Below are 72089 nucleotides of genomic sequence, written 5' to 3' on the forward strand. Positions count from 1 at the left end.
TAACACAAGAAGAGATCAAAGCTTCGGTTGCAAGGAAGAGACAACAAGATTCACACGTGGCATCTCTTCTCTTATCTCTCTTTTGCTTAAAAGCTTATGACACTCTTTTGTATATGGTGGCACTTGCACTCTTTTGTATCTATGGTGGCACTTTGTACACTTTTGTATGTATGATGGCACTTGCACTCTTTTGGTGCTTTGGCGGCTTTTTCTCGCCCTATGTTAGCGTTAGCTCGCTCTTGCTATCTTGCCACACGAGTTTTGCTTAGAAGCTTGACTCCACACTACACACACACCTCACAATCGGGGCCACGTGCAATGTCTCGCAACACTCAATAAGCAATGCTCGATAGGATAGATCGCAAAAGAAGAGGGGTTACAAGGTGGGGTGCAAGTTATACCTAGATGTTAGGCGGTGTCGGAACACACAACTTGCGATGAAGGTGGTGATGTCAAGAGTACGGTTGCAAGTCCGGGGTGCCTCGGATTTCGTCGCTTGCTTCGGAGCTGCGTGTTAGTTTCACAAACAAGGCACTCAAACCGGAACAAGCAAACACAAGTTAGCGGAAGAAAACGGTCAAAGTAGCTTGGCGGCGGTGGCGGTGGTAAGCCGGTGGTGGGTGGTGTCGACGCCCTTGCGGTTGCGGCGGAGGTTATGGAGCCGCGGTGATGTTTCCCGGTGGTTTGGGGAGGGTGGCGGTGCTTGCCGGCGGCGGAGAGGGTGGCGGTGGTTGGCGGAGGTGGCGGTGGAGGTGGCGTCCGGTTTCCGCCCGGTTGACCAGGCCCTGGACCGGCCTGCCCGGTCTACAGCCCGGTTGACCGGGTTCTGGCCCGGTTGGCGCCCGGTTGGCGCCCGGTCAGGCGCCCGGTCTGGCGCCCGGTTGACCGGCCCTGGTGCCAGGCTGTCCGGTCACTGGCCCGGTTGGAGCCCGGTCGACCGGATTTCGCGGGGCACAGATTTTCTCTCTCCTGTCTTGAGCGAAATCAAACCAAATCGACCAAAACGAAGGGAAATGATGGAATTGGGGGCTAAAAGTTGGGGAGATGGTAGATCAAGCACTCCAACACCAAATCCATGGACCAAAACCACTCAAAACGCAACCAAATCGCAGATCGGTCAAGAGGCAAATTAGGGCTATTTTTTGGGCATTTTTGGGGAAAATTTTTAGAGACGAAATTGGATGGGTGGGGGGTCAAATCCGCGGAAACCAAAGGCTGCTGATACCATATGATGAGGTCTAAGACCCCGTTTGTGGCCCGATCTTGCGGTTGACCCGAAATCCAAGGAGGGAGAGAGGGAGAGCGCGAAGAACACGATGAACACGAAGAACACGAAGAACTCACGCACGCACACCAACCCGATACAATCGATACTTGCCCCCGTGGCTCGATGGACCACGCCAATAGAATCAACCCGGGAGAGACGCGCGGTAGAATCCCGGAGTGAGAGATCGGTGAGGGAGATGAATCAAGGAGTGGGAGAGAGAGTGGGTAACACTAGAATCTCACACTCACAAATCCATACATCCATCAAGGGTTGCCTTGGATACAAAGGGGATGAAACCCTAGGGAGACAAAGCTCAAAGTCATCTCTAAGCCTAAATCTTGTCTAAAGAGGTAAGGGGGTGTCTTGGGTCTATATATAGGCCTACAAGACAACACATGGCGAAAAGGTACATAAGTGGGTAACTTAGGCAGTTTGGTGGGTAGTTCCCGTCGGATCCGGTCTGGGGCCGGTCAGACCGGACATGGGACCGGGCGGTCCGGTTGTGGAGCCGGTCGACCGGTCGCCAACCGGGCAGGTCGGTCCGGGGCCCGGTCGGACCGGACTCCGGGCCGGCTGGGCCTCCTCCTCCCTCTTCCTTCTTCTCTTCTTTCCTTCTTCTTCTTCCTTCTTCCTTGCACCATGGGAGTTCCTTCTCTCTTGGTCCTTGTCGATGTCGGCACCTATAGACACCATGACGATAGGCATGAGGTAGCATACCATTCGAGTTGGCATTGAGGTCGATCATAGAGAGGAAGGAGTTCACCTTTACATATATGGCGGGGTTTTGTGTTGTTGGTCCACTTGGGGGACTCCTTGGCCATGGTGTAGCGTCGACGATAGGCGGGGCTGCATCAGTAGAGGCTGCTGGCGTACAGCCCGGCACCATCCGCCATGGCGAGGACGACGTCGACCTGGACGAGGCTGCCGGCGTGCAGCGCGGCGCCATCAACACCACACTTGTGAGGCGAGGCGAGACGACACCTTCGACGCCCCTCCCCCACTAGTCCGTGAGACGGCATCCTTGTCTATGCCGACAGCCATTAACTTGGCGTTGGTCCAAGACGAGGCGCCGACCACATTGGCTACACCGACTGGCGTGTGCGTCGGTTTTCACACCGACGCCAATCTCCAACGACAACTTACTCCCGCGAGACATATACCCCTTGCGCACCCCGACGAGGCTGCTGGTCGTCGAGAAGTCCTAGCTGAGTGGACCCATGCTACTCCAACCCAACCTACACCAACATCGTCAAGACCGACGAGGGCGGGCGTGGCCGGAGCAAAGGCCACACCACATGCGGCGCGTGTACCGACGAGGACACGGGCTCTGCCGCCGCCCACACACTCTACCACATCATGCATGGAGAACGCGAAGCGAAGACGACGAAGACGACCACACGGCTTAATCGGAGGTGTCTCGCGGCGTAACCCGCGGGAGTAATTAACCGGGTGCCTTCCGAGGCCTCGGGAACCGAGGAGATCGCAATCGCCATAGTCGGGCTGGCCGCGCAAGCGGGCCACGGAGCGCTTTGTATTCGGGGACTTGTACTTTGTTTCTCCAAGAGAGATTAATGAAATGCATGCTTCCCTATCTTTTTCTTGTGTACTACGGTACACTGGCACGCCCGCATTTCTTTATTTTACCCCGGCGCATGAGAGAAACACGCTACCATCCTCTCCCTCAACGTAGTGACTCTGTCTTTCACAGACGTTTTTCTCGTGTCAAACAGTCACAAAAAAGGTTGCACTGTGATACTTGAGGCAGGCTACCCATGATCTCTGGATTTGGCTCTCCTTCTTTGGTATGCCGGGATCCAACAACGACGTCAACGTTTTGCAGTGCTCGCCGGTCTTCTCCAAGCTTGTTGAGGGTCATGCTCCCCCGGTTAACTTTGTGATCAATGGCCGGCAGTACAACAAGAGATACTATCTTGCAGAGGGTATCTATCCAAAGTAGGCAACATTTGTGAAGACTATCTCAAGCCCCGGCCTTCTGAAGGAGCAGCAGTTTGCCAAGGAACAAGAAGCTTGCCGAAAGGATGTAGAGCGTGCATTTGGTGTCCTCCAGCAGAGATTTGCCGTAGCCCGGTCCCCCGCTTTGACTTGGTCGAAAGATCAGATGTGAAAGGTGATGAACTGTTGTGTGTGCTTGCACTACATGATTATCGAGGATGAGCGGAAGCATCCGGTCCTCTCTGAGCGAACAAGCTGCACCATATGACAGAGAGGGTCCTCTTGCACAGCCTAACCACCAGGTGTCGGTATCGTGGACTGCGTTCATCGCTATGCGTCAGAAGATTCGAGACTCCACAATGCATCAACAGCTGCATGATGATCTGGTGGAACACTTATGAACGCTTCGAGGCAACACCAACTAGTTTCCATTTGATTTATTTGAAAACTTGTCTTGTTTTGTTAAACTGTAACGTTTATTTGTAAAAATAAGCCAAATGTTGGCAAAACTGGCCAAATTCATCGAATTATGCATGAAATTTGTCATCCAGAGATGTTTTTTCTCTAAAAAAGGCGAATCCCGGGTGTCTACCGGGGAGACGGCTGGAATTTCGGCGCTTCCCGGACCAAAGTTTCGTCCAATTCGGCGCTAAATAGCGCCGGATTTTGGCCCGGGGAGCCCCAACGGCTGGGATGCTCTGATGTTTGGCCGATGATTCTGCCCTACAAGGCTACATTCTTACATTTTGGTGATCCTAATAAAAAATAGTGACGTCTCCTAATTTACTGACATTTATACATAACGTTCATCTAGGATACAAGAACACTGAAATTTCAGCAATAAATCACATTTTATAAAGGGGTGCCAGGTATAAGAGAAGAGGATACCGAATTAGTATTCTTACTAGCACAAATGCCCGCGCGCTGCGGCGAAACTGCAGAGGAGCGAGCAAAATCGATAATCATGTATTAAACACTACTTTCACTTTAATTAATTTTGACGTTAGTAGCCTTCAAAATTTGAAGAAAAATTTATCGCTTCTAGGTCTGACACAATGATATCTGACAACATCATAACCCCATGATCGTGTTCTTAAAAAATGTAGAGGAAAGAGCAAGCATGTAGAATGGGTTGATGACCAACCCAAACAGCAAAAGCAAGCACCATCTCAATGAACGTTTATTAAAAAAAACTATTTCATATTCTTACTTATTGTCTCATCTGTGAACCGGAAGGTTGCCAAGTCGCTAACATAAATGGAGTGAATGGAAATACACATGAGGCCACACCTTATTTTTTTTAGACAAACAGGGAGCACTCCCCAGCTCCATTCTCATATAGAAAATGAAACACATAGCGTTTTAACAACACAGGAATTTAAAACTAGAGAGATCCAGCCCAACAGCTAAGCTGAGGGTCTTAAGCTAACATATGTCGAAACTTTAAACAAGAAGGAACAGCCATCACAAAGGTTCCAAACTTTGCCAGAAACTGAAAGGCCAGCTAAAACTAAGATAGAGCACTAAAGCGTTTTTCTCATCTCCCCCAGACTAATCCATCAGATCACCACATGAATATTGCCTGATTCTTCCGGGTGCTTTGACAGATAGGCTTCAGTGGCGCGCCCTTGCTGGAGAGAAGTCGTGGACGACTTCCAGGTCGAAATCCAATCAAACGAAGAGCATTTCAATCCGGCATCAGCGATGGCATCATCCTCAGTCTTCTCACCAGAGCGCACTTGAATTTTTCCACCAGATCCCATTCCAGCTGTTTGAATGGAACCTGCCATATCCTTAGGTATGATAGGAGTAATCCCCACACCTGCTTCATGGACAACCAAGTTTTTCTGTTAAACACCAAATGGTTCCTATTGTTCCAAATGCACCAAATAACTGCAGATGAGACAACATTCAACTGCTCAAGCTTTTTATTGCACAGCCATTTCGATGCAAGGGATAAATAATCTACAATCTCCACATCAAAAATCTCTTGCACCACAGACCAAAGCAACCTAGATACCAGGCAGTCAAAGAACAGGTGTTTAACAGATTCTAATTCACTACAAAGCTCACGGTATAAGGGTTTTTGAATACCCCTGTGTCTAAGATTATCCCTAGTTATTATCTTGTTTTGGGACAACAACCAGAGGAAAATTTGCACTCTAGGTGGGATTTTTAAATCCCAGACAGCAGGCAAGAATACTGGTTGCACCCCTCTAAAGTTGATAATATCATATAGAGATTTAGAGGAATAAACCCCTTTTGACTCATATTTCCAAATCAAAAGATCTTCCTCCATAGAGAAGGTGATGGATTGAGCAATTTCACATATCTCAAGCCACATTTCCATCATTTGTGGAGTGAAAGTTCTTCTAAAATCACATTTTAACTGTTGTCCATCCCATAGGTCAGCAACAGTTTTCATTTGTTGATTAACCACAAAATAAATGTCCCAATACTTGAATGGATAGGGGAGCATTTCCAAACCAAGTATCCTCCCGGAATCTAACAGATCCTACCATTCCCAATTTTCCACTTATAACCAAATTTGACTGCCCTAGATGCCCACATCATACCCTTCCAGAAAACAGAAGGGTTAATATCCTGGCAGCAGAAAATATTTGGGTTTCTAGTGTTGTATTTAGCATCTACTATTTTTTTCCATAAACTTCCTTCCCCATAAATATACCTTTTAACCCAGGAACCAACTAAACAAATATTTAAATCCTGTAGGTTTGGGATCCCAAGCCCACCATATTCTTTTCTCATGCAAATAGAAGGCCAATTGGCTAAATGGATCTTCTTGTTCCCATCTACATCATCCCACATACAGTTAGCTATCTGAGCATTGATAAGATCTAAAGCCCATTTTGGAAACTTGAAAAAGGAGAGCATATATATAGGGATACTAGATAAAACAGTTTGGATGAGGATTCTCTTTGCCTCTAAGGACAGCAGTTTCCCCCTCCACCCTGCCATTCTACTAAGCAGATTATCAACCAAAGGTTGCAGATCTTCCCTCTTGAGTTTGCTAAAGTGCAAAGGAAGACCTAAATATTTCACAGGGAATTTCCCAGCCACACATTGAAAGATATCTAAGAAAGGTGGGAGTTCATCCACCTCCATATTAATAGCCATCAACTCACTCTTATGGTAGTTGATTTTCATCCCTGACACTTGTTCAAAACAAGTAAGGGTCCATTTAAGGTTTATAGCATTTCTTTCATTGTTTTCTAGGAAAAGCAGGGTGTCATCTGCATACTGTAGACTAATTACACCACCAGGGACTAAATGTGAACACAACCCTGTGATCATGCCACAAGAAGCACCCTTGATCACCATTTTCGAGAAAACATCTACCACAAAATTAAAAAGGAGGGGAGCAAAGGGGTCCCCTTGTCTTAAACCCTTACCAGTGAGGAAAAAATTTCCCTCCACATCATTTACTTTGACACCAACAGACCCCCCTTGGGTTATCTGCTTAACCATAGAGATAATTTTCCCTCCAAAACCTCTAAGTTGCAAAATTTCATAAAGAAAATCAAGATTTACCCTATCATAAGCCTTTTCATAGTCTATTTTGAAGACTAAACGTTTCTCTTTTCTCCTAAAAACTTCATGAATGATTTCATGGGCTGAAACCACACTTTCTAGGATAAACCTTCCCTTAATGAATGCAGATTGTTGCTGAGAGATCAATCTATCAACCAGGAAGGAGAATCTATTTGTAATAACTTTGGTAAAAATCTTAAACACACAATTTAAAAGACTTATAGGCCTAAACTTTCTCATCTCTTTTGCATCATCCTCCTTTGGGATCAAGGTGATCATGGCAAAATTTAATCTATATATATCTAGTCTATTATGATACCAATCATCAAAGAGTTCCAGGAGATCCTCTTTATCCACGTCCCAAAAGGATTGGAAAAAACAGAAAGGACAAGCCATCTGGGCCAGGTGCTCCTTCAGCATAGGACCCAAACACAGCCCCCTTAATATCCTCCTCAGAAAACATCTTTTCTAACTCAGCATTTTCCTGTGAGGTAACTTTCTCTTCAGGAGAAAAGAAGTCATCCATTAACCTAATATTAGGTCTCTCTTCCCTCTTAAACAAATCTTTATAAAAGTCAGTAGCTATTCTAAGCATGCCTTTTTGGTCGATTCATGAGACCCTCCGGCCCCTCTAAGACATTAATTCTTTTCTTCCTTCTACGTTGGTTAGCTATAGCATGAAAGTAGGCTGTATTTCTATCCCCCTCAAGGATATTTCTATCCCTAGATCTTTGTCTAGCCTTGGTCTCCTCAATGATCCAATAGGTATTGAGCTCAGTAAGAATATCTTCTAACCTTTTCCTACTGTTATCATCTAAAGGCTGGGTTTCAGCAGAAATATCTAAGGAATCATACTCCTCCATAAGCTCTTTCTTGTGCTTCCTAATATCACCTTCTAAATTAGCACTCCATCCTCTAGCTAATTTCCTAAAATACTTACACTTATCATGCCAACTATCAATAGCAGATTTATTACCCCTGCCCAAGCTCCAAGCTTTGACCACTAAATCCTTGAAGTCAGGCCTGGATAACCACCATTTCTCAAACTTAAAACCACTCTTCTTTGGAACCTGACTACAGCCAGAGTCCCAGATGATGGGAGTATGATCACTTCCTACTCTAGGTAAAGCTCTGGCATGAGCTAAAGGGAAAATTTCTTCAAATTCAGTTGTACAAAAAATCCTGTCAATTCTACTCATGATCAAGTTTTCCTGATTATTGGCCCAAATAAAAGCTCTACCAGTTAGCCCAATCTCTATCAGGGCCCAGATGTCTATCCAGGCATTGAATTTATCTGCCCATCTATGATCAATATTACCATTACTTTTATCTGATTGGGATCTAACAAGATTGAAATCACCACCAATGATGGCAGGACCTTCCCAATGAAGGAAGAGCTCATAAAGTTCAGAAATAAAGTCATCCTTTTTTTCTTCATAGGGAGAACCATAGACAGTGGTAATTCTAACAGTTGTATCATTTATCTTGTTCCTAACAATAACACTAACAGAAAAATTCCTAATATCCCAAGCTACAATGTCAAAAAGATCAAGATTTAAACCCACTAAAATCCCTCCTGCAGATCCAACTGCAGGGAGATGATTCCAAGCAAAGTTTCTATTCCCTAACACACATTTGAGAAAGGAATTGCTAAATTGTTGTTTTTTTGTTTCTTGGAAGCCAATGTAGTCTAATTGTAGAGGCACAAGGTTTTCATCTATATACCTCTGTCTACCCAGGGCTTGAATCCCTCTACCATTCCAGAAACCACACTTCATCTAGATGACTTCCTGGGGTGCTTGCCCCATTTTTTCCTAGTCACATGAACCCACACATTCTCACCTCTATCATCAAACTCATGATCTGTATTATACTGATCAGGAGTTCTTGGACACTCAGCATCTAACAACACATCTACACCTAAACTAGAATCTAAAATCTCATCAGAGTGAACCAACTGATTTTTAGGCATACCTAAGCTATCAGATTCTCCAGTAACATCTACTACATCAATATCAACATGGATCCCTATTTTCCTAGCCATATCACCTAACTCTTCTACTTGCAGAACATGGAAAGGATTGGATCTGATTATACCTGACATTTTTGAAGCAGCACCAAGAGTATTCTTCCTCTCCTTCAGCTCCATAGCTTTGTCCATCACATTTTTTGATCTGTCAATCCTGTCACTCTGCCTGCTAGGCTGCACAGGGCCCCAAGCCTTCTTTTGTTTCTTCCCAGCACCTTGATCTTCTCTGTCTTTCATCAGATCATGAAAAGCTGACATGATGTCCTCAGGCAGACTAAGCTGTTCTATAGCAGCTTCTTCCATCTTATCAGCAAAAGACAGACCATCCTCATTCCAGAAACTTGTAACTTCAGATCTCACACTGTTATCATCATTGTTGGAAGAATCCCAGATGAATTGTCCATCAGTGCCAATAGCACCCTTCTCCATCAGCAGCTTGTATACCTCACAGCCAGGAATCACTTCATCAGATGTGTCAGTAGCTAGCACAGCAGTCTGTCTCCCCTGGTTTGCAGTTCCATTTTCCACCTGATGATTAGAGCCACCACTAGATTGGGAGTTTGTGGAGTTTCTGTTTACCTCAGATCTCCCATCAGTGTCCATTCCACTGTTTCCATTTCCAGTCCCTCCTCCTATATTGCCATTATCTTGTCCAGTAGGCAAGTCTCTCTGAGCCCCAGCTGCATTTGGCAATTCAGCAGTAAACTGTAGTTGGAAGAGCTTCCCATGGAAATTGAAGAGCCTACCAGCTGGGATTCTGTTGGGGTCTCTGCAAAGGATTTCCACCCTAACTACCTCAGCACAGTTCTTGAAGATACTTTGCCAATCCACCTTTTTCAACAGACCACACACAGACACAGCTTGGTCAATAATGTTCCATTCACACCAAGGAGGCAACAGTCCCCTTATCTGAATCCAAGTCTCTACCAAGGTTTCCACAGGTTCTGGGTCATCAAACCACTTAGTAACTGAGACAGTGACTCCTTCTTTTGCCAGTCCAAACCTGGGGTACCCAATTACTTGTTCCACAGGGATATGTGGTGGGAATTTCACCAGGTAAGACCAATCTCCAAGTTCCCTAATCTGCCAAGGCCAATTTGTCTTATAGATGTTTGAGAATTCTCTGCCAAGGTCTTCCCTGCTAATCTCACCATCTTCAATAGTCACCACACCACAGTTCCTTGTAGAGCTGATGGGATTGACACTTACTTCAGGGGCTTCAATATGATAAAAGCCAAGACCATTAGCAGAACTTCCTATATATCTAGCAATCTGATGAGGTCTCTTTAGCACTGGGCAGTCATCCACAACATGATTACTGGCTTTGCAAATGAAACAACAGGGCCCTTTGGAGCAAGCAGCCTTCAGATGTCCTGGTTCTCCACAACCTTCACAGATGGTATCTGCATAGTTCAGAGAATTAGAGCCAGAAGACTCTGCTTGAATTGGACCCTTCTTCTTCTGCTGAAACCTTCCTTGTTGATTCTTGCTCCTCCCACCATAATCTCCAGAGGCTTGTTGGCCCTGACCACCATTCTGTTGTGGATTCACCCATTGATTTTGTTGCATGCCAAAAGGTTGTTGAGGATATGGAGGAAAGGGTCCTCCAAACCAGGGTGGAGGCATAGCACCAGGCATGAATCCATAAGGAGCTTGAGGTGGAAAGGGGTAACCTTGCATATGGGTGAAATCTGGTGGGAACTGCTGATTCTGCTGCTGTTGGCGATCCCCTCTACCACTATTACCACGACCACGACCTCTCCCACAATCAGCCATGATCAAAACCTCCTCCTGCTCGAAGTCTTCAACATCCAGTACCACCAAGCCAGGACGATCAGGAGGGAGTGGCGGCGGCGGTCTGAAGGGGGAGAGGTGAACCCTAGAATCCCCCCTTTTTGTACAAGGACGGCGCTGCCCTAGAGGTGGTTTGGTGAGATTCGGAGGAATATGCCACAACTGTCTGTAGAAGTTTTCCACCTCATCTCTCTCACAGCAAAAGGAACTCCAAAAGTAATCCATTCCTTCTACGCTTGGACTTTTGTCAACGGCTAAACGCCCAGACTCCAAAATACTACCAAAATTCCCAAAAGCTTGTTCGAAAGGCCGAAGCCTCATTCCTCCTTCTTCTCTGCCACCAGCACTTGCAGAGTCTTCTCCATTAGCAAGGCTTGATGACTGAGAACCAGCAACGAAGTTGCCGCAATGCGATCCCTGCGCGATCCCCCATCTTCTGCTCTGAGCGGTTCCCACATTGGCGGCATTTGGCGATTTGCAGGCCACACCTTATCCTTCTGACCATTCAGTTAGACTGATGATTTTCTTGATTGGCTAATAGACACCTGTTGCACGCAGCTAAGCCAGAGGAGCAAGGCCGTTTCTTTTTGGCTGGGTCAGAAAAGTTGTCACGCCACAACCTGTGCATCATCTTTGATTTATCAACTGCAAACTTGAAGCCATACATCTTAGCAAAACTTCAGCAGAGAACTGAACAGTCCTCTATTCTGGGAGAAACTCTGATACTCTTTCTCACCTTCCATCTGCTTCTGAAGGTCTGTTCATCTTGTCGACAGTGAGGACATGTATAATCCTCTCACTAAGATCCTGACGCAGAACAGTTTCAGTCTACACAAAGACACCCCATATACAGTCAACAAGCATCAAAGCACCATCAGCAAAACGGAGAACTGTGACTTCCGAAGAAAATCAATGACGCATCAGCCGCTCCGCGCAGATCCCCAACAGCGCCACCGCGCCCGACCGGCTCTCCACCCTGCCGTGGTGCCGGCGTATCCGCCCCAGAGTCGGAGCTCCTCCACGCATATCCCCTGAGGCGTCGAACAATCGCACACGATTAAACCATGTACTCCGACTACGTACTACGATATCGCGCTAGCTTTACGGCGCCGATCGGTTGCTTAGAAAATCCTGGTATCTTTTGGGGACGGCGCTTTGCCCATCGGGCGACGGCCGTGGAGTAGCCACGACTCATGTGCATGACAGCCTCCGAGCCTGGCCGGCGGTGGGAGGCGCGCAGGAGGGGCGCTAGCGGTCGGCGAGGGCCTAGCCGGCGGCGGGAGGAGCGCAGAAGGGTCGTTGGCGTCGGGGGCCTGGCCGGAGGGTCGCTGGCGTCGGGGTCTTGGCCAACAGCGGTCGGTGAGGGGCTGGCCGGCGACGGGAGGCGCGCAGGAGGAGCGCTGGCGGCGGAGGCTTGGCCGGCGGCGCGATGCGCGCCGCATGGGCGGAGCAGTTCTTCGGGTCATGTGCGATCGATCGAAGGGAGAAGTAGGCTTCAAACGTGAACCGTTATTTACTAAGCGGTGGCGTAAATTCGACTGAAAATCAAGGCTACATTAAAAACGGACGAAAATTCTGGGAAGAAACCTTACTTCCTTTATTAGTAGGAGATTTGCTACACATTGATTTGATAGTGAGAAATCTTCCGTTGCACATGACAACTTATCCTTAGCTCCATAGGTTTAACATGATAAAATCTTATGTAAAAGACAACATGAGAAATATTCCGCTGCGCATGACCAACAAGCAAAAGTGTACATGGCGGGAGTGGGTCACCTTGGCAATTTTCTTGAGACGACTTAAGTTCTTGGAGCAACTCACCATCAAATTTCACAATCCGGGAAGAAAACAATTTAAATTAGAAAACTAAGTTTGAGTTAGTATGATTACCTAACTCTTGCTTAAATTTAACTATGTAGATGAAATCAATGATTCTAGAAACATGTTTTTTTAAAAAAAACATGGATGCATGGAGTTCAGTTGGTTCATAAGAGTGTTGACACATGTCCATTTTCAGATGTGGCATATATAATAATAATATATGGACTTTCAACAGCCAAGAAGCGAATAAATAAGCCGTCTCCTGTCTGCCCACCGCCGACCTCAACACTACCCTAGCGCGTGGCCTCCTCATCTTGTTGAATGTGTATAAGCAATTTAAGTGTCTCATTTGTAATTTTCAAGTGAGTATAGAAAAAATATATTTTCTTGTGGCACATGCCATGCATAGAATTGTCAGCAATTTTTTTTTTGCATCATCCCCTATTCTGAAATGAGCAAGGTGATCATGCCAAATCTCCAATTTATGAAGATCCAAATTTTAGTTTGTACACAACAAAATTTTGTTTGATGAACAGGTGCATTACTTAGCGAAAACATCAAATGTGGCCCGGGCTACATGTAGCCCGGTTTCATTTTTCTTAATTCAAACTTTGAAACTTTTGATTTTAAAGTTTCAGAAAAATTTGAAAAAAATATGTAGACATAGATAATAATGTTCTAATCTATCAATGTGTAAATTTTCATATTTGTAGATTCAAAAAATGGCCTACATGTAGCCCGGGAAACAAAAGTCCATTCCACATTACTTAGGCTTTGTTTACTTGTCTCGTATTTTGGGGTTGGGAGCGGCCCACGACCCAATCCGAAAGTTCCGGGACGATCTGTTTACTTCTCGGGTTTATTTGGGAATTTTCTGGCCCAACCCGGTAAGGTCTAGCCTCTGGTTTCCGGTCGTGGAAAGGCCAGACTAGAGAGAGAGAGAGAGAGAGAGAGAGAGAGAGAGGGGCGACCCGACGGCGGCGACAGGCGGCGGGGACTGAACGAGCAAACCGCGACGGCAACCGGCGAGAACCTGCTCCGGCGACTGGTCCCTGTAAGTCCTCGTGCCTCCTCTCATTTTCCCCTCCTCCCTAGCTAGGGTTTCTTGGTTCGCCGCCGTCCGCGACTGAGCTCGCCGTCGCCTCCCTCGAGTTGGGTAACCTCCGCCACCGTGCGCAGCAGCTCTTCGTCCAAGCGTTCCTCGGCAAGCACCCGCATCACAAGAGGGCCAAGCTCGTCTCCTCCCCGTTGCCTTGCCTCCTCCTGTTCGCAAAATAGAAAAGGCTCTCCATAGCTTTATTTGTGTGATGGAGGAAATCGTAGTACTAGCATACATCGATTAGATTCTCAAAAAAAAAAAAAAAAGCATACATCGATTAGTTTGTAAAAATATGACTAGGCTTATCAATTGTGGAGAAAACTACCTCATGAATATGCGTGTATGGTGTGTCCTGCCTGTGAAGTATACACACAGGCATGAGTTTTTTTTTTTTTAGGCAGGTGCAAATGCATGAGTTTTTTCGATTTCGTACATGCATATTTGGGGGTTATGTAGGGCATCTTACTTCAGGTATACATATTTATTTCCATCTTCAACTAATGTGCACTTGTGTAAAGTGATGGTGCCATATGCAACCTGCAGGGTCAGTTGACCCTGCAGTTTTCTAACTCACTGCTATTTGTGTTCGTATTTGCATCAAAACACATGAAACCACACAACCCTCCAGTTCTGACTCCACTACTGATTTGTGCACAAAAACACCTATGTATTTAGTCTGTTTGGTTCCAGTGTGCATTAGAAAGTGAAATAGATATAATGTGGATACACTAGTATTCCCTTGGACCTTCCTTTCTCCATGTATGGTCAATGATTTACTGAATTGTCCGGTCATCCTTTCGGCAGTAGTTGCTGAAGAAAATCATATCTTGCGCTGTCTCCACGCGCTGGTGGAGATGCCTTTGCACGCTCAGCTGATGGCTTGGGATTTGCGGTTCATTTTATTTTCACAGCCTGTGCAAACGTATTTGATTGTATGATTCCTTCATATCTGTGTGTGCACATAGATTTTTTTATTTCCTTCTTCATAATCATGTCGTGAAAATCCAAGAATTAGCTAATTCTTTGTATGATAACTGAACCACATTTGCTCTTGCTTGGCTATTGAAATATGCAAGGAACATAAACTGGTTATATTTATTTTGTTCAATATTGCTATCACTGCTGATCTTGCTAATAATCTTATATCCATAATTTATTTTAGGCAATAGGGACTAGATGGCATACTGATTCTTTGCAATCATTTACACTATGAGGCTTTAGTTTCAGTAGCCGCGGAGGTTTGGGCAACATCCGGATGTCAATCAGACTTGTTACTTTTGTCAGGTTTTTAATTTTTCACCTCTGCTGTGTGCAAACTTACAGCATGTATCATTCACTGTCCTTGATTTTTATTTGCTTAACCAAATGCCTCTATACTGTTCTGAACTCAAGTTGGAATTTATCAATGTTTAAGCCATGAACAAACAATTCAGTGCTGTACTGGTTGTGCCTATACTGGATTTATTCAAGATGAATTCAGATTTTGCATCTGCTCCATCTGGCTCCATGCTTGACCATTTTTGTACGATGCCTAGCTCTGTTAAGTTATGATGCCTGATGCTACTCTGTATTGTCTATCCTCTGATTTGCATTTCCATTGCGCGCTTCTAGAATTGCTATTTGTTGCCATGCTTGAGTGCATAGGTAACAAAAATCAAAAGTTGATTCATTTATGTCAACTTATTTTCCTATTTGATTTTGCATAGCCCAGTAAGTATTAGTCTAAGGCATCTGCGTGTTGTTCACACATAAGTTCTCCCAGAAGCTGAACATTAACATCCATAAAGCAATAGTTTTCAGTTTTTACTGTGAGGTTGGACTGGACACTTCGTTCCTTTTATTTTTGTGTTTCAGTTTTTACTGTCAGGTTGGACTGGACCCATAAAAAGGGCTAACAGTGCTGTTGAGTTCATTTGCTGGTTGATATTAACAAGTGCTGTTGAGTTCATTTGTTTAAGTACATGGCTTACATATTTAGACAGTGATGGTGCCGGCCTATCTAGCCATATATGAATCTGAACTCAAGTGTTGTCTGCATTGAACTTAGTCTTTAAGGATGGGCTTAGTTAAATTATAAGGATGATCCCTAGTTGCAGTTACTATACATTTGAACTATCTGTAATACCAAATTTTACCTCTGCGTTTATTTCTAGCTGGAGGTCCTCTGGTGGCGGCGGCGTGGTTTCCGGCATTCGGCGGCGAGCGCGCCATAACTTCTAATGTTCTTCAAACTGCATGACACTGAGTTTGTGGTGGCGGTTGCTCATCTGTTGGGTCGAGCATTTATTTATATGTGTGTTCTTGTTCGAGAAAATTGCATGACAAAATTGCATGACACTGAGTTTATGTTAAAGACGGAGTTTTTAATTTACTGATTGTCCATTATCATCTCCTGGGATGCAAAGATTGAGTTTTTATTATCTGATCTCAGGTCTCTCATATCCCGTCTCATCCCCTAAAACAAAGTAGATAGAGGCTGTGGTGGAGGGTGCGGGGAAATGAGGGGAAATTAGGGGTAAAATGGGGATTGGGTGAAAGGGGGGTTTCACCCAATCCCCTCTCATCCCCAAACCCCTAGGGGGTGGAAATACCTTAGGAGTAAACAAGGCCTTAATGGTATCATCAAGCTTATGCCACATGACAATCACCTGGATTATATGGTTTCAATGACCTCTTTATGAAAAAATGGTGTCAGATGATTAAGGGGCTCTTTTACTTACAAATTGTGTGATGATTTTTAACAGGGCCTGAAAGTGTCAAAAGAGATGCTGACAACTTAGTCGTCCCTCCGCAATCAGAAAAAAAAGAGGGATACGATTCACATGTCTGCCCGGCGCAACCGCCGCCGCCGACGTCGCGCTAAGGCGGAGGCTCTCTCGAAGCTCAGGGAAGATGAGGAGGAGCCGCAGAGGAGGATTGTAGATATTTGCGCTCTGCGGCGGAGCCTGCACGGCCAGATCCGCGGCTACTACCTCGACGCCATCTCCTGCTTGCCCACCGCCGACCTCAACACCACCCTGGCGCGCGGCCTCCTTGTCGCCGGCCACTGCTACGGCCCTCTCCACCCCGTCCACAACATCCTCCTCAACGCCATCTGGTACTCCGCAGCGTTTCCCCTCCGCCCCGATGATCGGATCGATGTCGCCGTCATCAACAAAAGCATCATAAGCCGCCTCGTTCAGCGCTCTCTCGACGGGTTGGTCGCGTCCCTTCGCCACCACTGCCCCCGCCTTTCTGAAGACGACGCCCTCTGGCACCTCCGTCTCTCCGGCGCCGACCTCCGCGCCGCCGTTGCGTCTGCACGCGGGGCTGCGCCGTCGTTGGTCCGTCAGACGGAATCAGAGGTGGAAGCGGTGTTTCTGGCGGCTGCCAAGGCGGCGCGGCATCCGAAACCTGCAGCCCTCGCGCTCTTCGCTGCTTCCGTCATCCCCTCCGTGGGACATGACGCCGTCTCGCTGCTCAACAGCAAGCGCAGGCTCTCCTCGGCCGACATCCTGCGCCTCTCCGCCATGGTGCTGCCTTCCCCACTCCCAGACGAGCTGCCGCACCCTCCTCTCCAGGAGCGGTTCCCCGCGGCATTCAAACTCATCGCCAGGAGGAGGAAACTTCTCGTAAGAACCTACAGAAAATGGGTCCAGCTAGCGGATGCAGCGCTGAGCAAGTATGCCCGGCAAACCGAGGAACATTACCAGCTTCATATCATCTATGGCGTCGGTGCCCTGCAGGATGAGTTCGGCCTGGATGAATCCTACCATATCAGTTTCATGGCGTGGCCGAAGGATCCTCCCTCTTGTTGTGCTACTAATACAGAAGCTCCGGTGGTGTTTTTCTTTGCCGAAGCGCTTTATCCGTCTGGCTCTGAATTCTCTGAAGAGGACATCACCTTGTGCTGTATGGTTCAGCCATCGCCAACCGGAGTTGGTATGCTCTTGACCTCCTCCAATCGATTTTGGCTTTTCAGTACTGAGATTATTATTATGTGCTACTTATGACATCTGATCATCTCATGGCTGGCTTTTGTGGCATATGAAACCCAAATAAGAGATAATGACTAGTAGCCCCCATTATTACTTGTTAATTTGGAGGCTGTTCATGATAGCTGATCTGAAAACGTCTAATAACAGCAGGGGATACTCCTGCTCACTGTTGCATTTTCAGACCAGTTGTTTCTGGCCAGCAACTTTTTTTGCATGTTCATCAAATGAATCATCTTTCTCATCCTTCTGCAAATTGCGAAATGCAGATAGTTGCCAGGTATGTCTGACCGAGAACGTCCAAGTGGATCACCCTGATGATTCTGAGAACTTTGGTGGTGGGCAGTACTGCAACATTGATGGAATCGGTAAAGACCTGGATTGCCAAATCACTAGTGATGTCGACTACAGATGTTTCGATCCTGACAGAGACATTGATTTTGCGGAGTACTTGGATCAAGATTTTACCAGTTACACATCGGCTTCACCGTGGCATCGTCGACATAAAGATGATATCGATTCAGCTATCTTGTATTATTGCAAGAGATATACTAGGTGATGTGCTATGGTTCTAATTTCGTTGTTGTTATTAGCCTACATCACCGTTATTATTATGTATAATTGTTGTCAACGTAAGAGAATCTGTTGTATTATTGGTGTTTAGTGAAAATGCATGGACTTGCTGCTTGCATTATTATCTTTGCTTAAAATGTGAATGCTGTTGCTATATGTAGACAAAAGGTAGATATCTAGCATCTAATTATTAACGTTGTTCCGCCCCTTCTTGAACTTCAGCAGTAAGTGCAACTACAATGGGGCGCTTATGCAGTTGCCCCAAGGATTAAATCCTGGCTGTTTTGCGTAGTTTTCTGGCATTGGCATATAAGTAAGAGACCGGTGGATTCTAGATATTCATGTTTTGCGTAGTTTTTCTGGCATCACCAACAGTTAGTCAGATGGTATGCTCTTGATCTCCAATCGATATGGCTTTTCCGTACTGAAATTATATGTGCTACTCATGACATCTGTTCATGATAGCTAATCTGAAAATGTATTTAACAGCAGCGGCCAATTGGTTGTCTGTTCCTCCTGCTAACTGTTGAACTTCCAGATCAGTTCCTTTTGGCCTAGCAGACATACATACTCTTGACATGTTCGCATTTTTTTTGTTCCTCCAATAAGCATCTTTCTCATCTTATTTCTGCAAAATGCATGCATGTCTGATTGAGAACTTCTAAGTTGATCACCCGTATTACAATATGGATGCAATCGGTAAAGACCTGGATTGCCCAATCACAAGTGATGTTGACTATAGATGTTTCGATCCTGACAGAGATATAGATTTTGTGTAGTACCACGATCAGGATTTTGCCTGTTTCGTAGCATCTTCACCCTGGCATTCGTTGCCATAAGAATGATGTTGATTCAGCTATCAACGGTTGTTGCATCCTTTATGTATAAATATTGTTGCTGTTCGGTGACAATGTGTTACTTGCTGGTTGCTTTCCTTTTGTTGCTTAAAACGTAAATGTGTGTTCTACCAGCAGTTGTAGAATATACAGAACCTGGAGAGGAGAGGTCTTCGGCCCTCATCCGGTGTAGTAGTATCCTTTTTGTTTGGTTTTCGTGTTCACAGCGACATCACTCAGACGGAGATGGCGGTGTCGTCCTAGATAAAAGTCCTCCAGCTCCAGTCTTGTCTCGGTGTCACTTGGTTTGGCCTTGCCAGTGAGTTTGGAATTTTGTCCCCACCAGTATTCATGAATGTCGGGGTTGTTCTTGTTGTCTGATGGATGGCACCGTCGGCGACAAACTTGCTTCAACAACCGCTTCTTTCGAGGCTTTGCGAGCAAGATCGTCGACCTAGTCTAGAAGTGCTAGCGCGGTATGCTTGGCATGGTTGCCAATCTTCATCTAGTGTGACGATCTACAATTGCGACGATTCAAATTATCATTTACAATTCTTTGCAGTACTTCAATAGATAAATTTTCTGATGTTGTCCATCATAAGCCAGAGCTATCTAACGAGTCTGGCAGCGGCTTAGGCGTAAATTTTGGGGCTTATGATAATTATTGCATTTTCCTCTTTGATTAGGGGTTTTCTTCGTCTGTACATTCAGCTACCACATTCTCTAGCTGTAAAGATTTCTATTAATTAATATAAATCAGATACAATTTTGGAAAAATAATTCTGGATTATAACTAGGCTTATAGCATCACTGCTGTTACACTTAAGTAGCTCCCACATCGATTTGTCCCATTATTTGAGAAATGATGCTATCGATTATATTTGAGGATGTCAATTATACTTTAATATGCAATGTTTTCTATAATGACCTCAAACTTCCAAGCCCACTTTTTTGAATATTTTGAATGGAATGCTTGATGCCGCAACAGGCCGTCAGGTTGGGTTTGGTGGGCTAAACAATGAACATTTTATCCGTTAGGACAAGGACATTCTTGATGAATCAAAGCTTGTAAACCATTCAACTCACGAGTCGCTGCCTCCTTGCAGTACAAGATGTCCTCGGGTGTATAAAGAGCCTATCTCTTCCTTGTTTCCTAGACAAATGATAGAATACCATGATAATGATCTTATTTTTCCTTTTTAGCTCCTCATAGGTGCATACTATTGGTCTTATGTATTCAGAGTTTCAATCATATGCAATCGTAATTCCTAAATAAGGAAACCGATGCTTATTTTCCAATCCTATATGGAAAGGTGGTGAAAGAATTCCGTGTAAACAGTTTTGATGGTTCCTTTGTCGAGCAAAAAATTGAACACTCAGATCGCTGAAAACAACACGAAACTGATGATTGAGCAAAATACTTCCTGCAATACAGTGATAGACACCGAGCAGCTAATGGCAAGACGAAGCAATATCCCCCAACTATTTTTTGAGCATGGGCAGTATGGACCCCTACTGCCCCATTTTCGTCAATAAAAGGGAGCTATTTAAGAATGATTGTGTACACGATGGGCAACAGAAAATATTACTCCTGATGACAAAGCTTAGACCTATGTCTGATGACATTAGCATAAGCCCTGAAGGCTCTGAAACATTGACTAATATCCTTCTGATCTCTATCGAAGATGATACTATTTCAAGTAAAAAAAAAAGATTATAGTATTTATTTGATTCCACGGGCTCCAGATACTATTTCAACTTTGATGCCTATTGTGAGCATCAGTGAGCATATCCAGTATGCGAAGATTTACGTTTAATTCATGATTGAGCTTCCACCAAAAGGTTTGGCTCAAGTCACGTGGAGAAAAGACAGACCATTGTTTTATTTGTGGGCTCAGAGCAAAGCAAACGGTACTGCTTTGAACAATTCTCACTGTTAAAGTCTTTGATGTTGAGCTTGTACTGAATAAAAAGCCAAAGAGGATTTTTTTTTTCTGTTGGCACAACCATCACATTTCACATAATTCTGCTGCAATAACCCAAGAAACTGCCCACATTTTTATGAGGACTATGCCAGGCTGAAGAGGATACGTAACGGGAATAATCTTGATCCAAGTACTCCACGAGATCAGCATCCCTGTCCGCATCGAAACACCTGTAGTCAGCATCAAGTGTGGCTGGGCAATCCCAGTCTTTGCTGGTTCCATCCATCTTGAAGTACTGCCCGCCACCAAAGTTCTCGGAGTTATCCGGATGATCAATTATATACTCACTCCGTTCCATAATTATTGTCACAATGTATCTAGACATATTTTGTGAATAGATACATCTGAATATGCGCAAGAATTGTGGAATGGATAGAGTAGTGTTTAGTCAGACAAAAATACCAGCAACCTGCATTTTGTAGAAGCAAGATCAGAAAGATGATTTATCTAAGGAATATAGGAAATTAAAAAAGTTGCAAACATGTCAACATGCTAGATGTCAGGCCAGAGGCGTGATCAGAAATGTTTAAATGAAACCGCCAGCAGGAGGGACAGGCACCGCTGTTGACGGTAAGGATAATAGACGTTTTCAATTTTTCATATCATGTGGTGATGAACCAATCATAAAACTTAACAATAAGAATAGGCGGGTAGTCGTAAGTTTTATTTTGTACAACACAAGGCCAGCCATGAGATGATCAGATAGCAATTAATTTCACTGAAAGGTGCAAAGAGATTGAAGAGCAATAGTGAAACCACAACCATCACTTTTCACATAATTCCGCTGCAATAACCCGAGACATCCCCCTCATTTTTATGATGGCAATGCCAGGGTGAAGAGGATATGTAACGGGCGTAATCTTGATCCAAGTACTCCACAAGATCAACATCTCTGTCAGGATCGAAACACCTGTAGTCAACATCAAGTGTGGCTGGGTAATCCCACTCTTTGCTGGTTCCATCCATCTTGAAGTACTGCCCGCCACCAAAGTTCTCGGAATTATCCGGATGATCAATTATATAGTGTTTAGTCAGACAAGAATGGCAGCAACCTGCATTTTGTAGAAGCAAGATCAGAAAGATGATTCATATAAAAGGAATATAGGACATCAAAAAGTTGCAAACATGTCAACATGCTGCATGTCAGGACAGAGGCAGTTCATCTGAAAGTTCAAATAAAACAGACATCATGACGGGCAGGCACCCCTTTCAGTGCTAAGGTTAATAGACAACCTAACGATTAAAATGAGGGACTAGTCATAAATTTTGTTTTGCATAACACAAGGTGAACCATGAGATGGTCGGATAGCACTTAATTTCAGTACTGAAAGGTGCTAAGCGATTGGACGTCAAAAGCATACCAACTTCACTTGATGAAGGTTGTACTGTACAGCACAAGGTGATGTCCTCTTCACAAAAGTGCGAGCCAGACGGGCGAAGAGCTTCAGCGAAGAAAAACACAGGGGCTTCTCTGGCGGAAGAAGGATCCTTTGGCCACGCCATGAAATTGATATGGAAAGATTTGTCCGTATTAAATCCATCCTTGATGGTTCCTAGGCCATAGATGATATGAAGCTGGTAGTCTACCGCAGTTTGCTTAGCATACTTAGATAACGCTGCATCTGCCATTTCAACCCATCGTCTGTACCATCTGATAAGAACACTCCTTCTTCTAGCGATGATTTGGAAGGCTTCCATGCACCGATCATGAAGAGGAGGATGCGGCAGCTCATCGGGTACAGGTGAAGGCAGCAGCATAGAGGAGAGGCGCGGAATGTCAGCTGAGGAAAGCCTGCGCTTGCTGTTGAGCAGCGAGACGGCATCACGTTCCACAGAGGGCATCACTGAAGAAGCGAAGAGCGCGAGGGCGGCAGGTTTCGGATGCCGCGCCGCCTTGGCAGCCGCCTGAAAGGCCTCCGGTTCCGTGGGAGGGAGCAAGGAAGGTGCAGCCCCGCGCGCGGATGCAACGGCGGCGCGGAGGTCGGCGCCGGAGAGGCTGAGGTGCCAGAGGGCGTCGTCGTGGGAGAGGCCGGGGCAGCGATGGCGCAGGAGGGCGACCAATCCGTCGAGGGAGCGCTGGACGATGCGGGTTATGGCGGTGTCGTTGATGACGGCGACGTCGACCCGGTCGCCGGGGCGGAGGGGAAACGCGGCGGAGTACCAGACGGAGTTGAGGAGGATGTTGTGGACGGGGTGGAGGGCGCCGTAGCAGTGGCCGGCGATGAGGAGGCCGCGCGCTAGGGTGGTATTGAGGTCGGCGGTGGGCAGGCGGGAGATGGCGTCGAGGTAGTAGCCGCGGATCTGGCCCAGCAGGCTCCACCGCAGAGCGCGGATATCTGCTACGATCTTCCTCTCCTCCTCTTCTTCCCTGAGGTTCGACAGAGCCTCCGCCTTAGCGCGCCGTCGGCGGCGGCGGTTGCGCCGGACAGACATTTTTTTTTCTGATTGCGGAGGAACGAGGTTTTCAGCACTATTTTTACGCTCTAGGGCACTGCTTGGGTACTTAAAAACCATCACACATTTTGTAAGTAGAAGAGCTCCTTAATTATCTGCCACCATTTTTTCATAAAGAGGTCATTGAAACCATATAATCCAGGTGTTTGTCATTTGGCATAAGCTGCTTGATACCATTACGTAGTGCACCTATTCGTCCAAACAAAATTTTGTTGTGTACAAACTAAAATTTTGAATCTTGATAAATTGGAGATTTGGCATGCTCAACTTGCTCATTTCAGAATAGGGATGATGCGAAAATTTACTGACTGTTCTGTTGGTCACAACTTGTTACACAATTTATAATTATCATGTGCACGGCATGTGCCACAAGATTTTTTTTTTTACTCACCTGAAATTATAAATGAGTCACTTAAATTTCTTATACACATTCAACAAGATATATAAGGATTAATCAGCCATTATCAGGGCCATATAAGTACTTCATGGTACCACAAAGCCATCTAATATTTGTGTCTTTTATCTAAGCAAACCCATAGTTGTGCTAAATTAAGTGCTCAAATTATAAAAGTAAGAGAAAATTATCCCAATACAAGGTATAAAATAACATTTACGTTGTTGAGTACAATTCACAATCATTAATGATTATATCAAGTACCTCATGTACTTACCCGAAATGGTCTAACTAAATTCTATCAAAAGGAGGCAAACTAATTGCACTATCACTTCTACACGGTGGGTAGATATCCCAGTAGAACATGAACGGAACACTTCTGCAAAACAGCAGTCTTGACATCGTCTTAACTGTGCTTCCCTAATAGTATATAGCTTATTTTCCTACAGACATGCATCTTGCATCATCACAACTTCCTGTTGAGACATATCAACATCAGAACATGCTCTTGCAGTCCCCAAAACATCCGTGGAACAACTCTTGAAGACGGCCATATAGGCAGAAGCCAAGGAATATTCCCCATTCGCAGTAAGCCGCCAAGAGAATGAATCCTCTTCCACCGTAAGCGACGGCATGCTCCGTATGGAATTCGGTGGAGAAGGAGTTTTCAGAGCGATCTTTGGATTCATAAGTTCAGAATTAAGGCGACTTCAGTTCAACCACTTATTGACTGGTTGTTGTCTATTCCATCCTAGTTTTTATGTATTTCCCTTTTCTTTTTTTCCCACCGTGATGTAATCTGTTTAAAACTTTGGGACTTTTAGTCCTTGTACAGTTTCTTTTGCCATATAAATAGAAAATTACACCGTAGGGGTTTCCCCTACGGTAAAGGTGTCAAAAAAAAAATGAAGTCAACAATGGCCTGAACTGACAGTTCTCCTCTGAACTCAACCATTAGATGATCAGATTCATGAATAGCACTTAATTTTAGTACTGAAAAGTGCAAAGCGATTGGAGGTCAAGAACATACCAGCTTCACTTGGTGATGGCTCCACTGTACAGCACAAGGTGATGGCCTCTTCACAAAAGTCAGAGCTAGGCAGACCATAAGCTTCAACAAAGAAAATCACACGAGCTTCTCTGGCAAAAGAAGGATTCCTTGGCCACTCCATGAAATCGATATGGTAAGGCTCATAGTTTTACAAGGAATCCACTAGAAACTAGAGAATAAAGCTTAAGCACCTCCCAAATCAGCATGGCTACAAGGAATCCACTAGAAACTAGAGAATGCAGCTTTAAAGCTTCAGCACCTCGCGAATCAACGTGGTTACCTGGATTTTGCTAGTTACAAGATACTTGTAATTGTACCGTAGTGCCCGGAAGAATGCGGAATGCAAACTACAGATGTGTATCAGAAGTACAGAACGTATTATCAGATTAGCATGGGTGATTAATAAAAATCCACAAGCAACAAGGGTAAAGATATATTAAAAGCATAATTCCAAAGACAGAGACCATCTCTATAGGAAAAGGCTCGCAGCAAGTTCTTCGATCATAAGTGGGTAGAGATAGCCCAGTAGAACATGGACGAAACACTTACGCAAAACAGCAGGTTAACAGGATACACATAACATCTACAGTACTTTTTGGAGAATGGCGGGGTTGTGTCATCATTTAAAACATAACCGAGAGGTCTTCTTGTCATATATCATCTTAGCTCTGCTCCATAATGACCTAATCAATAGCTTGTTTTCCTACAGACTTGCATCATCAAACCTTCCTGTCAGGATACCTAAATCAACATCAGAGCATGGCCTTGCAGTCCCCAAAACATCCGTAGAACCACCCTTGTCACAAGTAGCTATATTGTCCAAGTGTTTTGCAAAAACACTGTCTCTCTCAGCATCAAAAAAGATGTAGTCGACATCCAATGGAATTGGAAAATCACCATCATTGTCAACATCATCCACTTGAAAGTCCTGGCCACCAAGGTATTCCTCATAGGTGGGGTGCACAATCTTCTTTTTGTTAGTCTCACAAGCAAAGCAACTCCCTATATTTACAAAAGGCAGCATTGCAAAATAAGGTGAGTAAAGATTGCTCCACAAACGATACACGTATCTTGCAAAAAATATACTAAATAAGGTCAGTATTTCAAATGCACATGATAAGAACAAAGCACACCGAGCAAACAACACAATCAGACATTCCCAAAAAAATGAATAGTTCAGGCATATTCTGGATGTGCACGATGAGGTAATTCCCAACAAGTGCCTTTGTAGATAGTGGAATAACCAGAGATTGTTTTAAGTAGCAGTGATAATAAGCGCATAACAACAAGAAATTGTATTTAAGCACTGCTAGAAGTTGTCCCTACATAACTATAAGCAAAGCAGTTAAAACTAATTACAAGCACATAAGCAGTGTAACAAGCACAGAAAAAGAATCTGCTTAGAATGCTCATAGTAGGGAGGATTTCCACGATCTCCAGCTGTTTGTAGTGCATGGTGGCTACTAAGCCAAACAGACCATGGATGTATTTAAGCCATGGAAATTTTGATGTCAGAAACTGGACTTGAGAAAATACCTATTTCTGTTAACGGATCAACAACCACACACAAGCGGATACTGCTGTCATCCAAAGCTGGAACAAGTGCCTCCGTGAAGAAGAGGAGAGGGGCACCTAACACAGAACCAGATTCCTGACGATGCGCAAAGAAATTGATGTGGTAGCAGTTATCCAATCTCTCTTTCTCCAGCAAATTCACACCACACACTGAATGAAGAACGAACTGTTCCCCGGATTGTAGTGTGTACTTGCGCAATGCCACTGTCACGACTTTGAGCACTGCCTCTTGTGTGTCCTTGAACAGTTTCCTGTGGGATGCGATTACATCAAGAACTCCTGGGCTGACCATTAAGTGAGGCTGCAGAAGATCGTTTGGCAAGTCAAGAACTAGTGATTTGGCAAGGCGCTCGATGTCCATAGGTGAAAGCATGTGTGTCGTGCGCAGAAACAGGACAATGTCTCGTTTCACAGTGGGCAACACCGCCGATGAGAACAACCCAAAGGCGGCCGGGTTGGGGTGGCGTGCGGCCTGGGCGGCCGCCTGGAAGGTGCCCTGGGCCTGAGACCCCATCGCTCTCTGTGCGCTGGATCTGCTGGTCTGGTTCGCCAGGGCGACAGCGGCGGACAGATCGGCGTCGGCGGACATTAGATTCCACAGCGCGTCGCCGGTGGAGAGGTGCGGGCAGAAGAGGCGGAGGGAAGCTACCAGCCCGTCGAGCGAGCGGTGGCACGCGCGGACGACGCCGTCGTTGCTGATCATGTGGGCATCGATCCGGTCGGCGTCGCGGAGGGGGAAGGCGGCGGCGTACCAGATGGAGTTGAGGAGGATGTTGTGGACGGGGTGGAGGGGCCCGTAGCAGTGTCCGGCGACGAGGACGCCGCGCGCGAGGGTGGCCCGGAGGTCGGCCGCCGGCAGCCGCGAGATGGTCTCGAGGTAGTGGCGGTGGATGAGGCTCAGCAAGCTCCTCCTCATGGCGCTCATGTCCACCTGCGCCCAGGCCTCGTCCTCCTCCTCCCCCGCCATGGACGATGGGGTTTTGCGCGCGGCGGTGCGACACCGGAGAGCGGCCGTCCAGTCGGTTGTTTCCTTCGGACGCAAATAGACATACACCTATTAGGAAAAAAGTAAAATTTAAATTTATTTTAAAATGTTAAAAAATCGAATAAAATTTCTCATCGTGCATCCGAACATCCTATGTTACCTCACAAAAGTTTAGCGGGAAAAAAATATTTTGTGTTGCCTATGTAAGAAGAGTAAATAACAAAAAAAAACTACCACAATTGAGCCAGACAAAACTACCAAATGTATCTATTTTGTCACATAACTATAACTATTGGGGCAGGTTCGTGACGAAGAGCACTGATTTTCCAATTTACCCATATTAATCCAGTTTCTGACAGTAGGACCCACTGGCAGGTCCCATATGACAAAAAAAAACAAATGAATCGTTTCTGTTAATTTTACAGTAGACCCCCTATCCCCTTTCCCAAAAGCTAGCAGGTCCCAAGTCAGCGTCTTCCATTAATCTAAGGTTCCCATCTGGCCAGCCCCACCGCCAGACCGCCGCGCTAGCCCCGCCGCCGGCCACGATGTCTTCCTCCTCGCCCTGGCAAAGAACGTCTCCCTGCCCCCGCCGGCGCCCGCGGGGGACGACTGGATCCACCAACTCCCGTCACTCGACATGGCCGGCTGGGGGGGGGGGGAACCGCATGCCGCCGTGATGCAGGACCACGGCCAGCCCTCGTCGCCGCCCTCGTAGCAGGACAACTCCTTCCTCCGCTGGATCATTGGCGCCGCGGACGACGACGCCGCCACCGATGATGATGGGCCCAGGCCACAGCCTCCCGTTCACGCTGGCCGGCGAGGACGCCAAGCACGCCGCCGCGCCTTTCCGTCCCCACCTGCACCAGCAGCACACCCACGCCGCATCACCCCGCGTCTTCTCTCCGACGCGCGCAAGCCGGAGGCCGGGAATCGACCGCCCCGACCCCTTCTTCTCCGTCGTGACCGAAGCAATTCGTCGTCGATTCGGTCGCTGCGCACCCCCTTCGAGCTCCCCGTCGCCTACATACGTTACAGGGTGAGCACAAGGTCCTCCTGGACCCCTCCATTCCCTCCCTCTCGCCCTGCAGCACGCCCGCGCCGTGCACCTCCGAGCGCCGCCGCGGTTTCGCGTCGCCGGTCACGCTCTTCCGTTGATGGCCGCAGACTCGGTACGTGTGAGCGTCCTCATGGTGCAACGAGCGGCAGCCTCCTGTCGCACCGGAGACGGCCTAGTCCGCACGGACGGTGCACCGGCGGCCTAGCTCGGGTGGGGCGTTGTGCAGAGGAAGGAGAAGACCCTCTCCGTTTTTTAATGGGATTTTTTTATGTGGGGAAATGGATCTGTGTGACAGCAAAAAAATATATCCTGAGGTTATATTTGCAAAATTCATGTGCCACGTAGTCCTTCCAGGTGGGTCTGAATAGTCAGAAAATGGTTTAACCCGTCTAAATAATGAAATCAGTGCTCCGCGTCATAGACATGCCCCAATAGTGGTAGTTATGTGACAAAGCGAATACATTTGGTAGTTCTGTGTCACGACTGCCGCAATTATGGTAGTTTTTTGTCATTTACTCATGTAAGAAAGACAAATAAATTTCTCAAAACTTTTTTAGGGCCCCAGAAATTGTCTTTTTTGCACAGGCCATAGAAAGTAATATTTTTTTGCGACACTTTATGTGCAGGTATAGAATATGTGAAAGTACACCCCGAATTTATTTTCAAAAAAAATAAACATTTTGAAATATGTTTTTTTAGTAATAGGTGCATCTACACGTATGAGCCAAAATGGATTTCCGCAAATCTTGGGTATTTTTTATGGACGGAAGGAGTGTAAGCTTTGTAGTCTATTTAAGATACCTATTATGTTTCAATTTCAACGGATCCCGGCTTCACTACTGAAACCATAGGCTACTACTTAGGTTCTAGCCACCGGGCACACACGATTAAGACTAGTTATAGGTAATCTAGATATTAACATGTCGCTACATGTAATATCAACTAAGTAGTTCGGTAACACAATATTATTGATTGAGGAAACAGACGATTGTGGTAACTAACTATGTTATTTGAATTAACTCACGTGTGATGAAATATGTACGATTTTGGTATGATGAAAAGGAGGTGATTACAAATGCATGTAGGTGTGATTAGCGACAAATAGGCTTGCATGTCATATCTTATGGTATGTTCCTGTAGTTCTTCCAATTGCCCTCTCTTGTTGATATACATAGCATGCCCTCATTTGTGTTTGGCAGTAGTGGTTTTTTGCTCAATTTTTACATGTTGTTGACAAACCAAGTGTATGTTGGATGTATTTAATTAAGTTTTACATATATTTTTGCCTCTGTTGCAGGTTTTTTATGTTGACTCTCTTGAAACTGATGCTCTAGTTGCACGACTGCACGGTACCCCTGTTAGAAAAACACTTTTGTAAAATGGGTTCTTTCACCACATATCCACCCTATAAAATTGTATTTTACCTGTTGATGCACTCTCTGGGAGATAGTACCAAATGTTGTAGCACCGCCACCGCATACACAAACAACAATATATATAGTCCCGAAGGGAGAGCCACGCTAGACTGTACTGTACAACACTAGGTGATGTCCCCTTCAAAAAAATCAGAGCCAGGAGGACGACGAACTTCAGAACAGAAAAACACAGGTAGAAGAAGAAGGATCGTTAGCACCGATATATAGACAAGATGAAACGAACCTTGCATCAAGTGTTGGCCGGAGATGGGCTCGCTGCCGGTTGGCCGGAGATCTTCGTGTGGCTGGCCATGCCGCTTGCTCTCCTCTCCTCTCCTCTTCGGACAAGAGTCAAAGTTTAAGTCATAGTCACACGCGCAATCCATAGGTAGTTCGTGACAATGACCTTCTCTTATAGAGCTAGCCAGGGCAGGTTTGATGTTTTTGAGGGAAAATTAGCTAAGAGCGGGAAGGATTCAGTTCGGTTCTCTCCTCTGGTTGCATGATGGAGTGGGACGGCTGAGATTTTTCTGGGGTCACGGATCGGTGACATGGCAGCTGGACTCCTTGGATGAAACAAAACACATCGTAAAACTGAGAAATTTCTCATTTAATACATAGTGTATAAAAATATTATTTTTTATAAGGGATAGTCAATAGGATTTTGTTCAGTGACACGACACCTCGGACGAAACAGTAAGCAGTGTAATGAGGCATGTCCCATTCAATAGGTACTCCATGAAAATATATTTAATTACGGAGGGCTTGTTGGCTTCCGGATCACTAAACGTTGCCTCCTATCTCTCAGGTCCATGCATGGGGTTGATCCTCGGGAATGGGATCCATGCATGGGCTTGATCCTCAGGAATGGGAGGCTACGTTGTGGCCAGATCGACCAGATCGACCTTAGCGTTCTTAATGTTTCCTTGCCGTGAATTAACAATTCCATTGCGTCACTATGACATCTCAATGTACTCGAAACCCTGCAACTCCAAACTATGTACACATGCAAAAAACAAATCTCAATATAACAATGTTCATCTTCTGTAGCTTAACAAATATTCGTATATATCCACTTCAAAAGACAGGTGCAACTGAATAACAAATTGACAGCGTTTCGTGAAAGAAAATGCCATATATATACTTCATAACACAATTGCCACTCTACTTCAAAGTTGAACCTTAAACTAGTATAGAAGATGCACTTAACTAATATACGACTAAAGGCCCAGATCAACATGCTATCTACCAACAATCTTGTCTTCTATCTCGCCCGTGTCTGCTCCAGCCGCACTTCGCTCCCTTGACGTCCGGTTCACGCGCCCACCGTTGGTCTCTTGTTTCTCATCTTCCGCATGCTCCTATCACACTGTTGAAGATAATCATTGTGCTTCCATCCGCTGCAGCTCGAGGTATCCAAATGTTGTTCAGAAAAGAGCACTTCAGTTGCAGCTGCTTGGTGATCATGGGGATACGTGTGCACCCTCTCTCTACCGTTGGATTTGTTCCAAGATTGTGACTTTATAAAGGGCAATGAAACGGCGTCAAATCTGCATCCAGCCACGCGCCCACGCGGAGAGAAAGCGATGGAGGGCCCACCCTTATCGTTTTGTTGCTGTCTTCCTCTCCGCATCTCGGCGCCCTCCTCCACCGTGGCTACGGCTCGCACGTGGGGGCGCGCGTATGAGCACGGTGGTCGGGGATAAAGCGGGGGAGTGGTGGTTGGGGTCGGGAGGGCCTAGCTGCAGGCGAGCGGACGCTCGATGGGGGGTGGGGGCATGGTGGACGAGGGGATCGACGGGAAGCCGGCTCGGGGACGGCGCGGTGGTCCGCGGCGAGGCCGAGCAGTGCGATTTGGGCCGCCATGGCCGCGCCCAAGGTCCCCAGTTGGCGCCCTTCCTCTTGGTGCCCTGCATCTCTCCCGGGCCTGACCTCCAGCAAAGGAGCTCGCGGATGGGAGGTGGAGAGAGAGAGAGGCGGGAGAAGAGGGATCGACCCCGTGGGTGGAGGTGGATTCGTTGCGGCGGGGACCTGGAGCAGCTCGGGACGGGGAAAATCAACCAACGCCGCTGGAGCAGCTTGTGAATGGAATCGGATGCTGGCGACGGGCGCGAACGGGGGCGGGCGGGTCCTTAGCTTTGTTTGGTAAACCTTGAATTTAATTTGAAAGGTGACTTTGAAGTGTTGCTATTTGCTGGAGCATTGAGTATCAGAATTAGTCAAATGTGTTTCAGGTTGGAGTGGGTGGTGGACATCAACCTTTTGCTTACAAGATAGAACACCGTTGGCCAGAGGGTGATCAGCACCAATATGCATTACCAGAGCTAGGTCTCCATTGTTACTGACATTCTCACATTCTCACGAGTTCTGAACATTCTCACAACAACTGAACTGAACAATTGTGGGAGACAAGAACTGAACATTTTCACAGTTTCTTCAACAATTTAGATACGGAGTAGTACTGAACTGAACATTTTCACAGTTTCTTGAACAATTGTGGGAGACAAGAACTGAACTGAACATTTTCACAATTGTGCTGCAGATTACGGTGAAATACCAGCTCAAGACAGTGAAGGGGCTCCGGCGGGGGAGGCGACGGCGATCGGCCTCGCCTCCATGGCTTGACGTCAAGAGGTAGCAGGATACAGTCGTGGCCGCCGGGGCAGGAGGAGAAGCTGCCTCGGAGGGACTGGCCTCCTTCAGCTGGATGCATGGACGCAGGAATCGCTCCAGCAGCGGTGGAGCTTCAGCACCGACGGCGAGAAGCGAGCTCCAGCAGCGGCGACGGAGCGCGGGAGAACGCGACGGCGAGAGGCGAGGGAGGTCGCCGGCGCCAAGGGTGGGAGGCCACCCGCCGGCGCGAGGCGAGGGAACTCCACCGGCGTGAGTAGCGCGGGAATCCGCCGGCGGGAAGTTGCGACCGCGCGAATGGCCACAGCGTCGGCCGCATCCCGTGCGGTGCGGGGAGACTAGCAGCGGCACCATCGAATCGGGTTGGTGTGGAGCTAGTCGTCCAGCTCGAGTCAACGGGAAGCTGTTCCGCTCGATGGAGCTATGAGCCGCCGCCGCAGCCCTACGCGTCGTTGACGCGCCGGCCTGTGAACCACCACATATGCGTCAGCCATGCGGTGACGGGGCCTACCCACGGGAAGCCTCCGCTCCTGGGCACGGTGAAGTGCGCCTGGAGGCCACGGTCCTGGCAGGGGATGGCGGCCATGAGCGCCCAAGCGGTGACGAAGAGCAGGTGGAGGAGTAGCGCAGTTGCATCTGATCCTGTATACACGTGCACGGTCTTGAATAAGAAGATAAGCTGTCAGAAGGCAGAGACGGAGCTCACTCTCACTTAACGGTTTATTGGATGACGTTAGACACGTGTCGAGTAGTCAGGGGGTGCTCACGTATCCCCCTGGTCACCGGGCTTCATTCCAATGTACAAAATATTATTTAGAAAGTATGCATATACAAATATTCACCTGTGTAACATGTTTGTTCCTAGCTAGCTACAGAGAATATAGATGCCCAGGTGATATAGACAAAAAAAAACCAAAATACATTGTCACACACCATTTATACAACACAAAAGATTCAGCCTATTTATCTTGCTTACAAGCTTTTGATTTTTTTAGGGCGTTTGACTTGATTTTAAATTATCTGCTATGTTCAGTTCAGGTGAAGAGAAAATGAACTTTATATAAAGGAACAAGAAATTCGTACTTCTCATCGTTTGGTATGTTCAGGTTTACCAGATATTGAAACGTCCACCTAAGGTTTGTATTTTCATATCTTAGGCAAATGTTCTCATTTTGGCATATGATTGTTCTTCTCTTTTTATCTTTCTCTTCTCTTTTGTATCTGCTATCTTACTGAGATATGATTGATCTTCTATTGTGTACCTGATTGTGCAGGAAAAGAGGAAACATAAACACATTGTGCACTTTTATACACTTACAAAAGACTACATTTTCTTCTCCCTTGCAGATTAGAAGGGACATGACCTAAATAACAAATAATGTTTATGTTCAATGGTTGCGCAGATAACCAACCGAAGCAAATAGAATACCTTTAGGTTGCTTATACAACATCATCTAAGAATCATTTTAAGTTTCATTTTTCATAATATGGTCAGTAGATGATCAAACATATGTTCATGCTTTTCTCTCCTTCAATCAATGCTTGAATTGAAACCATTGTTTATCTTCCTTGAAATGCAGAAATCGCCGACCTGATAACGATATATGACTTGCTTCCATCCAATCAAGTATTCTGCCTCGGGTAGTGGACCTTCCTTTGCTATAAAATCTGAACGGTTTTTGTTCACTTTGAAGATACAAAGTATTAATCATAATTTATGTTATGCCCAACCATTTATTTTTTTAATGTACATACAATATACCCGTTTGTTGTACCATACTTTTTATGTCATCCTTTTGTTTGTACACCATGAGAGTGTATTCTAGATGTATACGCGTGTTGGAGATATATCCAAGAGGCAATAATAAAAGTGGTTATTATATATCTTTATGTTTATGATAAATGTTTATATACCATGCTATAATTGTATTAACCGAAACATTGATACATGTGTGTTATGTAAACAAACAAATGAGTCCCTAGTAAGCCTCTTAACTAGCTTATTGATTAATAGATGATTAGTTTCATAATCATGAACATTGGATGTTATTAATGACAAGGTTATATCATTATATGAATGATGTAATGGACACATCCAATTAAGCGTAGCATAAGATCACGTCATTAAGTTATTTGCTATAAGCTTTCGATACATTGTTACCTAGTCCTTATGACCATGAGATCATGTAAATCACTTATGCCGGAAAGGTACTTTGATTACATCCAACGCCACTGCGTAAATGGGTGGTTATAAAGGTGGGATTAAGTATCCGGAAAGTATGAGTTGAGGCATATGGATCAATAGTGGGATTTGTCCATCCCGATGACGGATAGATATACTCTGGGCCCTCTCGGTGGAATATCGTCTAATGTCTTGCAAACATATGAATAAGTTCATAAGAGACCACATACCACGGTACGAGTAAAGAGTACTTGTCAGGAGACGAGGTTGAACAAGGTATAGAGTGATACCGATGATCAAACCTCGGACAAGTAAAATATCGCGTGACAAAGGGAATTGGTATCGTATGTGAATGGTTCATTCGATCATTAAGTCATCGTTGAATATTTGGGAGCCATTATGGATCTCCAGATCCCGCTATTGGTTATTGGTCGGAGTGAGTACTCAATCATGTCCGCATAGTTCGCGAACCGTAGGGTGACACACTTAAAGTTGGATGTTGAAATGGTAGAACTTGAATATGGAATGGGGTTCGAATATTTGTTCGAAGTCCCGGATGAGATCACGGACATCACGAGGAGTTCCGGAATGGTCCGGAGAATAAGATTCATATATAGGATGTCATTTTATGTGTTTGAAAATGATCCGGTGCATTTTTGGAAGGTTCTAGAAGGTTCTAGAAAAATCTGGAAGAAAGTCACTTTGGAAGGCGGAGTCCCGAAGGGACTCCACCACCATGGACGGCAAACCCTAGGGGGTGGAGTCCCAGGTGGACTCCACCTAAGGTGGCCGGCCACCCCCTCCCAAGGGAAGGTGGGAATCCCACCTCTAGTGGGAGTCCTAGCTTGGGTAGGTTTCATGTGATATGGAAGGTTTTGGTTTGGGGTCTTATTCGAAGACTTGTAGACCAACTCTTGGGTGTTCCACCTATATAATGAGGGCCAAGGGGAGGGGGCCGGCCACCACAAAGCCACAAGCTGGCCGCACCCCATAGAGGCCGGCCACCCCTCTCCCCAAACCCTAGCCGCCCCACTCCTCCTTCTTTCCCGCACGCTTAGCGAAGCTCCGCCGGGATTCTCCACCGCCACCGACACCACGCCGTCGTGCTCGTCGGATTCAAGAGGAGCTACTACTTCCGCTGCCCGCTGGAACGGGGAGGTGGACGTCGTCTTCATCAACAACCGAACGTGTGACCGAGTACGGAGGTGCTGCCCGTTCGTGGCGCCGTGATCAAGATCTTCTACAAGCTTTTGCAAGCGGCAAGTGAACGTCTACCGCAGCAACAAGAGCCTCATCTTGTAGGTTTTGGAATCTCTTCAAGGGTGAGACTCGACAATCCCCTCGTTGCTACCGTCTTCTAGATTGCATCTTGGCTTGGATTTCGTGTTCGCGGTAGGAAAATTTTTGTTTTCTATGCTACGTTATCCTACAGTGGTATCAGAGCCGTGTCTATGCATAGATGGTTGCACGAGTAGAACACAATGGTTTTGTGGGCGTTGATGCTTTTGTTATCTTTAGTTTGAGTACTTTGCATCTTTGTGGCATAGTGGGATGAAGCGGCTCGGGCTAACTTTACATGACCGCGTACATGAGATTTGCTCCACGCTCGACATGCAACTTGTATTGCATAAGTGGCTTTGCGGGTGTCCTGTCTCTCCTACTATAGTGAAGATTCAATTTACTCTTCTATTGACAACACTAGTATCACCGTTGTGGTTCATGTTCGTAGGTAGATTGGATCTTACTCGAAAACCCTAAACCACGTAAAATATGCAAACCAAATTAGAGAACGTCTAACTTGTTTTTGCAGGGTTTGGTGATGTGATATGGCCATAATGTGATGATGACTATGTATGAGATGATCATTATTGTATTGTGGCAACCGGCAGGAGCCTTGTGGTTGTCTTTAAATTTCATGTTGAGTAGTATTTCAAAGTAGTTGTAATAGTTGCTACATGGAGGACAATCATGAAGACGGCGCCATTGACCTTGGTGCTTCGCCGACGATGATGGAGATCATGCCCGTTGATGATGGAGATCATGTCCGTGCTTTGGAGATGAAGATCAAAGGCGCAAAGACAAAAGGGCCATATCATATCACATATGAACTGCATGTGATGTTAATCCTTTTATGCATTTTATTTTGCTTAGATCGCGACGGTAGCATTATAAGATGATCCCTCTCACTAAAATATCAAGATAATAAATTGTTCATCCTTAGTAGCACCGTTGCCAAGACTTGTCGTTTCGAAGCATCTCGTGATGATCGGGTGTGATAGAATCAACAAGTGCATACAACGGGTGCAAGACAGTTTTGCGCATGCGGATACTAAGGTGGCCTTGACGAGCCTAGCATGTACAGACATGGTCTCGGAACACGTGATACCGAAAGGTAGAGCATGAATCATATGATTGATATGATGAACACTTTGAGTGTTCGCCATTGAAGTTACATCTTGTCTCGTGATGATCGGACTTGGTGTGGTGGATTTGGTTCGTGTGATCACTAAGACAATGCGAGGGATATTGTTTTGAGTGGGAGTTCACCTAATTTTTAATTAAGTTGAATTAAAATTTGAACTCAATTTGTCATAAACATTAGTCTAAACTATTGCAAATATGTTGTAGATATGGCGTCCTCAATCAATTTTAACCAGTTCCTAGAGAAAGAAAAGCTTAAGAGCAACGGTAGCAACTTCACCGACTGGTTCCGTCATGTGAGGATCTTCCTCAATGGCGGAAATCTGCAATATGTGCTTGATGCACCGCTAGGTGACCCTCCTGCAAAGCCGAAACCGATGAAGTAAAGAATGTTTACGCGACTCGGAAAACTCAGTACTCTCAAGTTCAGTGTGCCATCCTATGCAGTCTGGAAGCCGATCTTCAAAAACGTTTTGAGCACCACGATCCACATGAGTTAATCAATGAGTTGAAGACTATCTTTGAAACTCATGCGGCCGTGGAATGCTATGAAGCATCGAAACACTTCTTCAACTGCATGATGGAAGAAGGCAGCTCCGTTAGTGAGCACATGCTCGCCATGACCGGGCATGCGAAGAAACTCATTGACTTGGGAATAGTGATTCCTAACAGATCGGGGATTAATCGTGTCCTTCAATCACTGCCACCTAGTTACAAGAACTTTGTGATGAACTACAATATGCAGAACATGAACAAAGAGTTACCTGAACTCTTCTCCATGCTGAAATCTGCTGAGATTGAAATCAAGAAAGAGCACCAAGTGTTGATGGTCAACAAAACCACCAGTTTCAAGAAACAGGGCAAGTCTAAGGGAAAATTCAAGAAGGGTGGCAAGAAAGCTGCCACGCCTCCTGTGAAACCTAAGAATGGCCCTAAGCCTTATGCTGAGTGCTATTACTGCAAGGAGAAGGGACAGTGGAAGCGTAATTGCTCCAATTATTTGGCGGATCTGAAGAGCGGCCTTGTCAAGAAGAAGAAAGAAGGTATATCTGATATACATGTTATAGATGTTTATCTTACTCGGTTCTCGTACTAGTACCCGGGTATTTGATACTTGGTTCGGTTGCTCATATTTGTAACTCGAAACAGGAACTAAAGAATAAACGAAGACTACTAAAGGATGAAGTGACCATGCGCGTTGGAAATGGATCCAAAGTCGATGTGATCGCTGTCGGCACACTTCCTCTACATCTACCTTCGGGATTAGTTTTAAGCCTCAATAATTGTTATTTTGTACCCGCGTTGAGCACGAACATTATATCCGGATCTTGTTTAATGCAAGACGGTTATTCATTCAAGTCCGAGAATAATGGTTGTTCTATTTTTATGAATAATTTCTTTTATGGTCGAGCACCCGAAAAGACCGGCTTATTTCGTTAGATCTCGATAGTAGTGATACACATATACATAACATTGATGCTAAGCGAATTAAATTGAATGATAATTCTACTTATATGTGGCATCGACGTCTTGGTCATATTGGAGTGAAACGCATGAAGAAACTCCATACCGATGGATTACTTGAATCACTTGACTTTGAGTCACTTGATAGATGCGAAGCATGTCTAATGGGAAAAATGACTAAGACTCCATTCTCTCGGTATTATGGAGCGAGCTACTGACTTATTGGAAATCATACATACCGATGTGTGCGGACCAATGAGTGTAGCATCGCGCGGTGGTTATCGTTATGTTCTAACCTTCACGGATGATCCGAGTAGATATGGGTATATCTATTTCATGAAACATAAATCCGAAACTTTTGAGAAGTTTAAGGAATTCCAATGTGAAGTAGAAAATCAACGTAACAAGAAGATTAAATTTCTACGATCTGATCGCGGAGGTGAATATCTGAGTTATGAGTTTGGCATGCATTTAAAGAAATGCGAAATACTTTCACAATTGACACCGCCGGGAACACCACAACGAAACGGTGTGTCCGAACGTCGTAATCGAACTCTCTTAGATATGGTTCGTTCTATGTGAAGGAGATATGCCCTAGAGGCAATAATAAAATGGTTATTATTTATATCTTTATGTTTATGATAAATGTTTATATATCATGCTATAATTGTATTAACCGAAACATTAGTACATGTGTGATATGTAGACAACAATGAAGTCCCTAGTATGCCTCTTAAACTAGCTTGTTGATTAATGGATGATTAGTTTCATAATCATGAACATTGGATGTTATTAATAACAAGGTTATATCATTATATGAATGATGTAATGGACACACCCAATTAAGCGTAGCATAAGATCTCGTCATTAAGTTATTTGCTATAAGCTTTCGATACATAGTTACCTAGTCCTTATGACCATGAGATCATGTAAATCACTTATACCGGAAAGGTACTTTGATTACATCAAACGCCACTGCGTAAATGGGTGGTTATAAAGGTGGGATTAAGTATCCGGAAAGTATGAGTTGAGGCATATGGATCAACAGTGGGATTTGTCCATCCCGATGACGGATAGATATACTCCGGGCCCTCTCGGTGGAATGTCGTCTAATGTCTTGCAAGCATATGAATAAGTTCATAAGAGACCACATACCACGGTACGAGTAAAGAGTACTTGTCGGAGACGAGGTTGAACAAGGTATAAAGTGATACCGAAGATCAAACCTCGGACAAGTAAAATATCGCGTGACAAAGGGAATTGGTATTGTATGTGAATGGTTCATTCGATCACAAAAGTCATCGTTGAATATGTGGGAGCCATTATGGATCTCCAGATCCCGCTATTGGTTATTGGTCGGAGTGAGTACTCAACCATGTCCGCATAGTTCACGAACCGTAGGGTGACACACTTAAAGTTGGATGTTGAAATGGTAGAACTTGAATATGGAATGGAGTTTGAATATTTGTTCGGAGTCCCGGATGAGATCCCGGACATCACGAGGAGTTCCGGAATGGTCCGGAGAATAAGATTCATATATAGGATGTCATTTTATGTGAATTAAAATGTCGCGGAAGGTTCTATGGAAGGTTCTAGAAGGTTCTAGAAAAGTCCGGAAGAAACCACCAAGGAAGGTGGAGTCCACATGGGACTCCACCTCCATGGCCGGCCAACCCTAGTGGGGGTGGAGTCCCAAGTGGACTCCCCTTAGGGGGCCGGCCACCCCCCATATGGGAGGTGGAACTCCCACCTCTAGTGGAGTCCTAACTTGGGTAGGTTTTCCCACCATATGGAAGGTTTTTTGTTCGGGTCTTATTCGAAGACTTGGAGACCAACTCTTGGGAATCCACCTATATAATGAGGGGCCAAGGGAGGGGGCCGGCCACCCCAAGACCACAAGCTGGCCGCCCCCCTTGAAGTGGCCGGCCACCCTCTCCCAAACCCTAGCCGCCCCCTCTCCTCCATATCTCCCGCGTAGCTTAGCGAAGCTCCGCCGGACTTCTCCACCGCCACCGACACCACGCCGTCGTGCTGTCGGATTCAAGAGGAGCTACTACTTCCGCTGCCCGCTGGAACGGGGAGGTGGACGTCGTCTTCATCAACAACCGAACGTGTGACCGAGTACGGAGGTGCTGCCCGTTCGTGGCGCCGTGATCAAGATCTTCTACAAGCTTTTGCAAGCGGCAAGTGAACGTCTACCGCAGCAACAAGAGCCTCATCTTGTAGGTTTTGGAATCTCTTCAAGGGTGAGACTCGACAATCCCCTCGTTGCTACCGTCTTCTAGATTGCATCTTGGCTTGGATTTCGTGTTCGCGGTAGGAAAATTTTTGTTTTCTATGCAACGTTATCCTACAAGTGGTATCGAGCCGTGTCTATGCATAGATGGTTGCACGAGTAGAACACAATGGTTTGTGGGCGTTGATGCTTTTGTTATCTTTAGTTGAGTACTTTGCATCTTTGTGGCATAGTGGGATGAAACGGCTCGGGCTAACTTTACATGACCGCGTTCATGAGATTTGCTCCACGCTCGACATGCAACTTGTATTGCATAAGTGGCTTTGCGGGTGTCTCGTCTCTCCTACTATAGTGAAGATTCAATTTACTCTTCTATTGACAACACTAGTATCACCGTTGTGGTTCATGTTCGTAGGTAGATTGGATCTTACTCGAAAACCCTAAACCACGTAAAATATGCAAACCAAATTAGAGAACGTCTAACTTGTTTTTGCAGGGTTTGGTGATGTGATATGGCCATAATGTGATGATGACTATGTATGAGATGATCATTATTGTATTGTGGCAACCGGCAGGAGCCTTATGGTTGTCTTTAAATTTCATGTTGAGTAGTATTTCAAAGTAGTTGTAATAGTTGCTACATGGAGGACAATCATGAAGACGGCGCCATTGACCTTGGTGCTTCGCCGACGATGATGGAGATCATGCCCGTTGATGATGGAGATCATGTCCGTGCTTTGGAGATGAAGATCAAAGGCGCAAAGACAAAAAGGGCCATATCATATCACATATGAACTGCATGTGATGTTAATCCTTTTATGCATCTTATTTTGCTTAGATCGCGACGGTAGCATTATAAGATGACCCCTCTCACTAAAATCTCAAGATAATAAAGTGTTCATCCTTAGTAGCACCGTTGCCAAGACTTGTCGTTTCGAAGCATCTCGTGATGATCGGGTGTGATAGAATCAACAAGTGCATACAACGGGTGCAAGCCGCTTTGCACATGCGGATACTAAGGTGGCCTTGACGAGCCTAGCATGTACAGACATGGTCTCGAAACACGTGATACCGAAAGGTAGAGCATGAATCATATGATTGATATGATGAACACTTTGAATGTTCGCCATTGAAATCACACCTTGTCTCGTGATGATCGGACTTAGGTGCGGTGGATTTGGTTCATGTGATCACTAAGACAATGCGAGGGATATTGTTTTGAGTGGGAGTTCACCTAGTTTTTAATTAAGTTGAATTAAAATTTGAACTCAATTTGTCATAAACTTAGTCTAAACTATTGCAAATATATGTTGTAGATATGGCGTCCTCAATCAATTTTAACCAGCTTCCTAGAGAAAGAAAAGCTTAAGAGCAACGGTAGCAACTTCACCGACTGGTTCCGTCATGTGAGAATTTTCCTCAATGGCGGAAATCTGCAATATGTGCTTGATGCACCGCTAGGTGACCCTCCTGCGAAACCGAAACCGATGAAGTAAAAGCTGTTTACGCAACTCGGAAAACTCGGTACTCTCAAGTTCAGTGTGCCATCTTATGCGATCCGGAAGCCGATCTTCAAAAACGTTTTGAGCACCACGATCCACATGAGTTAATCAATGAGTTGAAGACTATATTTGAGACTCATGCGGCCGTGGAATGCTATGAAGCATCGAAACACTTCTTCAGCTGCATGATGGAAGAAGGCAGCTCCGTTAGTGAGCACATGCTCGCCATGACCGGGCATGCGAAGAAACTCAGTGACTTGGGAATAGTGATTCCTAATAGACTGGGGATTAATCGTGTCCTTCAATCACTCGCCACCTAGTTACAAGAACTTTGTGATGAACTACAATATGCGGAACATGAACAAAGAGTTACCCGAACTCTTCTCCATGCTGAAATCTGCCGAGATTGAGATCAAGAAAGAGCACCAAGTGTTGATGGTCAACAAGACCACCAGCTTCAAGAAACAGGGCAAGTCTACAGGCAAGAACAGGAAGAGTGGCAAGAAAGCTGCCACGCCTCCCGTGAAACCTAAGACCGGCCCTAAGCCCGATGCTCGAGTGCTATTACTGCAAAGAGAAGGGACACTCGGAAGCGTAATTGCTCCAAGTATTTGGCGGATCCGTAGAGCGGCCTTGTCAAGAAGAAGAAAGAAGGTATATCTGATATACATGTTATAGATGTTTATCTTACTCGGTTCTCGTACTAGTACCTGGGTATTTGATACTCGGTTCGGTTGCTCATATTTGTAACTCGAAACAGGAACTAAAGAATAAACGAAGACTACTAAAGGATGAAGTGACCATGCGCGTTGGAAATGGATCCAAAGTCGATGTGATCGCTGTCGGCACACTTCCTCTACATCTACCTTCGGGATTAGTTTTAAGCCTCAATAATTGTTATTTTGTACCCGCGTTGAGCATGAACATTATATCTGGATCTTGTTTAATGCAAGACGGTTATTCATTTAAGTCTGAGAATAATGGTTGTTCTATTTTTATGAATAATATCTTTTATGGTCGAGCACCCGAAAAGAATGGCTTATTTCTGTTAGATCTCGATAGTAGTGATACACATATACATAACATTGATGCTAAGCGAATTAAATTGAATGATAATTCTACTTATATGTGGCACTTGTCGTCTTGGTCATATTGGAGTGAAACGCATGAAGAAACTCCATACCGATGGATTACTTGAATCACTTAACTTTGAGTCACTTGATAGATGCGAAGCATGTCTAATGGGAAAAATGACTAAGACTCCATTCTCCGGTATTATGGAGCGAGCTACCGACTTATTGGAAATCATACATACCGATGTGTGCGGACCAATGAGTGTAGCATCGCGCGGTGGTTATCGTTATGTTCTAACTTTCACAGATGATCTGAGTAGATATGGGTATATCTATTTCATGAAACATAAATCCGAGACTTTTGAGAAGTTTAAGGAATTCCAAAGTGAAGTAGAAAATCAACGTAACAAGAAGATTAAATTCCTACGATCTGATCGCGGAGGTGAATATCTGAGTTATGAGTTTGGCATGCATTTAAAGAAATGCTGCATACTTTCACAATTGACACCGCCGGGAACACCACAACGTAACGGTGTGTCTGAACGTCGTAATCGAACTCTCTTAGATATGGTTCGTTCTATGATGTCTCTTACTGATTTGCCGTTATCATTTTGGAGTTATGCATTAGAGACAGACCGCATTCACTTTAAATAGAGCACCATCAAAATCCGTTGAAACGACGCCGTATGAATTATGGTTTAATAAGAAACCTAAGCTGTCGTTCCTGAAAGTTTGGGGTTGCGAAGCCTATGTAAAAAAGTTACAACCGGACAAGCTAGAACCCAAAGCGGAGAAATGCGTCTTCATAGGATACCCTAAAGAAACTATAGGGTACACATTCTATCACAGATCCGAAGGCAAAATCTTTGTTGCTAAGAACGGAACCTTTCTTGAGAAAGAATTTCTCACTAAAGAAGTGACTGGAAGAAAAGTAGAACTCGATGAGATTGAAGAATCTCTGCTCATTGATCGAGTAGCGCGAGCACGGAAGATGTTCCTGTACCGCCTACACCGGCAACAGAGGAAGCTAATGATAATGATCATGAAACTTCAAACGAGATAGCTACCGAACCTCGCGGATCGACAAGGGAACGTGCCACTCGCAGTCGGTATGATCCTTGTCTAAATGTCATGATTGTGGACAACAATGATGAAGACCCTGCGACGTATGAAGAAGCGATGATGAGCCCAGATTTCAACAAATGGCAAGAAGCCATGAAATCCGAAATGGGATCCATGTATGATAACAAAGTATGGACTTTGGTAGACTTACCTGATAGCCGAAAGGCTGTCGAGAATAAATGGATCTTCAAGAGAAAAACAGATGCCGATGGTAATATTACTCGTCTATAAAGCTCGACTTGTCGCAAAGGGTTTCCGACAAATTCAAGGAGTTGACTACGATGAGATTTTCTCACCTGTAGCGAAGCTAAAATCTGTGAGGATTTTGTTAGCAATAGCTGCATTTTTCGATTATGAGATTTGGCAGATGGATGTCAAAACGGCGTTCCTTAATGGAGATATTGAGGAAGAGTTGTATATGGTACAACCCAAAGGTTTTGTCGATCCTAAAAATGCTGACAAAGTATGTAAACTTCAGCGTTCAATTTATGGACTCGAAGCAAGCATCGAGAAGTTGGAACCGACGCTTTGATAAGGTGATCAAAGACTTCGGGTTTATACGAGTGTCATGGAGAGGCCTCGTATTTACAAGAAAGTGAGTGGGAGCTCCGTAGCATTCCTGATATTATATGTAGATGACATATTATTGATTGGGAATGATATAGAACTATTAAGCAGTGTAAAGGGTTATTTGAATAATAGTTTTTCAATGAAAGACCTTGGTGAAGCATCATATATATTAGGCATTGATACGTCTCCGACGTATCGATAATTTCTTATGTTCCATGCCACATTATTGATGTTATCTACATGTTTTATGCACACTTTATGTCATATTTGTGCATTTTCTGGAACTAACCTATTAACAAGATGCCGAAGTGCCGGTTCTGTTTTCTCGCTGTTTTTGGTTTCGAAATCCTAGTAACGAAATATTCTCGAAATTGGACGAAATCAACGCCCGGGTTCCTATTTTGCCCGGAAGCATCCGGAACACCCGAGAGCCGCCAGAGAGGGGGCACAGGCCCACCAAACCCTAGGCCGGCGCGGCCAGGGGGGCCCGCGCCACCCTATGGTGTGGGCACCCCTTCGACCCTCTGACGCCGCCTCTTCGCCTATTTAAAGCCTCCGTCGCGAAAACCCTGATACGTTCGATGAAACCCACAGAAACCTTCCAGAGCCGCCGCCATCGCGAAGCCAAGATCTGGGGGACAGGAGTCTCTGTTCCGGCACGCCGCCGGAACGGGGAAGTGCCCCCGAAGGCTTCTCCATCGACACCGCTGTCATCTCCACCGCCATCTTCATCACCGCTGCCGCTCCCATGAGGAGGGAGTAGTTCTCCATCGAGGCTCGGGGCTGTACCGGTAGCTATGTGGTTCATCTCTCTCCTATGTACTTCAATACAATAATCTCATGAGCTGCCTTACATGATTGAGATTCATATGATGATGCTTGTAATCTAGATGTCGTTATGCTAGTCAAGTGAATTTTACTTATGTGATCTCCGGAGACTCCTTGTCCCACGTGTGTAAAGGTGACAAGTGTGTGCACCGTGTGGGTCTCTTAGGCTATATTTCACGAATACTTATTCACTGTTATGAATGGCATAGTGAAGTGCTTATTTATATCTCTTTATGATTGCAACATGTTTTGTATCACAATTTATCTATGTGCTACTCTAGCAATGTTATTAAAGTAGTTTATTCCTCCTGCACGATGTAATGGTGACATTGTGTGCATCCGTGTTAGTACTTGGTTTATGCTATGATTATGATCTCTTGTAGATTATGAAGTTAACTATTGCTATGATAGTATTGATGTGTACTATTCATCCTACATAAGCATGAAGGTGACAGTGTGCATGCTATGTTAGTACTTGGTTTAGTCGAATTGATCTTTCATGCACTCTAAGGTTATTTAAATATGAACATTGAATTGTGGAGCTTGTTAACTCCGGCATTGAGGGTTCGTGTAATCCTACGCAATGTGTTCATCATCCAACAAGAGTGTAGAGTATGCATTTATCTATTCTCGTTATGTGATCAATGTTGAGAGTGTCCACTAGTGAAAGTCTGATCCCTAGGCCTTGCTCCTAAATATCGCTATCGCTGCTTGTTTATCGTTTTACTCGCGTTACTACTCGCTGCAATACTACCACCATCAACTACACGCCAGACAAGCTATTTTCTGGCACCGTTGCTACTGCTCATATATATTCATACCACCTGTATTTCACTATCTCTTCGCCGAACTAGTGCACCTATTTGGTGTGTTGGGGACATAAGAGACTTCTTGCTTTGTGGTTGCAGGGTTGCATGAGAGGGATATCTTTGACCTCTTCCTCCCTGAGTTCGATAAACCTTGGGTGATCCACTTAAGGGAAAACTTGCTGCTGTCCTACAAACCTCTGCTCTTGGAGGCCCAACACTGTCTACAGGAAAAGGAGGGGGCGTAGACATCAAGCTATTTTCTGGCGCCGTTGCCGGGGAGGAAAGGTAAAAGGTACTCATACTTCGGTTCCGTGTAACGCACTTTTCTCGGCGCCATTGTGTTTGTGCTCGAAGCTATTTCCTTTAGATCCCGCAATTGCAACTTTTTGTTTCTTGTTTACACTAGTTAGGCATAATGGAAAACAACAAAAATATGAGAGATCTTTATGAACTTTATCTTGAATTAGGACATGATGTGTTTGAAGAGAGAATTAAAAAACCCATGGAACTTTATATGCATGCTAATGGGAATGTTATTAATATGAATGCTTTGAACACTATTGTTGCTAATGCTATGGAAAATTCTAAGCTTGGGGAAGCTGGTTTTGATGAGCATGATCTTTTTAGTCCCCGGGCAATGAGGAGGAAATTTACTTTGATGATACTTTGCCTCCTATATATGATGATTATAATGATAGTAGTCTTTTGTTACCACCCGTTATGGAGGATAAATTTGATTATGATTACAATATGCCTCCTATATTTGATGATGAGAATAATAATGATAGCTACTTTGTTGAATTTGCTCCCACTACAACTAATAAAATTGATTATGCTTATGTGGAGAGTAATAATTTTATGCATGAGACTCATGATAAGAATGCTTTATGTGATAGTTATATTGTTGAGTTTGCTCATGATACTACTTAAAGTTATTATGAGAGAGGAAAATATGGTTGTATAAATTTTCATGTTACTAAAACACCTCTCTATGTGCTGAAATTTTTGAAGCTACACTTGTTTTATCTTCCTATGCTTGTTACTTTGCTCTTCATGAACTTGTTTATTTACAAGATCCCTATGCATAGGAAGCATGTTAGACTTAAATGTGTTTTATTTTTGCCTCTTGATGCTCTCTTTTGTTTCAAATACTATTTCTTGCGAGTGCATCATTAAAACTGCTGAGCCCATCTTAATGGCTATAAAGAAAGAACTTCTTGGGAGATAACCCATGTGTTTATTTTGCTACAGTACTTTGTTTTATATTTGAGTCTTGGAAGTTGTTACTACTGTAGCAACCTCTCCTTATCTTATTTTATTGCATTGTTGTGCCAAGTAAAGTCTTTGATAGAAAGGTTGATACTAGATTTGGATTACTGCGCAGTAACAGATTTCTTTGCTGTCACGAATTTCGACCTGCCTCCCTGTAGGTAGCTCAGAAAAATATGCCAATTTACGTGCGTGATCCCCAGATATGTACGCAACTTTCATTCAATTTGGGCATTTTCATTTGAGCAAGTCTGGTGCCATTTTAAAATTCGTCTTTACGAACTGTTCTGTTTTGACAGATTCTGCCTTTTATTTCGCATTGCCTCTTTTGCTATGTTGGATGAATTTCTTTGATCCATTAATGTCCAGTAGCTTTATGCAATGTCCAGAAGTGTTAAGAATGATTGTGTCACCTCTGAACATGTGAGTTTTTGATTATGCACTAACCTTCTAATGAGTTTGTTTCGAGTTTGGTGTGGAGGAAGTTTTCAAGGGTCAAGAGAGGAGGATGATATACTATGATCAAGAAGAGTGAAGAGTCTAAGCTTGGGGATGCCCCGGTGGTTCATCCCTGCACATTTCAAGAAGACTCAAGCATCTAAGCTTGGGGATGCCCAAGGCATCCCCTTCTTCATCGACAACTTATCAGGTTTCTTCTCTTGAAACTATATTTTTATTCGGTCACATCTTATGTACTTTACTTGGAGCGTCTGTGTGCTTTTGTTTTTGTTTGTGTTTGAATAAATTGGATTACATCATGCTTGTGTGGGAGAGGGACACGCTCCGCTGGTTCGTATGAACACATGTGTTCTTAGCTTTTAATTTTCATGGCGAAGTTTCCTCTTCGTTAAATTGTTATATGGTTGGAATTGGAAAATGCTACATGTAGTAATTGCTATAATGTCTTGGGTAATGTGATACTTGGCAATTGTTGTGCTCATGTTTAAGCTCTTGCATCATATACTTTGCACCTATTAGTGAAGAAATACATAGAGCATGCTAAAATTTGGTTTGCATAATTGGTCTCTCTAAGGTCTAGATAATTTCTAGTAAGATGTTTGAACAACAAGGAAGACAATGTATAGTCTTATAATGTTTGTAATATGTTTTTTATGTGAGTTTTGCTGTACTAGTTCATACTTGTGTTTGCTTCAAACAACCTTGCTAGCCTAAACCTTGTATCGAGAGGGAATACTTCTCATGCATCCAAATCCTTGAGCCAAACAACACTATGCCATTTGTGTCCACCATACCTACCTACTACATGGTATTTCCTGCCATTCCAAAGTAAATTGCTTGAGTGCTACCTTTAAACAATTCAAAATTTATCACCTCTGATTTGTGTCAATGTTTTATAGCTCATGAGGAAGTATGTGGTGTTTATCTTTCAATCTTGTTGGGCAACTTTCACCAATGGACTAGTGGCTTCATCCGCTTATCCAATAATTTTGCAAAAAGAGCTGGCAATGGGATTCCCAGTCCCAAATTAATTAACAAAAATAGACGCTCCTCCATGGTATGTGATTGTTGGACGGCACCCGAAGGATTCGGTTAGCCATGGCTTGTGTAAGCAAAGGTTGGGAGGAGTGTCATCATAATAAAACTAAAATAAAAAGGCACTCCTTCATGGTATGAGATTGTTGGCAGGGCACCCGAGGATTCGGTTAGCCATGGTTTGTGAAAGAAAGGTTGGAAGGAGTGCCACCCAAAAATAAAATAAAATGGGAGCCGCTCTTTGAAGGTTTGCCCGGCAAGGGGGTTAGAGTACCCGCTACCATTCGTTGACAACAACATACACCTCTCAAAACTTTATTTTTATGCTCTCTTTATGTTTTCAAAATCAAAGCTCTAGCACAAATATAGCAATCGATGCTTTTCCTCTACTGGAGGACCATTCTTTTACTTTTATTGTTGAGTCGGCTTCACCTATCTCTCTCCACCTCAAGAAGCAAACACTTGTGTGAACTGTGCATTGATTCCTACATACTTGCATATTGCACTCATTATATTACTCTATGTTGACAATATCCATGAGATATACATGTTACAAGTTGAAAGCAACCGCTGAAACTTAATCTTCTTTTGTGTTGCTTCAATGCCTCTACTTTGAATTATTGCTTTATGAGTTAACTCTTATGCAAGACTTATTGATGCTTGTCTTGAAAATACTATTCATGAAAAGTCTTTGCTATATGATTCACTTGTTTACTCATGTCATATACATTGTTTTGATCGCTGCATTCATTACATATGTTTACAATATGATCAAGTTTATGATGGCATGTCACTCCAGAAATTATCTTTGTTATCGGTTTACCTCGCTCGGGACGAGCAGTAACTAAGCTTGGGGATGCCGATACGTCTCCGACGTATCGATAATTTCTTATGTTCCATGCCACATTATTGATGTTATCTACATGTTTTATGCACACTTTATGTCATATTTGTGCATTTTCCGGAACTAACCTATTAACAAGATGCCGAAGTGCCGTCTTCGTTTTCTGCTGTTTTTGGTTTCGTAAATCCTAGTAACGAAATATTCTCGGAATTGGACGAAATCAACGCCCAGGTTCCTATTTTGCCCGGAAGCATCCAGAACACCCGAGAGCCGCCAGAGAGGGGGCACAGGCCCACCAAACCCTAGGCCGGCGCGGCCAGGGGGGCCGCGCCACCCTATGGTGTGGGCACCCCTTCGACCCTATGACGCCGCCTCTTCGCCTATTTAAAGCCTCCATCGCGAAAACCCTGATACGTTCGACGAAACCCACAGAAACCTTCCAGAGCCGCCGCCATCGCGAAGCCAAGATCTGGGGGACAGGAGTCTCTGTTCCGGCACGCCGCCGGAACGGGGAAGTGCCCCCGGAAGGCTTCTCCATCGACACCGCTGCCATCTCCACCGCCATCTCCATCACCGCTGCTGCTCCCATGAGGAGGGAGTAGTTCTCCATCGAGGCTCGGGGCTGTACCGGTAGCTATGTGGTTCATCTCTCTCCTATGTACTTCAATACAATAATCTCATGAGCTGCCTTACATGATTGAGATTCATATGATGATGCTTGTAATCTAGATGTCGTTATGCTAGTCAAGTGAATTTTACTTATGTGATCTCCGGAGACTCCTTGTCCCACGTGTGTAAAGGTGACAGTGTGTGCACCGTGTGGGTCTCTTAGGCTATATTTCACGTAATACTTATTCACTGTTATGAATGGCATAGTGAAGTGCTTATTTATATCTCTTTATGATTGAAACATGTTTTGTATCACAATTTATCTATGTGCTACTCTAGCAATGTTATTAAAGTAGTTTTATTCCTCCTGCACGATGTAATGGTGACAGTGTGTGCATCCGTGTTAGTACTTGGTTTATGCTATGATTATGATCTCTTGTAGATTATGAAGTTAACTATTGCTATGATAGTATTGATGTGTACTATTCCTCCTACATAAGCATGAAGGTGACAAGTGTGCATGCTATGTTAGTACTTGGTTTAGTCGAATTGATCTTTCATGCACTCTAAGGTTATTTAAATATGAACATTGAATTGTGGAGCTTGTTAACTCCGGCATTGAGGGTTCGTGTAATCCTACGCAATGTGTTCATCATCCAACAAGAGTGTAGAGTATGCATTTATCTATTCTCGTTATGTGATCAATGTTGAGAGTGTCCACTAGTGAAAGTCTGATCCCTAGGCCTTTCTCCTAAATATCGCTATCGCTGCTTGTTTCATCGTTTTACTGCGTTACTACCGCTCGCAATACTACCACCATCAACTACACGCCAGCAAGCTATTTTCTCGGCACCGTTGCTACTGCTCATATATATTCATACCACCCGTATTTCACTATCTCTTCGCCGAACTAGTGCACCTATTTGGTGTGTTGGGGACATAAGAGACTTCTTGCTTTGTGGTTGCAGGGTTGCATGAGAGGGATATCTTTGACCTCTTCCTCCCTGAGTTCGATAAACCTTGGGTGATCCACTTAAGGGAAAACTTGCTGCTGTCCTACAAACCTCTGCTCTTGGAGGCGCAACACTGTCTACAGGAAAAGGAGGGGGGCGTAGACATCAGGCATCAAGATTTATAGAGATAGATCAAGACGTCTAATAGGGCTATCACAGAGTACATACCTGGACAAGATTCTAAAGAAGTTTAGAATGTACGAAAGTAAGAAAGGATTCTTACCTATGTTACTGAGCAAGGTCTTGAGTAAGACTCAAGGTCCGGCTACGGCAGAAGAAAGAGAAAGGATGAGTCAGATCCCCTATGCCTCGGCAGTAGGCTCTATCATGTATGCCATGCTATGTACAAGACCGGATATAGCACATGCTGTTAGTTTAACTAGCAGATATCAAAGTGATCCAGGAATGGAACACTGGACAGCGGTCAAGAATATCCTGAAGTACTTGAAAAGAACTAAGGATATGTTTCTTTGTTATGGAGGTGACCAAGAGCTCGTTGTAACAAGTTACACCGATGCAAGTTGGAACACTGATCCTGATGACTCTAAGTCACAGTCTGGGTACGTGTTTATATTGAATGGTGCTGCAGTAAGCTGGGCAAGCTCGAAGCAGTGCACGGTGGCGAAATCCTCAACAGAATCGGAGTACATAGCGGCTTCGGAGGCTTCATCAGAAGCGGTATGGATGAAGAGGTTCATTTATAGAGCTCAGTGTGGTTCCTAGTGCATTGGACCCACTAGTCATCTACTGTGACAACATGGGTGCCATCGCCAATGCACAAGAACCAAGGTCACAAAAGAGGCTGAAGCATATCAAGCTACGTTATCATTCGATTCGTGAGTACATCGAAGATGGAGAAGTAAAGATTTGCAAAGTACACACTGATCTGAATGTAGCAGATCCGTTGACTAAAGCTCTCCCTAGGGCAAAGCATGACCAACACCAGAATGCCATGGGTGTTAGGTATATTACAATGTAATCTAGATTATTGACTCTAGTGCAAGTGGGAGATCGAAGGAGATATGCCCTAGAGGCAATAATAAAATGGTTATTGTTTATATCTTTATGTTTATGATAAATGTTTATATATCATGCTATAATTGTATTAACCGAAACATTAGTACATGTGTGATATGTAGACAACAATGAAGTCCCTAGTATGCCTCTTAAACTAGCTTGTTGATTAATGGATGATTAGTTTCATAATCATGAACATTGGATGTTATTAATAACAAGGTTATATCATTATATGAATGATGTAATGGACACACCCAATTAAGCGTAGCATAAGATCTCGTCATTAAGTTATTTGCTATAAGCTTTCGATACATAGTTACCTAGTCCTTATGACCATGATATCATGTAAATCACTTATACCGGAAAGGTACTTTGATTACATCAAACGCCACTGCGTAAATGGGTGGTTATAACGGTGGGATTAAGTATCCGGAAAGTATGAGTTGAGGCATATGGATCAACAGTGGGATTTGTCCATCCCGATGACGGATAGATATACTATGGGCCCTCTCGGTGGAATGTCGTCTAATGTCTTGCAAGCATATGAATAAGTTCATAAGAGACCACACACCACGGTACGAGTAAAGAGTACTTGTCAGGAGACGAGGTTGAACAAGGTATAAAGTGATACCGAAGATCAAACCTCGGACAAGTAAAATATCGCGTGACAAAGGGAATTGGTATTGTATGTGAATGGTTCATTCGATCACAAAAGTCATCGTTGAATATGTGGGAGCCATTATGGATCTCCAGATCCCGCTATTGGTTATTGGTCGGAGTGAGTACTCAACCATGTCCGCATAGTTCACGAACCGTAGGGTGACACACTTAAAGTTGGATGTTGAAATGGTAGAACTTGAATATGGAATGGAGTTCGAATATTTGTTCGAAGTCCCGGATGAGATCCCGGACATCACGAGGAGTTCCGGAATGGTCCGGAGAATAAGATTCATAGATAGGATGTCATTTTATGTGAATTAAAATGTCGCGGAAGGTTCTATGGAAGGTTCTAGAAGGTTCTAGAAAAGTCCGGAAGAAACCACCAAGGAAGGTGGAGTCCACATGGGACTCCACCTCCATGGCCGGCCAACCCTAGTGGGGGTGGAGTCCCAAGTGGACTCCCCCTTAGGGGGCCGGCCACCCCCCCCCCCATATGGGAGGTGGAACTCCCACCTCTAGTGGAGTCCTAACTTGGGTAGGTTTTCCCACCATATGGAAGGTTTTTTGCTCGGGTCTTATTCGAAGACTTGGAGACCAACTCTTGGGAATCCACCTATATAATGAGGGGCCAAGGGAGGGGGCCGTCCACCCCAAGACCACAAGCTGGCCGCCCCCCTTGAAGTGGCCGGCCACCCCCTCCCAAACCCTAGCCGCCCCCTCTCCTCCATATCTCCCGCGTAGCTTAGCGAAGCTCCGCCGGACTTCTCCACCGCCACCGACACCACGTCGTCGTGCTGTCGGATTCAAGAGGAGCTACTACTTCCGCTGCCCGCTGGAACGGGGAGGTGGACGTCGTCTTCATCAACAACCGAACGTGTGACCGAGTACGGAGGTGCTACCCGTTCGTGGCGCCGGAACCGATCGTGATCAAGATCTTCTACGCGCTTTTGCAAGCGGCAAGTGAACGTCTACCGCAGCAACAAGAGCCTCCTCTTGTAGGCTTTGGAATCTCTTCAAGGGTGAGACTTGATAATCCCCCCGTTGCTACCGTCTTCTAGATTGCATCTTGGCTTGGATTTCGTGTTCCCGGTAGGAAATTTTTTGTTTTCTATGCAACGTTATCCTACACTATGATGTCTCTTACTGATTTGCCGTTATCATTTTGGAGTTATGCATTAGAGACAGCCGCATTCACTTTAAATAGAGCACCATCAAAATCCGTTGAAACGACACCGTATGAATTATGGTTTAATAAGAAACCTAAGCTGTCGTTCCCGAAAGTTTGGGGTTGCGAAGCCTATGTAAAAAAGTTACAACCGGACAAGCTAGAACCCAAAGCGGAGAAATGCGTCTTCATAGGATACCCTAAGGAAACTATAGGGTACACTTTCTATCACAGATCCGAAGGCAAGATCTTTGTTGCTAAGAACGGAACCTTTCTTGAGAAAGAATTTCTCACTAAAGAAGTGACTGGAAGAAAAGTAGAACTCGATGAGATTGAAGAATCTCTGCTCATTGATCAGAATAGCGCAGTACCGGAAGATGTTCTTGTGCCGCCTACACAGACAACAGAGGAAGCTAATGATAATGATCATGAAACTTCAAATGAGACAACTACTGAACCTCGCAGATCGACAAGGGAACGTGCCACTCCTGAATGGTATGATCCTTGTCTAAATGTCATGATTGTGGATAACAATGATGAAGACCCTGCGACGTATGAAGAAGCGATGATGAGCCCAGATTCCAACAAATGGCAAGAAGCCATGAAATCCGAAATGGGATCCATGTATGATAACAAAGTATGGACTTTGGTAGACTTACCCGATAGCCGAAAGGTCGTCGAGAATAAATGGATCTTCAAGAGAAAAACAGTATGCCGGTGGTAATATTACCGTCTATAAAGCTCGACTTGTCGCAAAGGGTTTCCGACAAATTCAAGGTGTTGACTACGATGAGACTTTCTCACCTATAGCGAAGCTAAAATCTGTGAGGATTTTGTTAGCAATAGCTGCATTTTTCGATTATGAGATTTGGCAGATGGATGTCAAAACGGCATTCCTTAATGGAGACATTGAGGAAGAGTTGTATATGGTATAACCCAAAGGTTTTGTCGATCCTAAAAATGCTGACAAAGTATGCAAACTTCAGCGTTCAATCTATGGACTGAAGCAAGCATCGAGAAGTTGGAACCGACGTTTTGATAAGGTGATCAAAGACTTTGGGTTTATACAGTGTCATGGAGAGGCATGTATTTACAAGAAAGTGAGTGGGAGCTCTGTAGCATTCCTGATATTATATGTAGATGACATATTATTGATTGGGAATGATATAGAACTATTAAGCAGTGTTAAAGGGTTATTTGAATAATAGTTTTTCAATGAAAGACCTTGGTGAAGCATCATATATATTAGGCATCAAGATTTATAGAGATAGATCAAGACGTCTAATAGGGCTATCACAGAGTACATATCCGGACAAGATTCTAAAGAAGTTTAGAACGGACGAAAGTAAGAAAGGATTCTTACCTATGTTACTGTGCAAGGTCTTGAGTAAGACTCAAGGTCCGGCTACTAGCAGAAGAAAGAGAAAGGATGAGTCAAATCCCCTATGCCTCGAGCGAGTAGGCTCTATCATGTATGCCATGCTATGTACAAGACCGGATATAGCACATGTCGTTAGTTTGACTAGCGGATATCAAAGTGATCCAGGAATGGAACACTCGGACAGCGGTCAAGAATATCCTCGAAGTACTTGAAAAGAACTAAGGATATGTTTCTTTGTTATGGAGGTGACCAAGAGCTCGTTGTAACAAGTTACACCGATGCAAGTTGGAACACCGATCCCGATGACTCTAAGTCACGATCCGGGTACGTGTTTATATTTAATGGTGCTGCAGTAGAGCCGGGCAAGCTCGAAGCGAGTGCACGGTGGCGAAATCCTCAACGGAATCGGAGTACATAGCGGCTTCGGAGGCTTCATCGAAGCGGTATGGATGAAGAGGTTCATTTATAGAGCTCAGTGTGGTTCCTAGTGCATTGGACCCACTAGTCATCTACTGTGACAACATGGGTGCCATCGCCAATGCACAAGAACCAAGGTCACACAAGAGGCTGAAGCATATCAAGCTGCGTTATCATTCGATTCATGAATACATCGAAGATGGAGAAGTAAAGATTTGCAAAGTACACACTGATCTGAATGTAGCAGATCCGTTGACTAAAGCTCTCCCTAGGGAAAAGCATGACCAACACCAGAATGCCATGGGTGTTAGGTACCTTACAATGTAATCTAGATTATTGACTCTAGTGCAAGTGGGAGACTCGTTGGAGATATACCCAAGAGGCAATAATAAAAGTGGTTATTATATATCTTTATGTTTATGATAAATGTTTATATACCATGCTATAATTGTATTAACCGAAACATTGATACATGTGTGTTATGTAAACAAACAAATGAGTCCCTAGTAAGCCTCTTAACTAGCTTGTTGATTAATAGATGATTAGTTTCATAATCATGAACATTGGATGTTATTAATGAGAAGGTTATATCATTATATGAATGATGTAATGGACACACCCAATTAAGCGTAGCATAAGATCACGTCATTAAGTTATTTGCTATAAGCTTTCGATACATTGTTACCTAGTCCTTATGACCATGAGATCATGTAAATCACTTATGCCGGAAAGGTACTTTGATTACATCAAACGCCACTGCATATATAGGATGTCATTTTATGTGTTTGAAAATGATCCGGTGCATTTTTGGAAGGTTCTAGAAGGTTCTAGAAAAATCCGGAAGAAAGTCACTTTGGAAGGCGGAGTCCCGAAGGGACTCCACCTCCATGGCCGGCCAACCCTAGGGGGTGGAGTCCCAGGTGGACTCCACCTAAGGTGGCCGGCCACCCCTCCCAAGGGAAGGTGGGAATCCCACCTCTAGTGGGAGTCCTAGCTTGGGTAGGTTTCATGTGATATGGAAGGTTTTGGTTTGGGGTCTTATTCGAAGACTTGTAGACCAACTCTTGGGTGTTCCACCTATATAATGAGGGCCAAGGGGAGGGGGCCGGCCACCACAAAGCCACAAGCTGGCCGCACCCCATAGAGGCCGGCCACCCCCTCTCCCCAAACCCTAGCCGCCCCACTCCTCCTTCTTCCCCGCACGCTTAGCGAAGCTCCGCCGGGATTCTCCACCGCCACCGACACCACGCCGTCGTGTTGTCGGATTCAAGAGGAGCTACTACTTCCGCTGCCCACTGGAACGGGGAGGTGGACGTCGTCTTCATCAACAACCGAACGTGTGACCGAGTACGGAGGTGCTGCCCGTTCGTGGCGCCGTGATCAAGATCTTCTACGCGCTTTTGCAAGCGACAAGTGAACGTCTACCGCAGCAACAAGAGCCTCATCTTGTAGGCTTTGGAATCTCTTCAAGGGTGAGACTCGATAATCCCCTCGTTGCTACCGTCTTCTAGATTGCATCTTGGCTTGGATTTCGTGTTCGCGGTAGGAAAATTTTTGTTTTCTATGCTACGTTATCCTACAACGCGACTCTTGGGTTATTTGTTAAATCATCCTAGGTTCCGCTTTGTATTTTTTGAATAAATTTTTTTCTATGTACTTTATTTCACTCTATGATCAGTTTTAACTTCGTATCATACAGTTCCGCCGCGACGCGTGGGGTATTATATAGTACAACTAAGTAGATCATTCCACTAACATATTTCTCTAAACATAGAGCCTATCCACCTCAAAAAATATTCCATTCCAACGAACATATTTTTTTTTTAGTTAGTCGTTAACCATAATACTCACACTTCCCTCAGTAACTATACGCAAAATCCAATCTACAAACTTAGCGCGGAACCCCTTCATTTGTAGAAGATTAAATATAAGGATCGGTTCATCCTATCATCTGCATTTTTCAAAGTCAGCTTTAACTGAAATTCCATATCTTATTTAACTATGCATAATAAACAGTAATATTGCTCCCTCCGATTCAAATTAATTGACTCCACTTTACATATATATGAATATAACTAAATGAGTTTGTTGACTAGATACATCCGTATCTAGATAAAGTATAGACAATTAGTTTGGATCGAATAAAGTATCTAAAATGTATCTGCCTTTGATAAATGCAGATTAAATACAAAGATTCTCCTACTTTATATGAGAAATTCAATTCGACTCCCATGTGCATATGCTTTCGCCACCCAAAAAATAATTTTAATTGCCAAAAAATTATAACAAAGAATTCTCATGTACATCTCGACAATCTATATGTGTTCGTATAGTTTCCCGAAAGGCCAAAAAAAATTTGTGGTCAACAAAAAAAGACAAAACATGTCTCACAAAAAGCTTTATTTTTATCAACAATTTTTTTTCTTTTTATACAGCCCAAATGATACGTCTATTTTTCATGGAAAGACTTTGTATCACGTAGCATGTGAAGATGCACACATGAATTTTTCGTTTGGATTTTTTTAACATTTCAAAATATATAATATATGCATTTTAAAATAAATTATTAAGTAGTACCAAATTAGAAGTTTGAAAAGAACACTCACCAAACAAATCGGTATATACGTCTCCATTTTATTAGCTCCTATTCCCTTCGGTGACATAATTAATTTGAGACGGATCTGATATATCACCACTCCTTAAAGGTCATGAGTAGATCATGACATATAAAAAGGCGAAATATTCTATAGGGGGCTAGATGCTTTGTTACGTTCCATATAAACAGCCCAAATTTTATCTCTTTCTGAAGAAAAAAAAAACTTAAGCTAAAATTTCTCTATCAACATTTTGTTTATATAAAATTATAGCATAAGCAAGGACGGCTGTAACAAGAGGATTGGAGTGGATTTAAAGGGATTTTGTGACTTAATCCACCCCCACCCCTTCAATGCCTCCGAAACTGAAAGCCAATAGAACTCGAGAGAAGTACTCTCACTTTCTACCAGTATTGCCACCCTCTAAAATAAAACTGTATCTCATCATGCTTTAAATTAGCTTCGTGCGATCTGCCCTGCTGCCCCGTGATTACACAGCACAACTCCTCTTTCTGGTGGCTGGGAGGATAAACCAATGAAACTGCAAGTTCTGGAGTACAGTACATTATGGCAGATGGCACAATCATTATAACATAGCATAATGACACGTATTTGAACTTGTCTAAAGTACCAGTTTACAAGTGAAAAATCACACATCTAGTAGTGCACACAACGAAGAACTTGTGTATCGATCTAATTATCCATCATCAAAATTGAATGAATCCAGATACATACATTATCTCTACAATACAAAACTTGTTGGACATCTTCCCAATCGCACTGGGAACTTATATATAATGTTCTGCTTAAACGGCTACAAATGAAAGAACAGAAATAAGACAACAATTGCTAGTATACAACACTTGTCCCTTGGAATTTTCGCTGCCACGGCCAAGAAACTTGATGATCACCAGATTTTGCAAATATGTTGTCTAATCAACTTTCTGGTGGTCTGGCAATAACGGTAGTTACAACATTTCCCCATGGGTACCTTTTATGCCAAAACCAAGAAGCTTCAAGATCACCAGACTTTGCAAATGATGTGTCTATTCCTATACCTGATGTAAGCCAAGTAAGTTCTAGTAAGTAGTAACAGCAAAACCAGGGCTAGAACCAAAGAGGACACGGGCCTAGTAGCGGCCCTGACCTGGTGGTCTCCTGTTTGAAGTCCTATCTAAGGTGCCATAGCGGTTTTGTGATTGATGTGGTCGTGAATTAGGCCTTGCAGGAGGTGCCCCACCCCTGAATAGGAACTATGAGGTTGTTGCTGCTGCCACTGCTGGGCCCCTGCATATGGTGCAGGCTGGTAGGCACCACTATACCCCCCAGTGTGAGATGGGGGTTGCCCATAACGTCCAAAACCCGATGATGGAGGAGCGGGATGTGATGAGTATGAGTGGCTACTACTCTGATGGTGTCCAGATTGATGCCGACCCACTCCTCTCGAATCATTGTGGCTATCTCTTGCATAAGATTGGTGTCTTCCGCGATTATCTCTTGTATACTGATGACCTGATGGCGGTGCATAAGGTGGTCCATGACCATTTGGTATATCGCTAGGAACATGCCAACCAGGACGTCCAGCAGGCTGCTCCATCCTTGGTGGCATTCCGTTTGGATAATGCATACCATTCATTATAGTTTGATACGGCCTAGCCGGAGCATACTGCCCACCGCCGCGAACATTCAAGCTGTTCACAACTAGTCGGTGGGCAGCTTCCCCAAGTTGGCGGCCATGTATCGCTCCTGCAGGGTTTGGCCTGAGCCATTTCACAAGTAGGTAAGGATTTGCAATGTGGAAGCAACGATTCACAAATTAAGGCGAAGAGCTCATACTACCTGCTACTGTAATCAGAATGCCTTCTATTATTATTATCATAAGCCCTCCTGCCACTGTCTTCATGCCACAGAACAGGTGGTGGTTTCAGATCACCAGCTTCAACAATCTTCAGAGTAGATTAAACAATAAGCCTGTTAGCCATAAGCGCATCCCCAGGTGGAATGATATACTAGTGTTGCTGCTACAACAAAATCATACTGTACTGTACCTTCTTGGGTATGATAACACCAACAGGTGGGCGTGCTATGTGCTTGTGAGGATCTGGAAGCTTGTAAATTGTAGATCTAGCGAAGGCAAATGTCATAATTTTGAACGGAAGTGCCACTATATTAACTAATAATACAGAAAAAGAATGAACTTACATCACTTGATTGTCCATAATATCTTCTAGTCCATCCACAGGAGACCTGAAGACAGGCGGGCTTGGATCCCCACCACAAAGTGAGATGTAACCATTCATTCCTCCGCTGCACAACATAAGCAAGAACAGCTCATATAAAGGGCACGTTTTTGTTATATTAGAATATGGCAGTCTACTCATGTTTTCACTTTACCCAAAGGCCTGAACAAACAGCGTGTTCAGTATATCATGTAGAAGGCCAATAAGTGCTAATATAACTGTACACTTAAGCAAACAAAAGAACGAATCTACAAACAATCAAGAATCATTGTAGGGCGAGCTACCTAGCAGAAGGATCGAGCTGTTCTTTAATTTCATTTCGCTCATTATCAGATAGATGTCCAAATTTACTGCTGAGAGAGTAGATATAGGGCGAAATCGGATGGGAGCCATTCACAAAAAGCATATTGTACATTGTACTGTTTCGCCTTGCTTCTTCAGGCTACACAAATGATGAGGAAAATGGTTAACTTAGAACAAGGTCGTCTCCTCCATATCATAAACATAATACACACATCAGAAACTGTTTCATACCGTCAAAGTATGTTCAACTTTTTTAATCTCAGCCAGCAACCTAGCTTCATCAATAAAGGGCAGTTTCGCTATCCCCTGTGAAGTACGGATTTTCTTTAAATATGGCAGACATCTGATATACAAATTATGCTCACGAAGATCAACATACCTGCCAAGAAAACCTTTTTCCATTCATATCGACCTCAAAATCTGCAGAGTACAAGGTGAAGACAGATTATAATTGGCGTAAGGTTATACGAGAATCTGATGAATCCATGATTGTAAAATCAGCATACCAATCGGATAGAAATCAATTATAGGCGAACTTGGATCACTCATCAATTGCCGATACTGTAGAGGGAGTGCGTGCGAGCTGAAATATCATTTAAAAACTTATCAAATAATCCATCGCATTAAGGAATAAGATCGAAGAAATGCAATATGTATTCACCTCGCTGCTGGAAAAACTCCCATAAGCTGATCAAATGGTTTGAAAGGTGACCCAAGTTCGAAAGTTATATCAAGCTGGCCTAGTCCTTTTAAATCCGAAGCAAAAGGGGCATAGTGGTAAGGGTAAAACCTACATATCGTAAGGAGCAATTAGAAATAAACAGGTATTGGTGGGCTGGATGGAGAATGATACAAGGATTATCAACAATTGTGCTACAAATAGAACTGTGTAACATCATATATTTGGCCAATTACAACAAGCTTACCATGTCCATGAGCAGACACCTTCGTAATAGTAGTGCATTACCCAACACAAACCTTCAGTATATTTGAGAACCTAAAGGAGCATAAAGCACATCATACGAGAAAATAACACAATTGGGGAAAAATGATCATGGAACATTTTTTATCAAAGTTGGCATGAATAAAGCAATAATGGCAACAGTCATGGTGTCACTAATTAATCATGAATATGGTAAATTAATAGGCAGTTCCAAGATACTTACAACATCTCTACGTATTTCTTCAATCTGCTCAGGTGTTCTTGCCCCAAACTTATTTTCGTAGTACCTTTCCCTCCATCCAGGTTCTCCAAGCTTTACCTGAATATTAACAAACAAGGTTATCACTTACATTTTTTAACCAATAAACTATACAGAAAAAATAGAGCTTCATTAGGTCCAAAAATGGAAGTATATATTCAATTCCTCTAGTCCCAAATATCTTCCGTTAACTTGCAACACTAAAAGGGCACCCGCCCCAGAAAGGGCCTAATCCCTGAGCACTTATATTTAAGATCCAAAATATAAAATGTGCTTTCAATAAACCTATAGATTCAAATATATTCAATGACTTGGTGTCACATGAAGTGGTGAGTAAACGTCTGAAGACAAAGGATAGGGCAGTCGCCCTTATCTATCCACCTGAAGAACAAGATCCTGAGAACTTGGAACATATTAATTATTCCATTGCTTAAGGACAATGTGTTAAGTGTGGCATTCCCTTTCAAGGGACAACTTACATAGCCCCTAATGCAACTAGTGATTATTAACTTATATAATCATACTCTAAAAGGAATGTAATTTAATCCTATTTATCTCTAAGAAATATTTAACTTGTATAATCATTACTCTACCAGGAATGTAGTTTTATCTTATCTTATCGCTAAAGGAAGGAATATTAAGCCGATGAGCAATGGCATACAGTGACCAGTGGTTCAACAAATCCAACATTAGAATATGCCAGAGCACTGTTGAACTTACAACCACAGAGAACCAATACAGCAACAGCACAAGATTTGCACACAGATAACCAAAGATAAATGACATACATTGTCCTCCTCTTGATTTTCAGAATTAAGAAGATCTGATTTCTCACGAAGTGCATCTTTTAGCATCGACTTCAAATCTTCTTTGTTCTCACGTTCCTGTGGAAGTTACAGCAAGGTTCAGATGAAACCATAAAAATATCTTTGAACAAATACAAAATCTTCCCAAACAAGATCAAATGAAGTACCTGTGCTTCAAGGCCAATTTCAGCTTCAACAACAGCAGCAGAAAGGCTGGAACCTGATGTTGAAACACGTGCTTTCTTATCTCGGCTGCCCTTTTCGGTACTATCTTTACGAGAGCCATTCTGTTCGTAGGGTGCAGCTACAGACCCAGAGGCAAGGCGAGACCCTTGGAAACGTGCAACAGGCACAATAAGATCACTCCTGACATGGGGATCCAGATCATCACCTCGCTTTGCTTGGGCCTTATCACGTTTTGCTCTTTCCGCTTGACGCTACACAGGACAGAATAGTTGTAAATATAAACTTTGAGTGAAAAATCCAACTACTCTTTCTAACATTTCCAACACTAGATCATCAAATGTATAGAAGTAGGTCAAGAAACATTTGCATTCAAGAGTTCCAGACTTGTATTGTCTAGTTCCATGAGCTTTACACAGTTACACTAAATGCAAATTTCATGATAGTATATTCAATTACAATGCTAAATATGGATAGAACACCACTAAATGGAAACATATTTTTCTTATTCCGTAAAATTTCATAGAGTTCATAATATTCACAATGTATGAAGAGCACCTCAAAACATTCAAGCTTAAATAAAAAATAAACACTAAACTACAGAAGCCGATATCAAACAATACAAGTAAATGGGGAAAAAACGAGGAACACAATTGTAGAAAGAGGTTACCAACATGAGAAAACATGCAAGATCACCCAGAGAAGAAATGTCATATTGGCATAATGCTCTTCGCAATTACATATGCCAGGTATAACTGAAGTTAAGAGTAAAATCAAGCTGGCCATCATTGTTACCTTGTGAATTTGAGTTCTTTTCTGAAATATTCTATCCTCGAACGCACCAACTGCCTGAATGAAGTGTTCAACTCTATTCAGATCCGGCTACAACAATAAAGAAAGAACCATGTTATTGCTGAAATAACCATATGTCATCTGAAATCAAGTAAATATCTGAAGACGAAACCACATGGATCAGCTCCTGTACAAATAAAATTTAAATACCGTGCAAGCATCAGTTAAATAGCCACCCATTGAAGGAAATTCCTTCTTGTATACAGCCATTAGCAAATTAATAGCTCCCTACAGACAAATAAGAAAGTTAACACTGTGACAACAATTTAAGAGAGTGATCTACAAGCAGAAAACGGAAACTTGTCGAACTTTTTAAGAATAAAACACAGCTCCACTCTAGTAACTAGTAACACTACATAACTTGTTAGCTGCTAGCTTCATACTAAGATTGAACTACAAAATAGGAAACAAACCTCACGGATCTCTAGTGTTGGCATGTGTGGAAGAAAATCATTGCCAACAAAAAAGCACATGAAGATGAAATCATCAATGATACGTTCAAGATCGATCTCAAAAGGTGGATTTGGCATTTTGAACTCGTATTCTATGTATTCCCGTAGGGTCCATATATTCAAGAACTGTAAAGACACAAAAGTGAGGTAAGTCCACTGAAAAAATCTATTGCATACAAGTTGCACCAATAGAAACTGATCATCATTACCTGGTAAGGTTTCTTTGGTACAATTTCATCACCCTTCTCATCATACTCCCCAGCTTTCCGTTTTGCCTTTCCTTCACATTTTGCCGCTAGATGTCCAACTTGGCCACATATGAAGCATTTATCCTGCTGTCCAGGTGTAAAAACCACCTGCAAACACAAAGAGCATGCAAATAAGCTTTCATGCCATGAAGTCAAACAAGATGATCAAGAAAAAAAAATACTCTGAAAGAAAGTTACAATTCATAAATTTCACAAGGTAGAAAAAAAGCAACGCAGACAACAGGAAAATATATAAACAAATTCACTTTTTCTTAGCACAAGGCAATGAAGTGTAAATTTGAAGCATTTGAGGAAGGAAGAGAACCTCTCTCAGTATGGAGAAGTGTACTTCATGTGTTGCTAAAGCTAACATGATAAGATCTGCATCCTGTATTTAAGAGAATAAGTTATACATTAGCAAGACAACTAACATATAAAATAGTGTCGAACAAGAAATAAAGAATTAATCATAAAGAACTTACCAGGCCATACAGACAATGTCTGGTATTCGGGTTAAATCCAGGGAGATTCCTTTGGCCACGAATATAGGACATAACTTTGTGTTCCCCTTCACCAGGAACATTGGCATCAGAAAGAATAACCTTCAGAAGATTTTAATCAGAACATATATTGTCTATACATACTTTCCCAGTACCAACCTAAAACGTTTCTAAACCATAAGGAAACATGACTAAAACATGCTAACAAAAGATAATGCCCAGTAGCAAGTCAAATCATCAAACAGGCACCCAGTAGAAAGTCGAATTATCAAAATGCCATGCTTACTTTAATCTGTTTCCATCCAGGATCATAATTCAATCTGAGATGGATGTAGTACTGCAAAGCAACTGATAGAACAGCCATAAACTCTGTCCCTGGAGTAATAATATTAGAGTCACAGGTTTGCGATTGATTTTTGGAGGAAGTTTTCTGCCTTCCCTCTCAAACTCTTCACGCAATTTTTCTTCTTCAGCAGCCTGGAGATATGGCAACAATGACCAGTGAGTGCAATCACAGATGGTTGCAAATACCTACATAACAACAATAGATACAGCTCTACAGTTATGTACTGAGTATAAGAGGCCAATAGAACACTCACCGCATCAGCTGCATCTTTTGCAGCTCTGAATCGCCTCGAGCGCTGCTGGTTCATCTTAGCGCGAGGAGCCACACCATCTGTAAAGCATTGTAGGATATAATACAAAATGGAGAAAATTGTGTTTAACATAACTGCGTGACAGGGAAGCTTAACAAGTAGATGAATTATGCCACCATTGTTCATACATGGGCCTATTCATTCTAAAGGAAGACTATGACTACCATGAGAGTGTCAGCATCAGGACAAACAACTCCCTCCTTCCCAAAACTATAAAGCATGTCAAAGTTTTACAAGTTAGACCAAGTTCATACTTTAAATATCAATATCTATAGTGTCAAACAAATATGCTACGAAAACATGATTGATGGTGTATCTGATATTAATTTGTTCTGCTCTAGGTGTTGTTATTCTTGCTACAGACTTTGCCAGCATAAAAATATTTTGCTTAGGATTTTGTATGCATTATGGTTTTGGAAGGAAGAGTATCATGTGAGCATATACAGAGTTAGGTATAGTGAGCACTCATAATTTCTACCATATGAACTCCATCAGTTCAAGCAACATTACAACAGGCAAAGGGAGAAGAACAGCAAGAGGATTCCCTCCGTTACAGAGACGAAATGCGTACCAATGGCCATGTACATAAGCTTGCGAGGGCGAACCATGATAAATAGCCGATCTATGTAATCAAATATGCACTGGAAGACCTCGGCGAATGTTGTTGGCGAGGCCTGCGGCAGAAAATACAATAGCGGAGAGAATCAGAGCAACGCAGAAGTTAATAGCAATTGAGCAACAAGCAAAACGTTCTTTATTAAGGGAAATAAAACGCTTCTAGTAAGACTGTTGATAAAAGAAGCAGCGCACGCTCTGCAGACTGCAGGACCCCCTAACTAAATTAAACTTGGACTGTTGTTGGCAGATTTACACTAGTCCAGAAATTAAGTTGCAAAATGTGGTTTGAGAGATAATAGAAGACTGGATTAGAACTGCAGCGTCAAATTTGAATAGTTGAGCTGCAACATCCTCCGGGCATCTTAACATGGTTTGGGACAAAAGTAGCATCACATGGTCTGCAACTGCAGGGCGTCCTAACCAAATTGAACGTAACTGCTCTTGGCAGATTCACTTGTCCAGAAATTAAGTTGCAAGAACAGAATACTCGATTTGAATAATAGAGCTGAGCATCAAATTTGAATAGTCGAGCTGCAACATCCTCCAGGCAGGCATCTTAATATGGTTCGGGGGGACAATTTAGAAGCTCGATTTTAATCACAAAAGTCGGTCCCCAACATTTAATAAAACAAAATTTCTTCCCCAAACCAAATCTCTTCTCCGCGCTAGCTCCGCATAATACAGCAATCATCCAAGCACAACTATATCAAGTACATATGCAACCACAGCCAAACACATCCAGCCACCCTTCGTGCCCAACAATGAAAATCAACACATCTCGAGATCGAGGTGGGGATAGGGACAGATATAGAGCAAGCGCGCGAGCGAGCGAGGGAGCGTACGTACCCTGTCCTCGGGGTGGAAGCAGGGGTGAATAATCCCGTTCATGTCGAGGTAGAGGTTGTCGTACTCGAGGCCGTTGGGGTTGGGCCTGGAGGTGTCGACGGGCACCTTGACGCCCTCGATCTCGACGGGCTCCTCCTCCACCACGTCCACCACCAGCATGGGGTACTTCTCCGCCAGCCAGCGGTAGAACGATGGGACGCCCATCTCCGCCGCCGGCGAGAAGGGGAGCTCGCCGCAACCCTAACCCTATTATTGAGCGAACGGATGCGGGGGAGGCAGAGGACGAGGGGGAGTGAGGCGCGCGCGAAACCCTAAAAAAAGGAGGGACGCACGCGGCCGGGCCGGGATGGTATAGGTATATGCCCTTTCGTTCGGGGCGTGGTGGAAATATCTCGTGTGGGGAACGGGGAGAGAGAGGCGGTATTGCTCTTTTGCGCTGTGCGGGGAGGACTTATCCGGAGTTCTCCCAGGAAGCAAAAACGTTGACTCTGATGTGAGAGGGCCGTTCGGGGCGAACTGGGATGGGAAAGTAAGGCTCGGGACAGCCCAAGATGAGCCGTCCTGGCCTGACGCTGATGGGCCTCGTGGAAATGTCGAGGCTACGATTTGAGAAACAATGGACAAACTCTCTCTCAAAAAAAAGAGCTAATAACAGAAGTACAAGGATGGATCGAGCAGATTCTATCTGTAGGTGGAAAAGAAGTTCTTATTAAATCTGTTGCTCAGGCAATACCTACTTTCTCGATGGCTTGTTTCAAGCTACCGAGAGGTCTGTGCAAAAAGATTGATTCTCTCCTCAGAAATTTTTGGTGGGAATGCAAGCATGGTCAACGGAAACCTTGTTGGGTTTCATGGGATACCTTAACAATGCCCAAATTTATGGGTGGTTTGGGTTTTCGAGATACTGAACTTTTCAATATGGCTTTGTTAGCCAAACAGGTGTGGAGAATCCTAACTGGCCCAAATACACTCAGTGCCAGAATTTTGAAGGCTGTTTATTTTCCAAACAATGATCTAATGCAGGCAGAACTGGGAAGTAGGCCGAGCCAAATTTGGAGAGCTTTGGTAGAAGGGAGAGATGCTCTCAAGATAGGGCTTATTAAGAGAATTGGTGACGGCACCAGTACAAGAATTTGGCTTGATAATTGGCTGCCAAGGAATACACGGATGCTCCCAATTGTTGCATTGAAGTCTCAACCTCCTACTCGTGTCTCTGAGTTGATTGATCATACATCTATCTAGCACATGGAAAAACGCAGTGCTTGATCAACACTTCCTACCAGCGGATATAGAAGTTATCAAATCGATTCCCCTAAGCACTGCGCCTCAAGAAGATTTTTGGGCATGGCAGTTTGAGAAAACTGGCATGTTCTCTGTTAGAACAACTTACCGTGCGCTAGTTCATACAAAGAAAGTCAAGGAAGACTGGTTAGAGGGAAGACAGTCGAGTTCCTCATCCACTTCTGAACAAAAACTATGGAGTAAGATGTGGAAAACCAAAGTACCTAGCAAGATACGGGTATTTCTTTGGAGATTATCACATCAAAGCATTCCTACTGGATCCGTGAGACACCGTCGAAACATGGCAGTCACACCAGAATGTTGCTTTTGTCATGCGGCTGAAGATGACTGGAGACACTCGCTGCTAGATTGTGCAATGGCTCGTAGTGTTTGGGCATTAATTGACGAGGAGTTAGTGGAGCACATCTCAATCAACAGCGGCAGTAATGCAAAGCGGTGGATCTTTCTGCTGATGGAGTCTCTCACCCATGCACAATTTATCCAGACCGCGGTGACTTTATGGGCAATATGGTCAGCTAGAAGAAAAGCTATCCACGAAGAAATCTAACAAAGCCCTTACTCTATTTATAAGTTTATATGCAATTTCCTGGATGATCTGAATCTAGTTACACATCATCTCAGAGTGAAGCTCCGGCTTGTCAGCCTCGACAGAATGTACCCAGATGGATCCCTCCTGTTGATGATTATATGAAAATAAATGTCGATGCTGCAGTTTCAAGGAAAGAATCACGTGGAGTGGTTGCGGCCATTTGTAGGAAGCCAGATGGTACATATTTGGGATCATCAGTCCTTGCATGTCCTGGAATCAATGATCCAGCAACACTCGAAGCCATCGCGTGTCGGGAAGGTTTAGCTCTTGCCGCTGATCTGCAGCTGAACACATGTATTATTGCTTCGGATTGCAAGGAAGTAATCTTGTCCATGAAGACAGATCACAGGGCTTGCTATAGTACGGTTCTGAAGGAAATAAAAGAAAGGAGGTTTGATCTCATGGATGTTAGGTTTATTCATGAAGGAAGATCATCGAATGTGCATGCTCACAATTTAGCTCGTAATTCTCTAGATTTACTTCAAGGACGCCGCTTGTGGCTCTTGAACTCTCCTGATATAGATCTTGTACCTCTTATGATTGTTCAATAAAGAGATCTATGTCCCCTCAAAAAAAAAAAAAGTACATAAACGTGTCCTCTACGTGCAATTTCATACACAAACTTGCAAAATGTGGTCCAAAGGTGCATATATATACATACTTGAGAGTCGGATTGATTTTTCGCTCCATCTGGACTCCCGAGGCGGCACGTGTGGTGCGATGTAGGTTAGTGGCAACGTGGTTGTGTCGATTAATTTTGCTGATGCCACCTATTGCCCTTGGAAATTAAAAGGGGAGTACAAAGGAAATATACCAAATCAACATGAGTATATGCTACCCATAGGGCCGGCGGTAGCGAAATGGTGCGGCGGTGGTCTTCGATGGCAGATGTATGGGTACATTAGGTACGGCTAAGGGGTGGATTGGCATTGCTTATAGGTAGGCTCGACAACTCCAGGACCTCCACACGGTGGCGGACCTCGCTGACGGCTCCATCCGAAGCGGTTGGAGTTGCACCTGCCGTGGGCAACGGCAGGGCGCACAAGCAGCAGCAGCAGAGGACCTCCTCCACATCGAGCTCTTGTCCGGAGTTGCAACCGACGACGCAAGGGTTGGACGGCCTAGGCATACCCAACCCCGACCACCACGACGCACAGCAAAAGGTCATTTGCCCCCTCTTCTGCTTCGTTCAAATTTGTATGTTGCCACAATCCGGTAATTCGTCGTCTCATGTCCATGGGCTGGATTTGGTTTTTTTCATGTGCTTGTGCTTTAGTACTAGTCCTACCCGTGCGTTGAGCCTAGGTTGTTTTGATTGCAATCGTTTGTTTGCTTGTGATTCAGCCATACATGTAGATTTGTAGGTTGGATGTTTGCTGATTACATGGATAAACAAACCAATTCAATCCTTCATTGTTTATGATTTAGCCAGTCCCGAATCTTAAAGAATATCAGGACAAGGCAGTATCACTATTTCCAGATATATAAACACTTTGGGACTTGATTTCACACATAACACTGTTAATATAAAAAGTATATTCTGATTGCTTTTATTTCCCGTACAGTTCATGGTGTCGGATTGCATTTGGAGAGCATGGTTATATCCAAGAACTGGGTTGTTGGAGATAGAGCTAGTCTAAATTTTCGTAGAGCAAGTCTGGATATTGTTAGGAAGTCTACATATTGGTGTTGCTTCCCTTAGTCTGCTAGCATTGTGATTAGCTGAATTGTTGCAGCAGTATGGCATTGTTCTTACTTCTTAGTTGATAGCTGAATTGTTAGGCATTAGAGCATGTACAAGTGTGTACTATTGAAAAAAAAAACATTTACAAGTGTGTAATTCTGAATTCTTAGTGTTGACAATGTACTGACAATGTACTGTCTCAACTAGTAACTCCCTGGGACCCTTACAATGTGCTGTCTCAGCCTGTTTGTAGTGTTGAAAATGTACTGTCTCAACTACTAAGGGTGTGTTTGGTGGCCTGAGTCAACTCAGAAAATCTCTTCTCATCCCACTTTTCTCAACTCAGATTGTGTTTGTTAGCTCGGGTGGGACAAGTAGAGCTTAGCCCACATCATACGAATAAGGGCTCCCAGCCTGGCCAGGTTGTGAAGCTCAAATCGAGCTTCACAACCCAGCTGGGCTGAGTCCATCCCGCATTGTGTCTTGGGAA

The 72089-nt window shown here is 43.9% G+C and overlaps 2 protein-coding genes and 1 pseudogene across 2 annotated transcripts; all 3 read right to left on the minus strand.

Moving 5' to 3' along the window:
• Nucleotides 1-21575: 21575 nt before the first annotated feature.
• On the minus strand, nt 21576-22416 carry LOC124651540. Its single transcript, XM_047190612.1, has 2 exons — nt 22245-22416; nt 21576-21935 (listed from the first exon to the last, which is right to left on the minus strand). Exons 1-2 carry the CDS (start codon nt 22384-22386, stop codon nt 21655-21657), a joined length of 423 nt encoding a protein of 140 aa, XP_047046568.1. The 5' UTR covers nt 22387-22416; the 3' UTR covers nt 21576-21654.
• A 2838-nt stretch (nt 22417-25254) lies between these two features.
• Nucleotides 25255-26771, minus strand: LOC124657962. Its single transcript, XM_047196419.1, has 2 exons — nt 26319-26771; nt 25255-25784 (listed from the first exon to the last, which is right to left on the minus strand). Exons 1-2 carry the CDS (start codon nt 26728-26730, stop codon nt 25486-25488), a joined length of 711 nt encoding a protein of 236 aa, XP_047052375.1. The 5' UTR covers nt 26731-26771; the 3' UTR covers nt 25255-25485.
• Nucleotides 26772-59804: 33033 nt separating this feature from the next.
• LOC124655443 lies at nt 59805-68246 on the minus strand (annotated as a pseudogene).
• Nucleotides 68247-72089: the final 3843 nt, after the last annotated feature.

This window comes from Lolium rigidum, chromosome 5 (assembly GCF_022539505.1).
Source record: "Lolium rigidum isolate FL_2022 chromosome 5, APGP_CSIRO_Lrig_0.1, whole genome shotgun sequence".
NCBI classification, from domain to species: domain Eukaryota; kingdom Viridiplantae; phylum Streptophyta; class Magnoliopsida; order Poales; family Poaceae; genus Lolium; species Lolium rigidum.

Excerpts from the sequence above, each read along its gene's own strand:
- LOC124651540 (XM_047190612.1), bottom strand. The coding sequence starts at position 22,386 with ATGGCGTGGCCAAAGGATCCTTCTTCCGCCAGAGAAGCCCCTGTGTTT. Across the intron at positions 21,936-22,244 it reads ACCTTCATCAAGTGAAGTTG|GTTGCTGCCATTCTTGTCTG; the intron begins GTATGCTTTTGA and ends TACAAAATGCAG.
- LOC124657962 (XM_047196419.1), bottom strand. The coding sequence starts at position 26,730 with ATGCTTTCACCTATGGACATCGAGCGCCTTGCCAAATCACTAGTTCTT. Across the intron at positions 25,785-26,318 it reads TGATCCGTTAACAGAAATAG|GGAGTTGCTTTGCTTGTGAG; the intron begins GTATTTTCTCAA and ends TTGTAAATATAG.